General features: G+C 37.7%; 3 protein-coding genes, 1 long non-coding RNA gene and 2 other non-coding genes across 8 annotated transcripts in view; 5 read left to right on the forward strand and 1 right to left on the reverse strand.

Moving 5' to 3' along the window:
* The first annotated feature begins 5541 nt into the window (after positions 1–5541).
* Positions 5542–23213, forward strand: ACADM (acyl-CoA dehydrogenase medium chain). Of its 3 annotated transcripts, none has more exons than XM_050900580.1 (12): positions 5542–5576; positions 8930–9029; positions 9842–9939; positions 10050–10119; positions 13719–13819; positions 13906–13986; positions 14852–14982; positions 16165–16273; positions 17138–17278; positions 17356–17451; positions 18163–18411; positions 22773–23213. In XM_050900580.1, exons 1-12 carry the CDS (start codon positions 5553–5555, stop codon positions 22842–22844), a joined length of 1272 nt encoding a protein of 423 aa, XP_050756537.1. In that variant the 5' UTR covers positions 5542–5552; the 3' UTR covers positions 22845–23213. The 3 variants fall into 3 exon arrangements, with proteins under 3 accessions (XP_050756537.1, XP_050756538.1, XP_050756535.1); XM_050900578.1 differs by lacking the exon at positions 5542–5576 and adding an exon at positions 5837–6046; XM_050900581.1 differs by lacking the exons at positions 5542–5576; positions 18163–18411 and adding an exon at positions 5834–6046.
* An 836-nt stretch (positions 23214–24049) lies between these two features.
* On the reverse strand, positions 24050–25047 carry LOC127018838 (uncharacterized). Its single transcript, XR_007766844.1, has 3 exons — positions 24890–25047; positions 24691–24780; positions 24050–24431 (listed from the first exon to the last, which is right to left on the reverse strand). It is a non-coding gene; the product is annotated as an uncharacterized LOC127018838 (long non-coding RNA).
* Positions 25048–25200: 153 nt separating this feature from the next.
* RABGGTB (Rab geranylgeranyltransferase subunit beta) lies at positions 25201–40815 on the forward strand. The gene is made up of 9 exons (XM_050901086.1): positions 25201–25497; positions 25752–25916; positions 26960–27157; positions 29636–29741; positions 31210–31262; positions 31382–31492; positions 33495–33620; positions 34421–34570; positions 37402–40815. Exons 1-9 carry the CDS (start codon positions 25201–25203, stop codon positions 37540–37542), a joined length of 1347 nt encoding a protein of 448 aa, XP_050757043.1. The 3' UTR covers positions 37543–40815.
* On the forward strand, positions 26018–26100 carry LOC127019433 (small nucleolar RNA SNORD45). The gene has a single exon (XR_007766924.1). It is a non-coding gene; the product is annotated as a small nucleolar RNA SNORD45 (small nucleolar RNA).
* LOC127019434 (small nucleolar RNA SNORD45) lies at positions 28139–28226 on the forward strand. Its single transcript, XR_007766925.1, has one exon. It is a non-coding gene; the product is annotated as a small nucleolar RNA SNORD45 (small nucleolar RNA).
* Positions 40816–48058: 7243 nt separating the features above from the next.
* Positions 48059–71003, forward strand: part of MSH4 (mutS homolog 4) — a 24919-nt gene continuing 1974 nt past the window's right edge. The window contains exons 1-16 of the mRNA XM_050901350.1: positions 48059–48222; positions 50773–50883; positions 51949–52064; positions 52694–52867; positions 55304–55476; positions 56265–56332; positions 58684–58758; positions 59210–59274; positions 59822–59991; positions 62761–62897; positions 63326–63429; positions 64275–64399; positions 66191–66391; positions 67607–67725; positions 68281–68409; positions 69923–70097. Coding sequence (XP_050757307.1) covers positions 48151–48222; positions 50773–50883; positions 51949–52064; positions 52694–52867; positions 55304–55476; positions 56265–56332; positions 58684–58758; positions 59210–59274; positions 59822–59991; positions 62761–62897; positions 63326–63429; positions 64275–64399; positions 66191–66391; positions 67607–67725; positions 68281–68409; positions 69923–70097 — 2014 coding nt within the window. The 5' untranslated portion in view covers positions 48059–48150. The remainder of the gene's footprint in view (positions 48223–50772; positions 50884–51948; positions 52065–52693; positions 52868–55303; positions 55477–56264; positions 56333–58683; positions 58759–59209; positions 59275–59821; positions 59992–62760; positions 62898–63325; positions 63430–64274; positions 64400–66190; positions 66392–67606; positions 67726–68280; positions 68410–69922; positions 70098–71003) is intronic.

Genomic DNA, 71003 nt, shown 5'->3' on the forward strand with positions numbered 1-71003 from the left:
TGGCAAAATGAGTTCTAGCTATCAGTGTCACAAAGGGCCTAGTCGTTTGTCACATGAATATTAGATGAAAATCTCAACCTTCACCTTCTTGTGCCCATATTCTCAATCCCATTATTCTTCTTCCAGGATCTTCAACACAAAATTTCTCTCTTTCTTTACTTTTTCACTGCACACGCCTTAATAGGGCTATAAACTCAGCTAGTCTTTCTGAACTTTACCTTATGCAATTCAACAACAGCAACAGCTGTAATCATTATTGAATTCTGTCTTCAGTATGCGGGCACAAGTTCTGTCAGCTGTTTTGGAAATTGAACTCTTGTGATTTAAGCCAGAATTTACTTCGTGTTTTGTCATTTGCTGCACTTGCTAAAAATAATTATACGGGTTCCACTATAAAATTAATGTCTACATTGTGTCTTACATCATACCCATTTACATGGTTAAGTTCTTGTACACTATTAAATGTTAGCATTGGTACGGACTTGCATAGCCACAACTGATATGTTATAATATAAAAGTTTATTAAAATCCAGCCTAAAAAGGCCTTTCTGCAACGCCCCCTACTGTCACTGTGCCGTTAAAACTCTGCTGATGGGGAACTTCACGTTAAATGAGAGGGGTTTTGCCAGAGCCACACGCGCCGCTTTGACAAAACACTTTTCTTATGACTTTACTGTTCTGGTATCTAACCTACAAGTGCTAAATACGTTTGAGAGATGTGTTCATTGCAACTGGGCATTTATTAATGTATGATTCTACAAGGAGAAAGGTACCAAACAACATAGCTTGAAGATTTTTTTAACTGCTAAGGTGCCTGCTGCAGCATATTTCAATATGATAATTAAAATTGATTTAGTGCTAAAACATCCTAGATGCTTCCTTTACACGTAGATAGGCCTTACCTCCCTCTATTTTTTTTAATTATTAACTTGTTTATATTTCACACAAGTGAAAGCCATGGTTGTCTAAGTGCTTGTTTCTTAAAGTAGTTAGTCCCAAAAAATTCTAAACTGAATTTCATCATACTCTGAAAAAAATCAGCCTTTATTCTAAGGCATGGTTCAGAACTTCTCCTCTGAGCTTTCCACTGACTTTCTGTGTCTTCAGAAAGTCATACAGGCCAAAATTATTACAAGATGCAACTGAATGTTTTTTATTTGTTCTCAAGCTCTGTATATCTGTGCCTTCTTTTTCTTTATAGTTCATGTTAGATAGTCACATAAATGTAACTCAGTATGTTTTTATGACATTAAGGAAAAAAATATTTGATGTGTTTACATAGAGTAGGCAAATTAAAAGCCTCCAAGACTTTGAGCAGATATGGCTTTGTAATTAAAAAAGACTGAAAATTTGAAATGAAGTAATGTTTGTGATACCCAGGAATCAAACAAGCTAAAAATACACTTGAAAATATTTTAATTCAAGCATCACATTATCTTCATTTTTAGATGATTCAAAGGTTCCCATATAGGTGTTTTCCTTCCCCCCGCCCCCCCCCCCCCCCCAATAACTTTATTGCTTTAAAGACCATGGAAAAGCTGTAAAAAAAACTCCAAGACAAACTACAAAAAATACATGAGCTTGCAACAGAAGTTTAGGAAAAAAATGTTGGGTTTAAGATGTTTTAAGTTACTATTGTAGCAGGGATCAAAGAAAAACAAAAAATATTTCATCATTTTATTAAGAAGAAGTTGCCATGCTTGTTGCATTGCGTTACACAGAAAAGGATTCTACTTTGTAGATCATGATTTCAGGACCCACACACTAAATTTTACAATGTTTGTTTACTGCAGTAGCTTCAGTAACTTGCATAACATAAATCACTGCAGAAAATTCAAGTTGCTCTCCATTTCTAAAATGAAGGTTCATTAGCAAATGCTAAAATACAGTTTGTTGTTAACAATTAAAAAAATAAACTGTAAAACATTTATAACTACCACTAAAAAATAACACTTCAGCCTAGAATACAGATGCTAACTTTAAGGAATGAGCTGTATTTTGTAATGTAATATTCTATTGTGTTTACTTATACATTTCAGCAATAAGCATCATGTATTCTGGTGGTGAGTATAAAAGAAAGTAGTCTAGATTAATAATGCAACTGTGCAGTACACAATTTTTACTGTAGTAAAAGTGATCAGAGGAATAATAAGTATGAAATATGACAGACTAGTAAGGGTTTGAGAAGATAAAAAGGAAAAACAGATGCTGTATTTCTTGCTTCTGTGAGAAATGCTAAAAATGCTTGATATACCTAACAGAAACTTCTATCTATTGTCACTCCTTATGTAAGTAATTTTGAACCTCAAAGTTCAAGCGATTCAGGCTGTCACAGATAACCTTGCCATCTTTCATATCCCTCTCTTCCCAAATACTTAGTAGACCACTGGGTGGAGGTCACCTCTGCTTTGAATCTTCCCCTCCAGACTGGCTTGGTAAAAACTCTGTTGACAAGACATTGCCAAAAAATTTCTCACTCATCTACCCAAGAAAGAGACGTGAAGAGAGGTAGTGAGAAAATTATTCGAGGGAGTGGAGAAAGGTGAGCAGGGGTATAGCTTCATAACTGCACGCTGCATTAACTAGTGACCTTAATCAAGAGTTGGTTCTAGTACCTTACCCCAGTTGCTCCTGTCATTTAGCAGAAATGTCCTTGAATACCTTTGTCTTGGCTCCATGCACTCTTTCCCTCCTTTTTCTGGAACTTACCCTGTTCTTTAACCTCTACAACACTGCAGGAGATCACAGATAGTTAGCAGCTTTTTAATACAGAAGCTTGCTTCCAGAAAGTACATAGACACCTGTCTTCAGAGGCAATAGCAAATTTCACACGCAAAGATGCTTCTAGTGTAAGGCAAACCTGGAGAACAGCAAATGTTACGGTGTATTCCTGACTTAGTTTCCTCAATTGGACAGTTTCAGACAACTGCCTTCCCAGGCTGTGTCTACATGAACAGTTTAGTTCAAGTAAGGAGTGTAGTTTTGAGGTGAATCTCGCAATTGTCCCCACTTACTGTGCCTTACTTGATTCACAGAGAGATTTCAAAGCACGTGAACTGAATTTTGGATGAAACTAACTGGAAGACATGATCTAGGAGCGCACCTAATGTGGTCCAACCACTTACTGGGGGGCATTCCATCTAGTCCAAAGCAAAAACCCTCCAAAATGCTTATTAGGTCTTGAATCCAACCATTTCACTCTATAAATCCAACAGTATTGGTCCGCATTACTTCCTAATGTCAACATTGCCTCAGTGTACTGATTTATTCAGTCTCTCAGCCTTAGGGATGTCCTCAACCCCATTCCAAGCTGTCTCTTCGCCTCAGTGCAAAAAAGAGCTTATTTACTTACTGAAGGGTTATGGATCCTAATCTTGAAGGCACCTAGAAATAATGTCTCAATTCTGAGCACTGTAGTATTTAAATCCCTTCCTGCAGCTAGTAAATATGCTTAGTGTATAACATACTTACAGGTGTTCAGGCACCTGACTCAGTCACCTAGAGTTGCTTGTTACCTATGAGAGTATATATTACCTATGACAGCAGCTTTTCGTACAGATTCTGAACCCATCTACCCATCTTTAGAATTTTGTTGTGTGTGTAATCCTAGTTAGAATACGCATAGTAAAATCCATGCTGCTTATCTAAAATTAAACTGTTAAAACATTAAAATGCGATGAATATATTTCCTTATGTATCATCACAAAAAGGGCTGTTGTGATGATAAATCAACTGAGGAATACAGAGATACTATGGATACACAAACCATACAAATATAGATAATATATGAACAGAAAATGGACTGCTCAGTAATTAAACTCCCACACCATATTCAGAAACATGACCTATGGAACAGAACCCTACATAAAATGGAACACAAAATGCAGACTTGAGTGCTGATATTTAAAAGCCCTACAGCCATACAATTCAGTGGTATGGTGTACTTGAAACTAGATTTAGCACAGTAAGAACATACAAAAATTTTCATTAAATACTTAAGTAACATAAAGTTATAAATGATGCTTATGCCTTTTACTCAACTACCCTTAAAGTACAGGGAAAAAAACCACCGATACTGGAGTGAAAAATCAGTAGCCTGTGCACTAAGTCAAAGCTGCTTACATGCCTCCATTCGGTAAACACCTGGAGTCATGCCAGTATAAAGCCTATACGACATTACAATCAGCTTCTTTTTAATCAGTTTATATATATGCCAAAAAAGAACTCTTACATGGCTCGCTTCCTATTGAAGTGTTTCTTTGGTATTAAGTACAAAATCAATACTCTCAACTGTCAGAAACAAAACAAGCAATTAAGAACCAAACATACCAAGGCAATAATGGTGCTAAAAGTACTTGGGACACCTTACTTTGAAATGTTATGCAAAATAAAATGTTATCCAAAATCCAGATTCCAGAGAAGTGCTTCGTGTTTTGGTAGTTCTGTTAAAATTTCATACCAAAAAAAGTCATTCATAGATAAATCTAAGTAGCTATTTGTCTTGAAAGTTATTTAATAAAACCCTAAATAACACTGCTTTACAACACTAAAGAAATAATATTCAAGAGAGTGTATTTTATGCACTGCAGCTAATTTACAAAATCAATGCTTTTGCTTTAACACACAGCCAGAATTGAGGGCATTTATAAGCATTTTACGTAACTATCAACACAGTACACATCACTATGATATCTCAAATTAAGAATGGTATTAAAGTTTGTATTTGTATGAAAATCAAATTTTAAAAGCCTAGCTATGCCAGTAGATTGTGTTCTTTTGTAGTTATGAGTCTAGAAGTTCTTGGAAAGAGACCAAGCCCAGGCACATGCTGTGCTTCGTGCACGGAACAGAAAATTGTGACAGACAAAAGCGCACCAGAGCTGGGGTTGAGCAGAGCCCACGCGCCAGTCCCAGTCACACCGCGGCTCCTGGTACACCTCCAAAACATGAGTTTATGATTCCCTGAGGGGCAAAAATACAATAAAACAGGTCACAGGGACTTTTCTGCTAACAGGGAAAAGACGTAGGTGGTTGGAGACAGTTCAGGAGGCTTGGTATACAAAAACCAACTGGCTCAGCCTTAGGCAAACTTCCTTTTCTGCAGTGCACGGCCCGCTGCGTGGGCTGCCTTGCTGTGGAAGGGTCAAAGACCTCTGCCTGCCACGAACACGCCCGCGCCTTCCCCGGCCTTGGCGGAGCGAGCAGTAAGTGAAATAAACGCCCCTGCAGCTGGACGGAGGAGCGACAGCCGCGCCCAGACCCGGCCTGGCCCGCCCGGCCCCGCAGCGCGATGGGCCGCTCGCCGCCGCCTCACGCCCCCGCCCCAGGCCTCCGCCTGAGCCCGGACAGCCCCGGGAGCGGGCTCGCCACACAGGAGAACGGCGGCCTTGGCGGGGGGGGGGGGGGGGTGTACACCGCCCCGGACCGGGCCCGGGCCGCAGCCCGCCCTCGGCGTTCGCCTAAGCGGGCGGCCTGCGCGGCACCGCCCCCGGCTGCCCGAGGGCCCCGCCCCGCCGGGCAGGGCCGGGAGCCGCCGCAGCGCCGCCGCCGAGATGTCTGCGCTGAGGGCCGCTCGGGTGAGCGGCCGGGCTGGGCCGGGCCGGGCCGCGCGGCGGCGACGCGGCGCCAGGGCTCGGAGGACATGAGGCCCGGGGGGACGGGACGGGACGGGACGGGACGGGGCGGCGCTGGCGGGCGGCGGGCGCTCTGGTGGCGGGGAAGGGCCGCAGGCCGAGGAAGCGCTGCGGGGCGAAGGGCCGGCAGCTCCGGCGGCCTCGGGGCCGTGGAGCGCGGACGGCTGCCGCGGGGCAAGCCCGGCTGCCGCCGCCGTGACAGCTGGAAGGCCGAGGGGCTGCCCCGGAGGGCAGAGCCGTGCAGGGCTGGAATCCGCTCGCTGTTATGTTTTTACTGTCTCCGCATTATTATCCGTGACTTTATGGCCTTAATCTTCGTGGTCTGAATGGGCGTTGCCATCTGTTGTTCTTCAGTGGAGTTGTTGCACAACCTTGGGGCTCTTCATGCTGCGAAGTCTTTAGAAAAACCCTGTGTACGTCTGGCACCTCCTGCTTCCCGCTTAAACGGGAGATGGCTTCAGAACATCAGGGCTTATAGTTCAGGGTGTTGTGTACAGTGCATTTCCTTAGGCATACCTAGCTGTACTACCTATGCTAATTTTTTTAAATATGTGTGATGTAGAATAGTTGTTTTTCTAAAGTACTAACGTTCTGCTATGTTGAACCACCAATACCCTCCTAGCTTCGAACTAGAAAGTAAAAATTATTCAAAACTCAGGTAGTACCTTGTTTAGCATTTACACAGGCCTTTTTGTGGTTTTCCCATTTCCAGAGTCATTCGTGAGTCTGAATTAGTTGAAGGGCCCTTATCAGACCTTCCTGGCAGCAGTGTTATTTTACCCCAGAGTGATGCAGCTTGACCGCATGTCCAAAGTTGCTGTGACAGTGTCGGTGAGGGAAGAAGTCTCCATCAGAAGCCAGTTGGTGGTTTATAGATCAAAAGTAATGCTTTGGGCAAGGGAAGCCGACAGTTAGTTAATGCCTACCATAGGGCATTTGTATTTCAAGTTCAGCCTCCTGACATGTTACCCCAGCAACAAACTGCTCTGGACAACTCTCTTCATTTTTATCCTGAGTTATGTGAGGGAGAATCAAGATTAGTGACCTTAGCTTATTGTTGTCCTATCTTTTTCTGTGATGTGCAGCTTTTTGAACAAGTTCTGTAGTTCTTCTGGCATTAAGATTGCATCACTTCCATGTGTATCCTTGTCATACCCTTTTCCTGACAGCAGATCATTCCTGTGTTAGTCTTGCCACTTTAACGATCATATTTCTGATTGTGACAGAGCTTATGCAATAGTGCAAGGAAACGCAGTAGGGGTTGCATCTGAGCATCGCTAGCAGTAGCTTGTCACTGAACCTAACTCTTCCTCTGAGTCAAGCAATAGGAAAGTTGACAGAGGAGACCAATGGTCATCCAAATTCTTACATGTAGCAAATTGTGATCCTTTGTCACTTGATCACTCATGCAACTTCCAGGTATGAATCCCACCTGTCCAATTCATATTTGTATTTGTGGGGGGAGTGTTGAGTTTTTCCAGAGTAACCTTCAATGTTGACCTTGCATTCTGCTCTGGTACAAAAACCACAGTAGACGTAAGTTCTCTAGTATAAATTTGGCAGCTTCTTTCATATAGGGTATCACTTTTAGCATTAGTTTGAATTCAGTACTTTTTCTAGTGTAGGCAAAACTTTTTGGTGGCAAAGCTATGTGTGAGTGTATAAAGGGTTGCTCCTTAAAAAAAAGGAAAAAAAAAATTACAATCATCTGGCTTTTTTTCAACCTCGTCTTTTTCCAGATAAAATAAGGTATAAAACATTCTGAAGGATCGAGGTCTTTCTAGATGTTTGTTGGTATTGTTTGTTTGTTCTGTTTTTCTATATGAGTGGTAGCAGTAACACAAAACTTTACAAGGTACTGTTTTGCAATGTCTGTGGCTTGTGAAGACTTGAATAACATATTGCCTACTGGAAGATGCAATCCTGAACTGTTAATAAACTGACTTAACAGTTCAGTATTCAATTATGTCATAGCCTCCCCTTCTTCCATGCCTAGCAGTGGTCTTTCTGCACTTCTTCACCTTTCAACTTTATAGATGTTTTCAGTATTCTCTGGAAATACTTTTTTCACTGTGTTGATACCTATTACTGCTTGTGTTCTTCATGCTTCTTGTGGTGGGACTTTGTAACCATCTCTACATAGCATTCTTATTTTTAAGAGCACAGTTATCTACCACAACTTTATTTTGAAGCTACTTGTTGCCTCCCCAGCTATGTAATGTTCTGTAATGTCCTTGTCTTCTAGAGTTTCCAGTAACATTTCCGTGATATTTTTGCACTGTTATGATTAATTCAATTTTTTTAATGTTATGAAATAAGTGACTGATGTGATCATGCCTTTTTTTTTTCTTTCTTTCTACATTTTCACATAAGAAAATCAAGAACAAGCCTTTTCTTAATGTTTAGGCTAATTTGTTTTCGCACGGTATTGATTTGGGTCTTTCTAGAAATTTATCCAATTAAATATTTTTCACTTTTTTCCCCAACATTTCAGAGATTCATAACTATTGAAGGATGAAAGAGAGTAAAACAACCTTTTAAAATCAAATTCAGACATGTTTTTGCACAGTATTAAGGCATTCTGAAAATAGCTGTAACAATAATATTTGTGGGCACTAAACTTAAAAAAGCAAAGAAAGCACTTACAATGAAAAAGAATAAATTTGTGGTAATTATTAGGAAGAAAAATAAACTTCAGATAGTCTGCTGAGTTCTATCCTATTTGGAGTATAATAACAATAATTACTAAGTGTCCGTGGCAGCAGCTTATTAAAAGAAAGCAGACATGAGTCTGGGACATTATCAAAATATTCTGATAGATATTGGTTAATAGGTAGATTGTTTTTAAAGTCTTGCTAAATCTGCATGTAGGTAAACATTGGATAGATAGAATATTCACTAGTGGGCAAGAAAATCAGGTTTGATGAGTGTGTGTATAAATGAAAGAAATATGTATTGCTATGTCTCTGTGAACATAAATTTTAATTATGCTTAATTATTTTTAAATAATCAGTTGCACAATACTTAAAAGTGGATACGGCAGTTCACTCATGCTCAGTGCTGTTAAAGCCTGGGATTCCTGGTGGAGCTGTCCGTTCATATGAGCGCTGCTTGCCACAGGAACAAAACTTAAGGTAGCCAAGAATTCTTTTATCACTGTAGTAATTGCATTATACTTGATGTGATACTGTTTCTAAAGAGGGATTCTACAATAAAAGTTGTGCTGCGGTCAGGCTAGTAGCTTTAGGAGACTTGAGCTGTAAAGATCTTACACCTCATGTTCTTTTTCTCTTTAGCAAATGCTTCAAACCATTACAGGGCATGGGTGGAGGTCACATTCTAGTAAACCTGCTCAAAACTTACATATAGGCAAACCTGGAGCTGGCTTTAGCTTTGGTAAGTATTACAGTTTTTGAAAGAAATATAGCAATTAAGGGCAAATTGCAGAGTTAAAAAATATAAAATCCTATATTGCAGTTTAACATGAATTTAAAATGAAGGTGTTTATTCTAAATAGATTTCTATTCTTAAAAAAAAAAAAGTTTGAAAACCAAAATTACTTTCTTCCTCAGCTCAGGCAAGTCAGGTATGTGTGTAGTGTTTATAAGATTTTCTTCTTTTTTTAACTCATGTCTGTCTTAAGCTTTTTTGTTGCCAAAGTGTCTTAGCTTTGAATAATTATCTCACAGTGCTGTTTACAATGCTAAAGTAACTAAATGTAGTCATAGTTGAGCTTGGTTATAGAGAAATGTTATAAAGAAATTCATCCTCACCTTGGCATATTATATACATAAAGCAAATTTAGTGGGTCATCAGCTAGGTGTTTGAAACTGAATAGCCAGGATCTTTGGATGACATCTGCCTCCTCTTTTTCCATTTAATTAGCACAGCATTCTTCTTGTTTCTTTTGGTAATACATTTTATGTTACGCAGTCCTCTACTCCGTTTTCAATATTTTGTGGATAATTTCGTCAGAAGTAAGTGCATTGTAGGTGTTGATGAGAGAACATTGGAGGTTTTCTCCGAGGAGGACAAGCAAGTTGAACTTTTTTTCCTTCCTGGAGAGGCCCAGGAAGCAGTGGTTTGGGTTGTCCTGGAAGGACACTCTTGTTTTCTCTTTTCTCATAGTCTGACAACTGGCAAAATTAAAGGTAGTAGAGAATTTGTGACACCCCCCCCCCTTTTTTTTTTTTTTTTTTTAAAAATAGAACTTACTGATGAACAGAAAGAGTTTCAAGCTACTGCTCGTAAATTTGCTGTGGAGGAAATTATTCCTGTTGCTGCACAATATGACAAAACTGGAGAGGTAAATCTACCACAGTGTAAGGGAAAAAATAGACTTTTACCTTAACCTGCATAAAATTTAAAATGTTGATTGTGGTGAATCAGAAGGTGATTTTTCCCTGTCTATTTCAGTATCCTCTTCCACTTATAAAACGGGCTTGGGAACTTGGTCTTATGAATTCACACATACCAGAAAGCTGTGGTAAGTAAACATTCTTTTTAATCTGTAAAATGAAACAAAGAAAAGGCATTAGATGAGATTTATATGTGTAATTATGGATTCTGTATAAAATAAACAGTTGCATACTTGAATAATCTAAATTTAATCAGTAGGCAGGTTGACACATACAAATGTTACTAGGTGTGGATGTAATCAGGAGACAAATTAGACAGATTATGATTTAGTAATTTATGACCAGATTTTCCTGTGTGATTACAACTGCTTAATGTTCCCCTGGTGCAGTTGATTAGGCAGAGAAATTAGAAGGTCATATTTTGTTCTAGTCTCTGACACAGGCTGGAGCAATTTAAGAGTTTATTCCAGAAGGAGAGTTTTTCAGTTTAGATTAGGTGCAGTACAGCAGTGCTTTTGCAGTGTTTAGGTATATGAGTAACCATGGAAAAAAATGTTAAATTATTTTCTTTTTTGCACTTATATTACCTGAAAAAGAAGTTAGAGAAGTGTCCATAGCAGACCCTTTTTTTTTTTTTTTTTTTTTTTGGAAGACTAATCAGAGGATGTATCTTGTATCAAAAATTTAATAAATGAGGTTAAGGAACAAAGAGACAAAAGGAGCAATTGTGAGGACTGGATTTATTCAGCCACAAATTCTAGAGAAACTAAAGGCTGACATAGCTGGACTACTGCAGTGTATAATCACTTGATTATTAAATGAAAAATTACAAGTGGTAGATTGGACACCATTGCTTTAAAAGGTCTCCAAGGGAGAGCTGCGAAAATGCATACTAGTAAGCCTGACCATGTAAATTCAGAGCAAGTAGGATGAAGTGCAGAAATGGTGGACACAGATAAACACGATATGCTAGAGAATAGTTTTTGTGAAAGGAAGTCATGTCTCATAAAATCATTGGAGTTCTCTGAAGTAGCTCGTAAGTGTGTGAACAAGGGATGCCTGGTTGATAGACAATGCTTGAACTTCCAAAATGAGTTTTAAAAATGATCAGGTTTCATAGTAGAAAAATTAGCAGCACAGCCTTGCTCAGTCTTGTGCTATTTGGAATATCTATAAATAAACTGCAAAAGGGCGTCAATACTGAGGTGATAGAGTTTACTGATAAAACTAAGTTATTCAGTGTAGAAAAGATGAGGCTGGTGCAAAGAGCTGCAGGAGAAGGTCATTGTCGTGGTTTAACCCCAGCCGGCAGCTAAGCACCACGCAGCCGCTCGCTCACTGCCCCCCACACCCCTGGGATGGGGGAGAGAATCAGGAAAAAACCACCTCGTGAGTTGAGATAAAGACAGTTTAATAGGACAGAAAGGAATGAAAAACAATGCTAATGATAATAATAATATGACAATAGTAATACTAAAAGAATTAAACTATACAAAGCAAGCGGTGCACAATGCTATTGCTCACCACTCTGACCGATGCCCAGTTACTTCCCGAGCAGCGATCCCCCCCTCCCAGCCAGCTCCCCCGGTTTATATACTGGGCATGATGTCATATGGTATGGAATAGCTCTTTGGCCATGTCCTGGTTTCAGCTGGGACAGAGTTAATTTTCTTCTTAGTAGCTGGTACAGTGCTGTGTTTTGGATTTAGTGTGAGAATGATGTTGATAACACTCTGATGTTTTAGTTGTTGCTAAGTAGCGCTTCTCTTAAGCCAAGGACTTTTCAGTTTCCCATGCTCTGCCAGCAAGCAGGTGTGCAAGAAGCTGGGAGGGAGCATGGCCAGGACAGCTGACCCGAACTAGCCAAAGGGATATTCCATACCATGGAACATCATGCCCAGTATATAAACTGGGGGGAGTTGGCCGGGCGGCGCGGATCGTGGCTCGGGAACTAACTGGGCATCAGTCAGCGGGTGGTGAGCAGTTGCATTGTGCATCACCGGTGGGTTTTTTGTTGTTGTTGTTTGTTTGTTTGTTTTTTTCCCTTCCTCCCCCTCCTTTTTTGTTATATTCCTTTTCATTACTATTATTATTATTATATTTCATTATTACTATTGTTAGTATTATATTTTACTTTAGTTATTAAACTGTTCTTATCTCAACCCACGAGTTTTACTTTTTTTTTCCCCTCTTTCCTCCTCCTCACCCCACTGGGAGGGGGAAGGGGGAAGCGGCTGCGTGGTGCTGAGTTGCTGGCTGGGGTTAAACCACGACAGGCCAGTTTGGGTCAGCTGTCCTGGCTGTGTCCCCTCCCAGCTTCTTGTGCCCCTCCAGCCTTCTTGGTGGCTGGGCATGAGAAGCTGAAAAATCCTTGACCTAGTATAAACACTACTTAGCAACAACTAAAAACATCAGTGTGTTATCAACATTATTTTCCTACTAAATCCAAAACACAGCACTATACCAGCTACTAGGAAGAAAATTAACTCTGTCCTAGCTGAAACCAGGACAGGCATGAAAGTGAATGACTGTTAAAATGGCAAATGCAATTAAAAAAGGAAAAGTGATGCACATGTGAAGGGAAAGAAGCAATCTGAACTTCACAGAGAAATGGTATCTTCTGAACTAGTTACTGCCTCTCAAAAAAGAGATTTTTGGGTTTATAATATATAGTTCTGTGAACGTCAGCATAACGCTCAGAAGTGGTCAAACCCATAAAATTTAAGGTCAGAAGGGACCTTTAAGGGAATGAAGAAAAAAGCCGAAGGTGTAATTATGCTGCTGCCTGAACCCAAATTGCACTTGCCTCGTTAATTCATTATGTAGTCAGATCTTTCCATCTCAGGGTATTGTGGAAATGGAAAAGGTTCCTAAAACAATGACAAAGATTACAAAAGATGTATCTTCTATGCGAGGTGTAGCTTCTGTATGAGAAATGACTAAAATGTCAGTGTTGTGGAGAGTGTGAGAAGGGACTGGTAGTTCACTGTCCCTTTCAATGTAACTAGAAGGCATCAAATTAATTCAGCAGATGGCAGGTTCAAAATAAAGGGAAGGAGATGGTTCTACACGCAGTGTGTAGTTAATTTGTGAAACTCATTGCCCCTGGATGAGATTGATGCTAAAATTTTACATAGATTCAAAAAGAGACTGGGCAAATTCATGTCAGAAATACCTGTCAAGGGTTAGCATAACAAAGATACCAAAGAGAGGCATCTCTTTGGCTGAGGAAGTCACGTGAAGGCTTGGGAAAATATTTTTGAGGAAGTATAGTTGTATTGTTACTGTGTTTCTGTGTACTTCCCAAAGTGTTGGCTTCTGTCAGAAACAGATTACTGAGTTGGTTGTCTGACTATAATATGGACACTTTTTTTCTTTTTTCCCCTAAGTGCTGTGGTAGCTCACGAGCCCTTTCTCTGCTTCCTAAGAACTCTTAATTCTCAAATATAAAGTAGTCAAAAAATTGGAGTAGTACATTCTTGCCACTTTGTGCAACTTGTCCCACGTTAATCACACAATAACCCTGGAACTGTGATGTGTAATTTTCAAATCACCTGTTACTCTTCTGACAAAACTTTGTTTAAAAAGCTTGCATGAGAATGTCTAATCAAACATGGTACACAATCAAATGTATGTGGGGGAATACATTTTTGTTAATTAATTTGTGTAAATCACCAATATGTTACAATTTAAACCCATTTTAGTAAATTAAATATTTCAACTGTAGGTGGTCTTGGCCTTGGCAGTTTTGAAGCGTGCCTTATTACGGAAGAGTTAGCTTATGGATGTACAGGGGTTCAAACTGCCATTGAAGCAAATTCCCTAGGGGTAAGTTCTGTCTTTTCTTCCATCCCTTAAACTAGAATCTATGCACTTCAAAAAGATGGATTAATGGTCTAAATATTTTCTTTCAGCAAATGCCAGTAATCATTGCAGGAAATGAGCATCAGCAGAAAAAATACTTAGGAAGAATGACAGAGGAACCAATGATGTGTGTACGTATAACTGCTACACTGTACAATGTTCCTAAACCATATTAATAGTATTACTCCTTTTTTTTTAATTTCCTTTTTTTTTTCCCTTCCCCCCCTCCCCCCCAAACACTGACATGTACTCACAACTTAGCCCATTTTGGTTTGTAAATAAACAGTGGCATTTACTGAAAGTCAAGGAATAGCTAATGAGACACATTCAATAAGCAAATAGAAGATATTACTTGGAAAATTGTCCCCATCCTAAGTCACTTACCAAAAATTAATACCTTTTATTTCCTTTTCAAGAGGGGATGTAGGGGTGTAGGCATTTAAGAAAAATACGAGGTTTGTATAAGGAGAAACTCAACTTGGATGGGAATTAAACTCTTATTTGTGATCTTAAATATTATATAAGCAGTACTTGTTACATAGAAAGAAGTAAAGGTTCATGTGCAATGCATTAAAATCTGAACAACTAAGCCTCATAAAATGAAGGACACAGTAAACATAAAGTGTTACTCAGTGCTCTTATTTTCAGATTTTAAAGATCCTCAGCTTTCACATCAGAGTTTGTGAAGCCTGAGGAAGTAATGACTTAAGGGTTACAGAACGGTTCTGTTTGATTAAAAGACAATTTTATGTATTATTATGGATTTATAAAGAAAATTAACCCATATATGTTTGGATTCTTGCTCAGACAGCTGTTGTGGGTTTTTTTGGGTTGAGTTGTTTTGGTGGGGTTTTTTGATTTAATGTTTTGGGTTTTACCATGCAGTTCACTTAAACCTTTTACAGATCAGTTTGATGCACATAGTCTGCAATAATTTGTGGTTGCCTAAAAATAGAACTTTTATTCCTCAAGATTTTGCATTTTATTTTCTTTTAGGCTTACTGTGTAACAGAGCCTGGAGCAGGCTCTGATGTGGCTGGTATAAAAACAAAGGCTGAGAAGAAAGGAGATGAATATGTTATTAACGGTCAGAAGATGTGGATCACAAATGGTGGGAAGGCAAACTGGTGTGTTAACTGTTAACTCATGTTATATTTTCTGTTGGTACGTTATATAGTGGCTTCCCGCCCACCCCCCCAAAGTTAAATTATTTGAAGATCTGTTATAAATCTGAATGTTCATTGTGTTTCAACACAGTACACTTTAACCTCTGACCAGTTTATCAGGATAGGGTATAAGAATGCAGTCTCAGTGCTGTGCAAAGCCTAAAAAGGAGAATGAGCGATGACATGACAACTCCTCACTCAAGAAGGCCCCTCGAATCTTGCTGCTATCAATCAAAATTAATTCTGCTTTTTCTTCAGGGCAGGACAGCAACAGTATGATTTAACTTGCAAAGCACTCAAGGCTCATATTACTAGCTACCTTGCTTTGTAGTTGTGATTGAGATCAGTTGCTTCTGATTCTACTAGAAACACCTCTCACTTCTAGTGAAGCTAGAGACACTGTTGGATTGTGGTGTTACGTTTTCTTTTCTGAAGGGAAGACGTTTTCCAGCTGTCAAAGAATCCAGATATTGCTGTGGTGTCTATGGAGCGTGCTTTACAATATAAACCTCTTTCATCATGTCTTGCATCACACTGATTTGCAACACACAAATTCTTAACTTTATACATTTATCCAAAAGCTGAATTTTCTAGTTAGTTATTTCCTTGTTCAAGGCAGATCCATCAAAGACAATCTACCAGATATCTTTTGACGTTACTGAACACCATAAATGTGATTTACAATTGTTTAATTTCAAAGAGAAATACTTATTTACAATTTATACTTAGAAGAATAAAACTAAGATCTTTGAAATCAGGTGATAACTAATATTTTGCATGCAAGAAAGTATTTCCTAAGCATTAATTTTTATGTATGTGCTGTTAATAGGTTTCTTTTGTACTATTGGTGAAGCTGATAATACCATAAAGACTTACAATACATGGAAAAAGTGGAGAATCTTTGCATGTTGATCTGAAGTAATTTTATTAAATTTTATGAAATCTTGAATCTTTGAAACTTCCTCTCTCTCTCCCCCTCTCAGTTTATTTTTGGGAGGGGCAAGAAAAAAGGGTTGTTAACTTACAGATAGAATTTATTATATGGTAGAAATGCACATAAAAACATTTAAAATGTTAGCTAAAAAAGTATCTGGTTGTTAATTGTGAGGATAAACTGCATCCCTCTTCTTTGTTTTACACTAGGTATTTTTTGCTAGCTCGTACCAGTCCAGATCCAAAAGCTCCTGCAAGCAAAGCCTTTACTGGATTCATTGTGGAAGCAGATAGCCCTGGAATCCAAATTGGAAGAAAGGTGAAGACTGTATCTCTTATTTGACAAGCCAGGAATTATTGTTCAATTCTAAACCAATAATGCAATAAATTACCATTAAAGAAAAAAGACTGTTATGCAACTGAACATTTTCATATGCTCATGTACAATGATCTTTTCATTTTCACAACATACAGAAACTATTTGTAAGACATAATTATAATGTTATTAATTCAGATAAGGAATTACTCAGAATGGTCTAAAGTAAGATGACTTTGAACAGCTGCAAAATAATCTTTGAGAACTATTTTATTGACAAGTGCCAATAAATGAGAAGTAGTATGCCTTGAAAGGATAAGAAGCAAGTTGGACTATTGTAACCATAAATACGCACACAGCGAGCTTTAATTTTAGCTACTGCTGGTCGAGGAAGAGGCCTTGGAGACCCTGGTGCTAGTTCTCTCTTTAAAAAAAAAAAAAAAAAAAAGTACTGTTTTTAGTAGTAGGCAAAACTGGGTGTTGAACATTAGGAAAGGAATCCAAAAACTTGAAAAGCTCATTTATTTATTTACTTGTAGTACTCCTGTACTGCCTGCATATTAGATTCTTTACTTTTTCTACTCCCATCTCAAAGGATATAGTTGAACTACAGAAAGACAACAAGACTGATTACAGCTACAGAACTGATTTCATATAAGGAGAAAGTAAACTGCCCAGCTTAGACAAATTAAGGGCATGCTGGTCTCCAAGTGCAAAACTAGTATTTGTCGTGTATATGGTAATTTTTAGATGAAGTGTTTTGGGGAAAAAAGCATGCTTTATGCTTTGAGTAAACTAAAGAATGAAAATCTATTGTACCTTTGAATAATCCAATTTAGTTGCATCTCTGTAAATTTCTCGTTTCAGGAAATGAATATGGGTCAACGCTGCTCAGATACAAGAGGTATTGTCTTTGAAGATGTGAGAGTCCCAAAAGAAAATGTATTAATAGCTGAAGGAGCTGGCTTTAAAATCGCAATGGGAGCTTTTGATAAGACCAGACCACCCGTAAGTATCAGAAATACCTTATTTATAAAATATAGCAGGAATTTCTGATTTTTTTATTCTGTGCTGTGTTCAATCAGGTAGCAGCTGGTGCTGTTGGATTAGCAAAAAGAGCACTTGATGAAGCTACTAGATACGCTTTGGAGAGAAAAACCTTTGGGAAACCAATTGTTGAAGTAAGTGGGGGGGGCGGGAGAGAGAGAGAGAGAGAGAATATAAATAAAAGCTATGTTTTCACACCAGATGTACTACTACTGATTTCTCAAGGTTATTCCTTGATTTTTTTAGTTCCTTAATTTTTATATTATATCTCTGCCATTTTTGGGTTTCCAAGTATATAGGTCAGCACCATTTAAGTAAACTTAGTTATGTCGTAACTTCAGGAATTTTTCTATAATTTATCAGTGTAATAGTAAAAGCAGAAAGAAAACTCTGCCCAAAAACCTGAAAATCATGTACTATCAGGACATACTCAAGTTCTTCAGTGCTAATAAACAGGGATTTTCAGGAAAGGAAAAAAACCTCTGAGGTATGTGAAACGAGACGCACAGTATTAATACTAATAGAATACATTGCCAATCACACCGCTTACTAGTTTTAAAGAAATATGAATAAACAGCAAGGTAAATACCAATCTCATAAATAGTAAAAAAGAACTTCATAATTCAGTATTTAATCCCTATGACTAAATGGATTTGAGAATTAAAAACTTAAAAGTCTAATTCAACATACAATTATGAGAGCCTGATCCATATTCTGTAGAACTCCTCTAGTACAATTTACTGAGTTTGTTGAAGAGATCACTGTATTAAGAAGATTGTATTTTTCTTGGATGTTGTAGAATTTTGAGCGGGCAGTGTTAACCTAGTTTATTTCATCATTCATAGCACCAAGCAGTGTCTTTCTTGCTTGCTGAAATGGCAATGAAAGTGGAACTTGCTAGGCTGGCTTACCAGAGAGCTGCATGGGAAGTTGATGCTGGTCACAGGAACACCTACTATGCTTCCATTGCAAAGGCTTTTGCTGGTGACATTGCAAACCAAGTAGCTACAGATGCAGTACAGATTTTTGGAGGAAATGGATTTAATACTGAATATCCTGTAGAAAAACTAATGAGAGATGCTAAAATCTACCAGGTACGTAAAAGAGAGAATGTGATCTTTATAGTAATGCATAAATTTTATATAAAATAAACTAATGGCTGCTTATTTCAGGTCATGATGTATGCATATTAAAAAAAAGCTTTTAGACTGAAAGCAATAATCCTTCAATTTAAAGAAAGAGTCACTCAAATCAGGCAAATTGTTGCATACAAAAGTCATTGCACTGGACCAACAACTTGACCCACATAAGAGAAATAAATTATGGGTTTTTTTGTTTGGTTTTTTTCCCCAATGTGGTAACTCTTTGAAATTCTTGGACTCTTAGTTTTGAAGCTTTTGAACTCTTAGAAAAAAACACTGTAGAAAAAACTGATCAAAATACCAATGCTTGCTTTGGTATTCTATAAGTAGAGATGGTTTATGTATAATGCTGTTCTTGAAAACCTTCAGTGATGGAAATCCTCTGACCTTCCATATGTATCCTGGACTGGGGCCTGCCTATAGTTTAGCTTTCCTCAGCCTGAACACTAAAGCAGCTTCTTCACCTTTATCATCATAAGTTGTGGGTTTTTTTGTTTGGTTGGGGTTTTTGTGGGTTTTTTTCCTTTCTGTTTCCAGCCTCTTCATCATTTGTTGCTGTGCTCGAAACCTTCTGTTTGAAACTGTGGTATCATAAGCTGGGTAGAATACTTTAGTTGAGATATCACCAGTATTGAGTATCATGGAGTGATGATCTTGCATGTGTTGTATTAACAGAAGTGTGACACAACCTGGAGTGATTACCCTTTTTTTTAACAACAAAACCTGCTCGTTTTTACTCATGTTTAGCCCATAGTCACCCATAATCCTCAGGGTTTTTTCTGCAGTGTTACTGCCAAGAAATTATTCCATGTCATGTCGTAATTCTTCTATTAGCATATACTATGCTACAGTTCTTTATTCAGCAAGAATATTTTAATTGTGTTCAGCAAAACCAGTAATCTTTATTGACATTATGACGTTATATGACATTGTGACTAGATAAAACATATCAAAATAGATATCAAGAAATGCATGCGGACCATGACCTGTAATGTTAATTAGCTATAACAGCTGTCATTCTTATGATTCTAGGTAGTTGTCGTGGTTTAACCCCAGTCAGCAACTCAGCACCACGCAGCCGCTTCCCCCTCCCCCTCCCAGTGGGGTGAGGAGGAGGAAAGCAAAGGAAAAAACAGTAAAACTCGTGGGTTGAGATAAGAACAGTTTAATAACTAAAGTAAAATATAATACTAACAATAGTAATAATGAAATATAATAATAATAGTAATGAAAAGGAGTGCAACAAAAAAAAAGGGGGGGGGGGGGGGAGAAAAAAACCCAGTGATGCACAATGCAATTGCTCACTACCCGCTGACCGATGCCCAGTTAGTTCCCGAGCCGCGATCCGCGCCACCCGGACATCTCCCCCCTGTTTATGTACTGGGCATGACATTCCATGGTATGGAATACCCCTTTGGCTAGTTGGGGTCAGCTGTCCTGGCCATGCTCCCTCCCAGCTTCTTGCATACCTGCTTGCTGGCAGAGCATGGGAAACTGGAAATCCTTGGCTTAAGATAAGCGCTACTTAGCAACAACTAAAACATCAGCGTGTTATCAACAGTATTCTCACACTAAATCCAAAACACAGCACTGTACCAGCTACTAAGAAGAGAGTTAACTCTGTCCCAGCCGAAACCAGGACAGTAGTTAATATTTCTCTTACAGCTGACTTTAAAATGAAAACTATTATTCTCACTAGCCAAGAATTTATTTTTCTCTATTTAAGGAAAGACAACCACTATTTTGGAATCTAAAGGTTTTTAGAACTAATTGCACTCCTGTGAGTTAGGAAATGAATGATTAATTGAACTTTATTACAACTGGGTTTTTTTCCTGTCAGGTTGCATGCTTTTCTAGAGAAAGACAGTGTGAGGGTTAGAACTTTATTTGAAAGCTGAGATTGATTTACAGGATCTCAGTTATTTAGATTTTCCATTACAGTGATCCATCACAAATGCATGGCTAAGTAGACTTTTTTTTAATTGTTCAGATTAATCAGATTTAGTATTAATTTTTTGGTGTTTTTCTGTTCCACTTCATCCCCAAAAGAATTCAGGAAAGGCTTTTGTCTTTACAATTATTTTGTCCATGTCTTTTGATTATACCTTGCACTTCACTGTGCTTTACTGTATTGCTGCCCAATTCCAGATGGTATATGCTTTTGGCCATATGTTTCATGTACAAAAACTTTTCCAACTTTTCTTCCATATATTTGATCTTTTTCAGTATTACACAATTCTAATACTGTGTTTACTGGTAACATTTTTACATGTCCTTACTCTGCTCTAGGTTTGTCTGGCTACAAATCTAGGCTACTCTGGTAGAAACTCTAACTTAGTTTCCTTTCTCAAATTTGGAAAACCTCCCTTCAATTGTCAACAATTCTTGAAACTATTTCCATTGGCTTATAAACCAAAACCTTTCTTGTAATTACTTAAGAAGATTGTGAGTTTTGATGTCTTTACACTTGAGTTCCGTGGCTGTCTTCACCAGCAAGTAATTTAGTGCCATAGGAGCAGATGAGTAGATTGCAGGAATAGCTGCTGAGGCCCCGACAACTACACTACAAGCAGTTTGGGCAGGCTGAGTTCATAGCAAGCCTGTTTCGTCCCTTGGACTGTATGTCCCTGATACACATGTAATTGTAAGGGTCCAGCTGTAGGCTTGGACCATTATATCTTATTAGGGGTTGGTGGGTATTTGGTATATAGAGAAAGCAGAGCTTCCATTTCAGTTTGCTCCAAAAGGCACCTAGTAGTCACAAAACACAGTCTGCAATATGAACTGGATCAACATGCAGTAAGCAGCAGCAGTCAGAGAATTCACTTTGGGAATGAACAATTTCTTCTGAACCAAAAACCTAATGTGAACACAGGTTATAGCATCTTTATTTTCAAAAAGCTTTGTAAGGTTCTTGGGAAGACCATTCCCGTAAGTGAATGAGAAAGTGAAATTTGCGTGTTGTCCTGGTTTCAGCTGGGATAGAGTTAATTTTCTTCTTAGTAGCTGGTACAGTGCTGTGTTTGGATTTAGTGTGGGAATAATGTTGATAACAGACTGATGTTTTAATTGTTGCTACGTAGCACTTATCCTAAGTGAAGGATTTTCAGTTTCCCATGCTCTGCCAGCAAGCAGGTGGGCAAGGAGCTGGGAGGGAGCACGGCCAGGACAGCTGACCCGAACTAGCCAAAGGGCTATTCCATACCATGGAACGTCATGCCCAGTATATAAACAGGGGGGAGTTGGCCGGGAGGGGCGGATCGCTGCTGGGGCATCAGTCAGCAGGTGGTGAGCAATTGCATTGTGCATCACTTTTTTTTTTTTTTCCTCCCCCCCCCCTCGGTTTTTTTTTGTTATATTCCTTTTCATTATTATTATATTTCATTATTATTGTTGTTAGTATTATATTTTACTTTAGTTATTAAACCGTTCTTATCTCAACCCATGAGTTTTACCTTCTTTCCCGATTCTCCTCCCCATCCCACTGGGAGCGGGGCAGGGGGGAGGAGTGAGGGAGGGCTGTGTGGTGCTTAGCTGCTGGCTGCGGTTAAACCATGACATGTGTTTGAGCAATTTGCCAAACCAAGTTCTGACAGAACTGGGAGCTGAAACACTTAAACCGCTAAACTATGTTACCTCAGCCCTCACATTACATTGCAGTGTACCTGTGGAGCATATGGCCTCCTTCAACATTAGAGCTTCATATATGCTTTGTTGTCTATCTTTGACTTTGCTGCCAGCAAACAAATAGAACAGAGGGATGATACAGACTGTTTCTAGAAGAAAATGCAAGAATACATGATTAAACAAACAAACAAAAAACACAAACAAAACTGTATGGGAGAGAGTACTAGTTAACAAGAAGCAAGGGAAATAAATGGATCAAAAAGAATATTTTGTATGACCTTGACAGGCTAGTCAAAGAAAATACAATGCTTTCAGCACAAGTCACCTCCTCCTCTCCACCTATTGTTTTAAATCCTACTTTGGAAAACCTAAATTATGTATTTTCTTCCTCAGATAAATTTTCCTCATCCTTCTTCACTCACCATGTCTGTTTATTTTCATGAGAACCTTACTGAGTTTAGATAAGAGCACCTGAGAGAACAAGACTGTCTCTCAATATCTTGTATGTGATTTATTCCATTTAGCCCACTGTAGTTACTCTGTCACACTGGAATTTTCTGAGTTTTCTCTGTCTTTCTGCACATCCTAATCCACACTGGATTAGTGCCATGAAGGTTTAAAAGTGTACATCTGTTAAAACCTTTTAAAAAATCATCAGCTAACATTACTGCAATTCTTCTTTTCAGATTTATGAGGGAACTGCTCAGATTCAAAGGATGATCATAGCTCGTGAACATGTTGGGAAATTTAAGGCTTAAAGAAATGTATAAAGTGTGTCTGGCGCTGCTGTAGTGTTCTGTGTTCCCATGGAAGAGGATTTTAGTGCATTTCTCAATAGAATTAAAAAGGCATGGAGGAAAAAAACAACTTTTCTTCAAAATCTTTTTATTCTGTACATTATTAAGCACTACTTCTGTTCTCCCTGACCAGTCCCTCACTTCATTCCTGCCTAACAAAGCTGATATTTTCTAAACATTCTGAATTCCAAAGTGATTGGTTGTTCAAATACAAAATGGGCAAGAAATGAGAACCTCACAATGCAGTGTTTTCTCACTATAAAATTAGATGATCAGAATGTTATTTCTGACAGTCATTGCTGCATTCTAATAAAATTTTTTTTAAGAGAAGTGTGGTTGGTTTTTATTCATTTTGCTTGTCACGTCACTTAAATTGTATTTTGGGTAAGTTGTCCGGTGTCTGAAATATGTTAATAGCTGTACTTCAGTTCCTACTACGTTACTGCCCACAGCAGCTGAACAGCCTTTCCAGTTCAGCAGTGTGAAGGCCTGCATTGCTATTGTCTGCATGTGTGTCTGTTCTGAGGATTTGGATACTATCCAATAGTAACAATATCAGCTTGAGAGAAGGTGGCCTTTTGCACTGTTACGCTCACTTAAGCAAGTAAATGTTCAATTAGGATGATTCACTTCAAGTGTGTAGCTTTTCCTTAAGAATGATGGCATCATGTTTATTTCAAATCCTTTATATTTAAACCTATTATTCTTTTCCATCAGTGTGTATACTTAACTATGTTTGCAGCAAGAACAGCTGAGAAGGAATTGGTCTGAGTTTTTTTTTACTTTTTTTTTTAACCTTGGATAGACCCTTCTTGGCAGTGCTGGCAGAATGGACATTCCCTGGAGTTCCTGAACAAAGTACTTGGCACTGGTGAGGCCGTACCTGCAGTACTGCGTCCAGTTCTAGGCTCCCCAGTACAAGAAAGATACGGACTTAACTGGAGGGAGTCCAGCACAGGGCCACAAAGATGACTAAGGGACTGGAGCATCTGTCATGTGAGGAGAGGCCGAGACTCTTTAGCCTGCACAAGAGAAGGCTCAGGGGTAATCTTACGTATGTGCATAAATACCTGATGGGATTCAATGCGGTGGAGGGTGCCAGCCTCTCCTCAGTAGCGCCCACTGACAGGACAAGAGGCAATGGGCACAAATTAGAACACGTGAAATTCCACTGAAACACAAGAAAACACTTTTTTTATTGTAAGGGATGTCGTACACTGGCAGAGGTGGTGGAGTCTCCATCTGTGGCGACAATCGAAACTCAACTGGACACGGTCCTCGACAACCTGCTCTAGCTGGCCCTGCCTGGGCAGGTGGGTTGCACTTGATCTCAAGAGGTCCCTTCAAACCTCAACAATTCTGTGAATTCATTTGCAATTTCTCACCAAGATGTCCTTGCCTCACTGTGGTCTCTTTCAGCCATCATCTGATTTTAGTGCTGGATGGTACAATTACTGTCATCAGGTACCAGTTTTGCAATGCTTATTGCTCCGGTAGGCCGCTTGGGAAATAAAGTGTGTAGTCACTATAAATCACCAACTTATTTACCTGCAGGAAGACCAATAATGCAACATCCTTGATAAGTATTTGACATACGTAAAAAATAGACCTTATTTTTTACTGTTCTATGGAAGCCAGCATTATACATAATATTTCTTGTATAGAATCAAAATGGTGTTCCTGCCTGGTATGGTTCTGGGGGACATGTGCCAGCATCAGGTGTTGGTAATCAATAGCATAATCATCCTAGACGGTTTTAATTAGGAAGCAAAGGGGTTTTTTTGAACAAAAGGACAGTTACCCTTACCTGCTCTGTGACTAGATTCTTGGATTTGCTTTTCCATAGAACTGAGGTAACAGAAGGAAACGGAAGCACCTCCAAATGTTGTCCTGTTTGCTGTGATGCAAGAAAGCGCACAGTTGGAGTTGGCATACTTTAAATTTACTCCCTCACCCGTTTTAAGATAACCTTCAGTTGCGGCAAGCCCCAACGTCTTCGTACGTACTCAAGGCTCGGGAGCGGCCTCGGCAGAGGCGCAGAACGGCAGGACGCTCCCCGCCCCAGGAGGCGGCGGCTGCTGGGCGCTGCCCTGCTGCCCGCGCCGGGACCGACCCGCCGCCCTCCCGGGAGCCGACAGCGGCTGGGCCGCGCCGGCAGCTCGGGGCGGCCGAGGGGCCTCGCGCGCGGCACGGCGGGAGCCGCCGGCGGCGCCGCTGCGGGGCGGGCGGCGGGCGGGCAGCTATCGCGAGGCCCTGCCGGGCGGCACTTCTTGCTCCGCCCCGCAGCGCGACGCTCCTTCCGGTGCAGGCGGCGAAGATGGTGGGTATCGCCGGCCGCGCCGGGGAAAGGGCCCGGCCCGGCGGGCCGAGAGAGGCGCAGGGCGACGCGCAGGTTTCCGGCCGCGCGGCTCTGCCCAGCGGGCCGGGAGGCCGGCGCGGGCTGGTGGCTGTGGCGGCCCCCGCGGTGGCGCCGGTGGCACTCGCCACTCCGGGTCCGGAGGGGACGCGGGGGCGCGCCTGCCGCCGGCCGGGCCGGGCGATGGCGGGACGGCGAGCGCGCGGCGAGGTGGCGCTGGGCGGCGGCCCCGGACTGTGGGGCCTCGGGGCCTCTGCGGTGAGGGGCGCGGCGTCCTCCGCCCGCGGTGAAGGGCTCCTTCTTCCGGGTTTTCGGTTTATTTCTGGCGAATTGGGGATTTTTCTCAGCTTCATTTATTGGAAGATTTCGTTCGCAGCCTTTCCCTGGGAAGGATTTAGCCAGACAGAAAAGTGACGGTGTGAGATACGAAATCTGCCCCGTGCTCAAAACAGACAGAGAGGTGTCTGTTTCCAAACAGTCACTGCTGCTAGTATTGACTGAATTATACCTAGGTGCTAAAGCCTCCTGAACTGACGGTACAACTGACGTTTTGTTGGTGCTTTTTACAGGGGACACCGCAAAAGGATGTTATAATAAAACCCGATGCTCCAAGCACATTACTTTCGGAGAAACACGCGGACTATATAGCCTCATATGGAACAAAGAAAGATGATTATGTAGGTATCGATTTGTTTCAGTACAGCTCAGATTTAAGGGTTAGATGCACGCTCACAAGCTAATTGTTTCTTGCCCTGCAGTCCAAAGTATGAAAGAAAGATGTTTGTGATGAGTTTTGGCATGTATTATCTGAGTATGAATTTGAAGATTATCAGTTTAGCTCTAGAATTACTCTGAGACCTGAGAAATGAACTACTTGTTGTTTCTTCATCCACTAGAATGCACAAGGAGTATAGCTGCATTTGCACGTTGCTGGTTTGATGGGACAACATACTCAATCTCACCACAGCACTGTTTCGTGCTCACTAGGTTTGATGAACACTAACTGGCATCGGTTTTATAGTCATAGGTCATCAGATGTAGCCCACAACAATAGGATTCCAGTTCCCGTAGGTGAAAAATGTCAGTAACTGCTTATGTCTGAAGAAAAGTTGCCATTACCTTTACTGTCCACAAAAGAACTCTAAGCACTGTTGCTTATGATTGTTGTTTTTGTGCTTAAAAAGTGCTGCATGTAGAAAATAATGTTTATGGGTCGTGTAGGTGATGTAATCAATGTCACAGAATTCAATATGAAATTTCACTTCCTAGTACAGCTTTAAATTGTGGCGATTTTGGCAGATGAAAGTAAGTTTCATTAAATGCTAGACTTGTTATTTTTGCGACTAGTTAGGGTGGTAATTTGAGTGGTAGTTTGGATGCCAAGATAATAACTGATGATCTGAAGTGAATTGGTGCCTAACTACTTGTATGTGTTTAATTTGACATTGAGCTTGATACTTTGAACTAGAAAATAACAGGGGAGGAAGGGAATGTAGTATGCGTAGATATATACATGTGCACGTGCCTGTATGTATGCACGTGTCTATACACACATGCATGATGTACAGAATATTTGCGAGTGGCTGATACATAGTAAGTTGTTAATGGGATGGAAGATGGTTGACATACTACAAACTGTAAATGTTAACTAATGTATTTTCATTGCTCTATATTGATGATATGCTTACCTGATTAAGAACTAAAATAATGCACTATTTAGGAATACTGTATGTCGGAGTATTTGAGGATGAGTGGTGTTTACTGGGGGCTGACAGCAATGGATCTCATGGGGCAGCTGCACCGAATGAACAAAGAAGAAATTCTGGCATTCATCAGATCATGTCAACATGAATGTGGTGGAATAAGTGCCAGCGTAGGTCATGATCCTCATCTTCTGTATACCCTCAGTGCTGTCCAGGTAAATGTAACAGGGTAATTTTAGAAAAAAACATTTGTAATTAATGATTCTGATGATTGCACATTTACGAACCAGGTACTGTTGGATGCCAATGGCAAAAACTATTTCAGTACCTTATTAAAAAAAATATCTAATGGACAAAACTTTAGGATTTAGCTGTATCATTTCCCCAAAAAATTGCCAGATTTGGGAACGTTGTCCTTCTAATGATCATTTAATGGTGACTGCATTCTTGATAAATTTTTTAACAGTCTTGAAATACTTCTTAGCTACAGGTTTTACTAGAGTTTTTTGTAGATAATTTTGGATATTGTAAATTCTTCCTAGTGTACAGTGAGGTGAAAGATACATATAACCAGAATAAGAGTGAAGTTTTGGGTTTTATTTTTTAATGTGTATATTACTATATATTATGATTGCTATAGAACATATTCATAAATAATTATGTAATATTTGTATAAACTATATGTTTATGTAATAGGTATAATTATGTGTGGTGTGTTTACACTTTAGTACTGTACAAAAGAAACATTGTAGTACTCAGTTCTTGTTGTGTTCTTCAAATCTGCTTTTATTGTGTATAACTTAAAAATGATACCAGTCTGTCGAGCATTTTATTTATTTATTTGGTATGTACTCTTCACCTGAGAAAAAGTAATTCTCAATCGTATTTTTTCACTGTAACTATCTCTATTATAGATTTAATTTCTCACTATCTTTTGCGTCTTTATTTTTTTTCTTTTATTTTCTCCCCCCCCCCCGTGCAAACTGTTGTGGAAAAAAATACCAAAAGGGCTCAAATGCTTCTGAACAGTCGCTTGATTGCTTGCATAATGTATCTCTAGTCCAATCTTATGGAAGAAATATTTAAATGGTGTTACAAATAAATAAGATAGCATCCTCTTTTAGGAAGAAGGTGGGTTGGGTTTAAGGTGTTGGATTTGAAGCCCTTAGGTAGGACAGAAGAATACTGTTTTCTTGGGTCAGTGGTGAGTGTTGGCATGTATTATCTGCTCTCAAGTTGATATTTATCACCACTTTAGCTCTAGAATTACTCTGAATAGTCCGAGAACCAGGAAACTAAAGTTTCTTTAGGCTATGACATTTGAGCTTTTCCAAACTGTCCAATCAAACTCCTTTCACAAATTCTAATCCAGTATAAGGAGAAGGGTGTACAATTTGAGGTTGTTTACTTTTACAGATTAGAGATGTTAGTTCTTAAATAAATACTTGATGTTACTAGGAGATATTTTCATGTTAACTGAATGTGGCTCTAGATGTGCAAAGTTGAAAAGTGTTAGCAAGTGCTGATGTAAAATTTTTGTGGTAAACTTAACCAGCATGTCTCAATGAGCATGCATGTTCTTAGTGAGCAAACACCGTTTAGTCCTATCTACATATCCAGAATGTTTAAAGGATCATGTCACATCTTCTTTTGGTCACAATTAATAGTAATTTGTTCAGATTTGCTTTTTAAGGAGCATGCTATGATTATATATTTTCTGTTGGAGTTGTACATTCTTTTTTGCATTTCTGTAAGACTGAAATTTTATCTAACAAGTGAAAGATTCCAGCTAACTCTAGGTGTTCAAAGTCATAGTTGTTGGTATTTTTCGGATTGGCACTATGATGTTGCTTAGTTTCAACTGTTCTTTCTATTACGCTATTTATAATAAATTCTTAATTACTCTCTTTACAGATTATGCAAGTTATGAGTAAAAACACCAAGCCAGCTGGGGCTCATAGACAGTATTGTTGTTTTCACATGACATTGTGTCATATGAGTTTACTGGTTCAAATCAGCGCTAGCTCAGAAAACTTTGTATTCCCTGCTATGACCTTTATTTTTCTTCCAGAATATATTGACTGTACAGTTTGTGTCTAATCATATTGTTCATACTTTTTCTTAAGTTGCAGTTTGGTTCTACTCATGACATTTAAAAATTGAATGTAAATAAAATATATATAATTATAATTATATATATATATAATATATAATTATAATTCGAAACTAATTATTGCTGACAGGCTTTGACTGTGAGTGGTATTAGTAACTAGCTGCTTAACTTACACTTGTACGTATCCAAGTAGCAGCCGTGCACAAACTAGAAATTTGTAAGTATAGAATGTCATTATTCCGTTACAAAATTAACCATAATCAAACCTCTGTTCTACATAATGCTAATGTAAAAACAAATAAACCTGATTATGCTTTTGAACGGAGAGCTGAAAGTTGGAAAGTAACAAAGCATGAAAGAGTTCAGCTTGAATTGCCTATATTTTAATTCGAGAATTTCTTAAAGTTTTTAGACAGAGATGGATGAACTGCAGTGAATGAAATTTTATTTTAATAAACCTTACCAAATAGTATTCACAGTCAATTAAATAAAGTCTTTTATAAATCCAGGATTTTTTTTTTAAAGAAATAAATTTTTAAAATTTTGCCTCTCTGATTGTTACTGTGTCTTTTTTTTCCAGATTCTTATCTTATATGATAGTCTCCATGTTGTTGATGTAAATAAAATTGTTGAATATATACAGAACTTGCAAAAAGAAGATGGATCATTTGCTGGAGACAAATGGGGTAATTTTTAGATCTTTAAAATTTGGTGACTAGGTTGACATGTGTAACTCTGTATGGTCTTTTTGCTCATGTATTGTATGTGAACACTTTTATTTTCTGAGTTATGAAAAAGGAGGTTTTGTGAAGGACAGAGTTGGGTTTCATTTTTTTCATAAATATTCTAAACTTCAGTTCCGTTCTTGTATTAAAAATAAATTGTCGAGCTCTTAAAGAAGAAAACTTTTGGGGATTTGTAGCTTGACAGTACTTTGATATACTAGATATGCTATCCCATAAGGAATGTTTTATACTTGCTATTTAATGGCAGTCAGTTATGATCTTTATCCATGTCGGCTGTGAAAGGATCTTTCACTATATGGGAATGAGAAAAACTGGTTTTGTTCTCATGAACTTCTGTTAATACTGATGTTGTTTCTGCACATAAATTCTTTATGAACAAAGATGGTATTTCTAAGCTGTAGCATAAATATTTAGTCACTTTAAAAATACTTATTCCCATGGAACACTTAAATTTTAATAAAATCTATTGCGTATCGCTCATTGTTCTGGTAAAATTCAGCAATCACGATCATGGCAGTATATGTAAGCTACTGTAGCGGTAGCTGTTGTGCTATGTGTTAAAGTGGTTCATAGTTTGCTGTATCCTTTTTGCTAAAGTACTGAAACAAACGTACTGAATGCACAATGGATTTACGTTATTTCTGAAAGGCAGTTACAGCGCAGCTGAAGGAGTGTGATACCTGATGTAGTACAGAACAGCACGTGTTTGTTTTATATGTTTCAGCTTGTGGTTTTCTTAAGAAGAAAAGTCTTGCATCAGTTTGACCAAAAAAATGAGTGTTTGCGGCTGGGTTCAATTTTAAATTTTGACTTCAAGTATTAATTACTTGCAGTTTGTGCTAGGAGAGTTATATTGGTATGGACTTGCCGAGCAATCATTCTGCTATAGGTGTAGTGGTTTTGGTTTAGCTTCCAGGTGTAAGTATGCAAAAGAAAACTTGCAACTTTCATCAGTCTTCCTCTAAAAACAAAAATGGCTTCTACTTCTGTCTGGATTTAAGGCAGATCAAGAGTTGTGTCTGAGTGTTTTTGAGTCCACTGCTCTGCAATTACCTAGTACAGCCCTACAGATAAACTCTAAAATTACATAGTTATTTGTAAATTACCACTAGTTGAATTGATTTGGATATATATCTGAGTATACACCAGCTCAAAATGAGTTGTTCGCTTTTATGTGCAGTGAACATAGAGATCACTTGAGTTGTAATGTACACTTTCTAAATTACTGAGGAAATAATTCATGGGCTGGAAAAGGAAACAGTGCGGGGGCAGTTCTTGGCTGATTTTTGTTCAATGTAAAACCTAGTATTTTAACATTTTGTTCCATATTTTCAGTGATGATTTAAATGTATTTTTGTTCTTGTTAATAAAAATCCTCTTATTTCATTCCCTATGCCCCACATTCTAGGAGAAATAGATACAAGGTTCTCCTTCTGTGCTGCAGCAACTCTTGCACTTCTGGTAAGTCCTAAATCAGTACTTGCACAAGTACAGAATCTTCTCTTTGGTACTGCTGAAGTTTCTGTAGTTAATGAGCTTGGTAGAATATAGAGTGCATTAGTTGCTTTTCTGACTTGCAGGGAAAGCTGGACGCTATTGATGTGGGGAAAGCAGTAGAATTCGTTTTGTCATGTATGAACTTCGATGGAGGATTTGGTTGTAGACCAGGTTCCGAATCACATGCAGGACAGGTGAGTTTTTCTTTATATGGAAATGTTTTAAATTAACAAGCATCATGTACTGCCTATAAATGTTTCTTTACAACATCTATCAGTGATGTCAATTGATGTACCTTTCTTGTTTCCCAAATGCCTGATTCTAATACCTTGGTTAAAATAAATGAACAAATAGGTAGATAAATCTGAGAAGATGAGTAGAGACTCGGGGGGTTATAGTCTGGGGGCAGGGGGGAGATCATAAGGGAACAACTTTTAGGACTGTATTTCAATCTTCACATAGTGATGTTGGAATAGTTAGCATGAGGATTTTTAGAGAATTTGAAATGGGTATTAATGGAGACATTGGACAAGATCTATCACTGTGTCTGCCACAAATAATGAAACATAAAGGTCAATTGTATAATATGTTTGATATTTATCAGCTGATGAACCCAAATAAAAATGAGATGTGAACCTTCTCAAGGGGAGGCTTGCTTAATTTTTTGAGGAAAGTCAGTTTTAAGATGATGCCTAACTCAGGCGTGGGAACATTTATCATATTTTGTTGTAGGCGCTAAAGAGTGTTTTACTAGTCACAGTGAATTCTGAAGAATGCTCAGTAAAATCTAGTTGAGAAGAGAATGCAGTAGTCTAATTGGAACAAATTAAGGGATCTCTCAAGGAAGAGAATCTCAATGACTTCTTCCAGCAGAAAATTTACATAAACACTACCTTTCCTATTTTTATTTTTTTCATGGAAGGGATTATTGCACTTACCCTGAATTTATGAATAGAAATGAACTTTTAATAAAATATTTTAATGCTGTTGCAATCACCTGTTTATTTTGCATAATTATGGTGAGCAATGCCATAGCCAGGATTCACCTCAGCACATGAAAATAGTAGAGGTATTTTGTTGAGAAAAAGTGTTGGGTTTTTTCTCCCCTCCCCCCCCTCTTTTTTTAAATCAGGAAAATAAAATTTAAACCTGGTACATGTACCTTATCTTATGAGTTTTATCTACAGTAGCATTGCCCATATGGTCTAAATGGCTGGACCATGTTCTAGTGTTCAAGGAAGTCAGATTAAGTAGCTGAACGCACTCTGTTTGCAGCTGGCATTTCCTGGGAGGATTAGATCTGTTGTGCATATTCACGTACTCCTTAAAATGCTGTAAAGGGCAACTCCTTTGCCTGCACAGTAGTTCAAAAGTTTTCTGGGAGTATCACATTTATTTTACAGTATTCTTGGATAGGCACGTCCCTGTTGATGTGTGCTTTTGTTGGGTTTTTTTGTTGTCTTTTTGGAGGTGTGTTTTATTAGGAAAAGGCGATTATGAGCAGACTTCAGTTGATAGTGTGGTTTCTTGCAGTTGGTGCTTGGATGCTTTCTTAGTGACCGCATGAAATGTGACCGGAGTATGCTGTTGCACTGTAAATGTTATTGCCCAGGAAAAAATAAACAGAGATTAGTCAATGCACTTACATTACATGGCACATTGAAAGTAAGCCTGACATGACTAGATGTATGTGGGATTGCCAGGATAGTTAATGATCAGAGTTAACCTGTTTCTGCTAGAGAATTCATTTGGTCTTTAGTTTGCTCTCCACGAGCCTTAGGGTAAGAAGCAGATACAGGAACAAACCATAGGCTGGATGCAAAATTTTCATAAAGGCCTTATCCAGCCTGCAGAAATCAGTCTGAGTACTGTGGCTTTAAACTCTGTGTTTTTAAAGTAAAACTGTATGGCTCTGCCTGATCTTTTAGGATCTTTTTCCAAACCTTGCGTTAGTGTCTTGTCTTAGTAAAATCTTGCTGTTCTATAATTACATTGTGTAACTGGTACTTTTATATGAAAGCAACTGTAACAATAACATACTTTTCTAATGAAACTCTGAAACTAAAAGTTGAAATGTGTGCTTATTTTGTATTGTGTTTACATGACTGTATTCCTGCTTTGAGATCTTCCTGCATTTAGTCTGCTAAACTATACTTAGTTTTTAAATACACAAAAAATTTATGTCTGTAATTTTAGATCTATTGTTGCACAGGATTTCTGGCTATAACAGACCAGTTGCATCAAATAAATGTTGACTTGCTGGGTTGGTGGCTTTGTGAACGTCAGTTACCTTCTGGAGGTCTCAACGGACGACCAGAGAAGGTATTAAGTGGCTTCTTTTGTTCGTTCAAACCTCACTAGAGATTATTTTTTCTAAAGCTGAAGTACTTCTGGAAAATGTCATGACTTCTATGAAATATTTAGTAAACTTTTCAAAGAAGTCAGGCCTTCATTTTGATTCTTCATTTTGTCACTAACACTTGTCATGCAGTCCTTAGCTATGCTTAGTTTGAGTCCTCAGTTTAGGAAAGTACACATATTGAAGTATGTCTTGCTGACCACTTGAACTAGTATCCTGTTAAATCAGGGCTTGAATGTTTTCTGAAATTGGGAATGATCTCTTCTGTAGGATTTGTACAAAAATTACTGTTTTACTGGATGTAAATCCTGGGTGTAATAGTGATCCACATCACACTAGGAAATTGCGTAACCTAGAATAATCTCCACTGGCAAATAGATAACCAACCAATAGATTTTTTTCAGAAAAAAGAAACTAGGTGATACGAAGTTCTTTGTACTTACCCCTGAAAAAGGCGCTGTGGTTTTTTAGCCTCTCCCACAGAAGGTGAAGGCTGTTTCAAAATCACATTGTTGTGGTTTTGTTTCTTGAAGAAGGGAAGAGGTTTGAAAAAGAGACTTTCATTTCCTGAAAAAGGGAAGTAATCTGAAAAGAGACTGCATCCAGGAACTTGCTTCTGTTTACCCCAAAGAGACTGTTTAAGTGTTGTTTCTCTGCAACAGTATTATGACAACACACTTAGTAATTTGCAGAATCACCAATAAAATTTGCAACGTCATGTTTAAAACAATATCAAATAATAATCTGCTTCTCTGCTTGCCAGTTACCTGATGTATGTTATTCGTGGTGGGTGCTAGCATCCTTGAAGATGATCGGTAGGTTACATTGGATTGACAGAGAGAAACTGCGCTGCTTTATTTTGGCTTGCCAGGATGAGGAGACTGGAGGATTTGCTGACAGACCAGGAGATATGGTAAATAATCCTTCACTAAATAAAATATACTTAATTGAAAATTTCAACTGAAAAAGTAAGTTTTCTCGTTTGAGTGTCACTCAGCTTGTGATCCAGGTGTGTTTTGCAGAGCCTTCAGTTTACTTGGAAGGAAAGAGTAGGGTAGAGTTGCTTTCAAAGGCTTACTTGGGGAGCACGTATTTTATATTGCACTTGCACTGTAGTATCCCCCACTGAAGTCAGTTGCCATTCCTTACAAATTCTGGTTTGGTTCCCATAACACATACCACACAAATCGTTTCTCACAAGACGACTTGGAAGATATCTGTAAAAATACTATGTTTGGTGGTAGGTTTTTGGGGATGTGTGGGTTTTTTGGGAGTTTGTTTTGTTTTGTAAAATGATATGCAAGTTAGAGTCCAGCGCAGGTTAAGAGAATTGAAGACTACTCTGTGGTTTTGCCTGATCTAAATAAGTCGTAAGTTTTTATTAAGAATCCTTATACGCTAACTTTTGTTCTGTGCTAGCCCAGCCACTGAATAAATCCTCTCACTGGCATTTGTCTAGATGAGGGAGGAAGAAGCTTTTGTGATAACATTATGAAGAGGCTGGTGGTATGGATTTTCTGCTTGATTGAGAGAGCAGTTATGGTTTAGCTGGTCTGTTGTCTCTGGTTTCAAGCGGAAATAATTGAGATTGTCCAGGTAAAATGGCAAATAAAGTTCGTATCTTTCAAGGATGCTGGACAAATAAAATTAAAAGTATTATGAGACCTCAGTGCAATTCCTATAGAACACTTGGCTGCTTATTTGTTAACGGTCAGGGGGAAGTCTTAACTGTTTTGCAGCTGACCATGTCTTCTCCTTTTTCCACAAATGCATTAAAAACTGAAGTAGCTTTCTATTTATTTGCAAGCTGATGTATTATTCCCACTTGGGGGAGAGGGAGAAATCTCTTTCCTCTGGTCTGTCATTTGGAAAGTGTTTTGGTGTTCTTAAAATGGGAAGGTTTTTGTATTTCTAAGGAGCTCACAGAAAGACTTTTTCCCTTTTCAGAATTCTCCAAGAAAAGCCTAACACTTAAAGTCTTAATGGTTTTCTGGCTTCGAGATTAAACTTGGGCTATTGAGCTATTCTTGTCTTGCTAGAAGAGCAACTTTGCAGAGCCTTTCGTCTATATCTAATGCAGACACCTTTGAGAGAGTTTTTGCATATTATGTTAGCAGTCATTTCATATTATTTTTACCTGTCATCCGTTGTTGAAGTGGGCACTGCCATAGAAATGTTGACGCCTACAGGTTTTTGCTTTGTTCCTGCAGAAACTGATTCCTGACAGACCTTGTTGGGTTTTGGTTTTTTTGTGGGTTTTTGTGGGGTTTTTTGTTTGTTGGTTTGGGTTTGTTTGTTGGTTTGTTTTGGGAGGGGTCTTGGGGGGTTTTTTGGTTTTGGGGGGGTGTTTTTTTTTTTTTTTTTTTTTTTAAATTAGTTCTAGTCTTTTGATTTGACATTGTGATTGTATTTCAGGTTTTGAACCACTTGACAATAAGACAGCTCTGTTGTCTTTTTTTAAGTTCCAAGCAGCTACTTCTCGATAACTTAGCTTAGTGGCTGTGCTTATTAGCTCTTATTTGTAATTCAGCAGGTTTTTCCTTTTTTATTTGCTTTAAAGAAAATTGCAGAAAGGTGCATACAACATAACAGTAGGTACATCTTCTAGGAATCTGGGTTTCCCTGAACATGCATACTGCTCACCAAGAGGTTGAATCTGTAACTTCATTTGCACACTTCCCATTGGGGACCGTCTCCCCTTCTGGGCTGTCCATCTCTACAAGGGAATTCTGTCTTGCTATTCCTAAAGTGTACTGTTTATTATTGTTTTGCTCCATACTTATTTATTTTACCCCTCCTCTAAAGGCCACATACTCATTCTGGGAAGGAGCTAGTAAACATATGTCTGAGCTTTGACCACACCTGTAATGTGGTTGCCAAACCGTTGAGGAGCAAGACTTGCTATTCTAGTGGTTTGAACCTTCTAGGCTGTGATCAATGGTTGGAGATCCTGTATATGTCTGTAACATGGTAATTCAGCTTAGTTTACTGTAGTATAGAACCTTTGCAATAAGATCCAGAAGTTCCACTAATGCAAACAGGATGTACGTTGCACCAGACAGCACAGGTACTTTTGGACAGGATTTTGTAGAATGGCTAATTAACTCCACTGACAGGATGCTTATGTCATGAGACTTCATAGTCTATTGCAGTTATGTAGTGATACATGCTTTTAGGGAAGGCTCATACAGTGAGGGAATACTTGAATACCAAATAACTGCTCCTGTCTCTTCTGTTTTTTTTCTTGTATTTTTTCCTTTCTGTTTTCTAGCACAGTAGGTTGCTGCTCCCCTCTCAAGATTTTACAGCACAGCTCTGTATTCAGAGACCATTAAAAAGCGTTATAATGTTGCTGAAGAGCAAATGGGGAATTCATGGAAGTGGTACTTGTAGATGATCAAATTTACTTTTAAAATTTTTATTACCTTTGCTTCTGCTACCCTATGACATTGCATGTTAATGGAGACACGTGAGTGCTTCCTGGCAAATTCAGAGTTGAAAATCGTCTTAGCAGCAGACAATCGACAAGCATCTCTGAGTAAATCATAGTATTGTAAATGCACGCTTTGGAAATTGTCTTGCTTGTCAACACATCAGCACAAAGGAAAGTCTGCTCAGTTGCGTTGTCTTCTCCAGCCATGGAGATTTGCAGTTCTCTTGCTAGCAAACAAAAGCTTCATTCCATACAAATGAAAAGCTAGATTGACTTTTAGAAACGGACACAAACTTTCTTTCTTCTCCCAGGTGGATCCATTTCACACCTTATTTGGAATTGCTGGACTATCTTTATTAGGAGAAGAACAAATTAAGGCCGTCAATCCTGTCTTTTGTATGCCAGAAGATGTCCTTCGAAGAATAAATGTACAGCCTGAGCTTGTGAGCTAAGCCTCGTAGAGACAAAAGGTTGATATGACCAGTTGCTTTGGTTTTACTGATTTAAGTAATCTCATCTCTGAAACTGTTAGCATATTCTTCGTTGAGATGTGTTTACATTATGAAAGTAAAGCAATAGCTTTACTGTGGGCTTTGTCACTTTGTAAACTGTATCAGAACAGGCTGGCTCTAATAATCTGAGTGTAACATGTTCTTTGGTTGTATATAAGAGATGTAGAAACATTTCTAATCTGTATCTAAATATATGGGCCTTTGCATTTTTTTTTTTGAATATTCAAATCAAAGCAATAGTGTGAATGCTTAATTTTTGTATTCCTGTGATATCAACCATGCTAGCGTCTGTCTTTACACAAGCATGTTTTGATGGTGGATCACACAAAGCACTTGAATGTGAAAAAAAACCCAAACAAAACCCTGCTTAAGCCATGCACTTAATGCCACACACTTGTGTATTTAATTTTTCCTGTTCACGTTTGCCATCACTTCTATATACTGAGAAACAAGCTTTTTCTTCTGATAGTAACTGATACCAGTGAAAACAAAAATTATGGTTCCATTAAGTATATAAGTGTCTTAATTTATTGATGAGTCCCTTAGACAAAATTTCGCTGATATTTGAAAGAGAGCATACCTTGAGTATGTATAGTAAAACTTGTTAACATTAAGCATTCTAGAGAAGGTCTCTATAGGACAGTGACTTGTAACTGAATATAGAGTTGATCCTAAATTTGTTGCTGGGTTGAAATCCTGCTTTCGTAGCTTTTAAGACAATAATTGCCAACACTTGATTATGGTGTAATTGAGAATAAAACTAGCCGTGGAAGATACTTGTTCTCTGAAGGATGAAGTCCTCTTTGTCTTCACAGAAGCCCTAAAATTGCCTCTTAATTTACATTCCACACACCCTGGCTGAGACTGAATGGTATTCCAGTTGAAATATACAGTAAAAGGTAATCATGAAAGGGAAGAAGTCTTTGATAATCTCTATACTTACGCTTACGGAAAGTCTAAAGTTGTTTCAAACACAGTTTTAAAAGCCAGCTGGTTAGTTCTATCCAGCCTATTTGTGTTAGTAGGGAGTAAGCTAGAACTGGACAAAGTAACCTTTTGGTAGACCTTTACTTGTAGAGAATTTCAAAGAGAGAATGTGTATTTCAATGCTCAAGTACTTCTAATGAATTTTTTAAGCCTTTTCTACAGGCTTTTAGATACGGTAAAAACCCTGCTCTTTTTAGCTGTCCAGTTGCCTGATGAATTCTTTGGTCAAAGTGTGGCATTAATTTCTTTTTCAGGGTTTGGAAAGAAGTTACAGTAGGCTTTGTGTTGAGTGCGAGGGAATGAGAGCAGTGATCAGGTTCTATCTAACTGTCAAGTTTAACAGAAAATTCTAAAATAAATTTTTCTCATTCCAGGTTACCTTTGCAAGTGCCACTTCTTTTCATCTAAGGAAACACTGTTCAGTACATAGGAATTTGCCATTTTTTCCACGTTGTGTAGACAAAATAGAATCCGCTTCAGAATATCTAGTCTAGTATAGACTGAGACACCCTGGGAATTAATATGTGGGTGATACTGCATGACAGTGTAGAACATTTCACTGTAGGTTGAATTCCTATTAATATTATTGGAGTTTTTCTCTGAAGGAGGTCTGGTCAACTTCATTTCCCAAGTCAGCTGTGATTTGTAAAGGTCTTATAAGATTATAGGTTAAAAAAGGGGTGAGTATGTGTAGAAACTAAAAATTTCCTAAGGATATTCTTCCATTCTTTACGTCAGTTTTTTAAAATACTGTGTTCGTAGAAAGAGAGTCATCACAATTTTTCTTAGGCAAACAAAATCACATTTTCTGTTAAATGTACTGTGAAAAAAATTAGTTGCCCAGTGTGTCTGTGTTAAGACTTATGTCATTTTGGTGCAGAATACATTGTTACTGTCTACCTCTATTTTGTTAAAAGTACTGATAAGATTTTTTTTCTGAGCTTATGTAGTTAGAAACTTTGCAGTAATTAATTTACTGTTCTCAGTCTTCAGTTACAGGTCCTTTATTAAAGGCTTTCAGAAATTTGTACTTCAACTTTTTTTCCCATGGAAATCTTTTATATGGAAACATCCTGACATTATCTTAGTACTTGATCTTAAGTACTGTAGTGTAGCCAACATTCCCAGCAATAAATTTTGCAAGATGCTGTATGAGAATTTGTGAAAGAATAATGAATAATTCAGGTACATAAAATTGTGTGTCTGTAGATATGTTTATTAAAAGAAAATCTGTGTGTGCGTGTGTGTGTGCGTGTGTGTGCGAAATCAACAGCAGTTCTATTACCTCTGGACTTGACCATGTTTAGAAGGTATGGGCTTTATTCCAAACATGCTTCCTTTCCGTTTTGTTGAGACAGCGCGTTAGGCGAATTCAGCCTTTGATTTGTGACTGTAAGGAAGGACGGAAGGTGGAAGATGGATATTCCTTTTCTTTCTGCTTTTCTTGCCATACACTTGGATCTCTGTCAAAGAAGAGAAGGTCTAACACCAGCTTCAGGAGTCTGAATGCATATGGAAAGTTCAATGTAGGACTTGAAATTCAGGACAGTGGCAGTCACTGGAATCGGCACCTGCTGTCTTCCATCCTTCGCTGTGCAGTGAAACTGAAGTTTCTGATGCTCAAATTTTTAAAGGTGTCTGACTGGTGATGCTCAGTGCTGAGAGAGCACATGCCTGTTCTGAACTAGGAGGCTGGGGGCAGTTCCTTTCAGATGTCAGCTGAGGAGCTGCAACTGATAGTATTTCTGTGGTGAAGTTGAACAGCCATCGAACTACAGCTGTCCACAAAGAGTTGTAGCCTAGTAAAGGCTGGCTTCAGTTTGGAGTGTGTTTTAATGCAGACGTATTAAATTCTGGAGACAAAATGTTGTCTAGTCAAAATGTTAATTGAAACAGTTTTAGTGGTGTATATTACATGCTAATATACAAAGCAGTGTTACAGTGTTCCAAAACATGCATAGAAGGACATCTATTTAAGACAAATCTAGATGTAAACAAGCTTTATGGTTTTTATTGGGATCTTTTGCTATCTAAACTCTTGAGCAGGGGGAAAACATCTGTGAAGCTCCTGCCAGAACAGTCTCTGTTGAAGAATGAATGTGGGACAAGTTATGTTTAAGTGCTTTACTCCTGTTTTAAAGAGCATAGCAAACCATTTCTTTGCATTCCTGCGTCGCCCTCTTATTGTCTGTAATTGCGTACTTATAATGAAACTTGTTGCATGTCCGGCAGCTGTATTTACTGTTGTATGATTTATAGCTATGCTGGTACCTGCAGCTTTACAATTTTTGTTCTTTAACAGCAGAACGCTATCTCGGCACGAGGGGGGCGGCGATGCGGCCTCTGCCGCCCTCCCGGCCGCGGAGCTGGCGCCGCTCCCCCCGTCTCCTCAGGAGGCGGCAGCGCCGCGGGGATGTGGGACTGGTGCGCATGCGCGGGAGGGGAGCCGTTGCCGCCGTTGGGACAGGAGGCGGTGCTGGCGGGCTGGCCGCTGTCGTTGCGTCTCAGGCGGGGTCTGCGCTGGGCGAGGCGGCGATGTGGAGAGCAAGCAGTACGGCGGACGCGTGTAGGCGGGCGGCCGCCTCGGCCGCCTCCGAGTCCTATACGGGCCGCGGCTCTTCCACGTCGGGGTTGGGCGGGCGAGCGGAGCAGACGCCCCGCTATACCTTTGGGCTGCTGCAGACGCCGCGCAGCACGGCGGACAGCACCGGCGGCTTCTCCAGTGGCGGGGTGAGGCCGGGTAGCTCCAGCGGGGAAGGCCTCGCTCCCAGCCGGGCTGCTAGTGGTAGCAGGGTGAAGCTGCCGGTTCCCGGGAGAGGAGGTGGGCTGCGGCGTTGCCGTCTGTGTCCGGGTCTTTATCCCTTTCTTTTATCCTCCTGCCCTCTTTGCTTGGGTTGGGCTTCGAAGGAGCTGTTACAAGCGGTGCTTACACTGAGGAGGGGGCAGCAGCATCTCTTCATCTTAGCGACCTCTTTTTTTTTTTTTTTTTGTTCAGCCCGTCCGAACAACGGTAGTCGATCCTCACACTTCTTTAAATAAATCTTTATTATTTTCTTTACGTAAGCTTTTTAGGTAGCAGTATCTGAGTTCCCTGCTGGGGTCAATAAACTGGTTTGAATTGTGGAACAATTGCTTTACTAGAGACCTGAACTGCATTCAGTTGGTTATGGATTTTGGTTTTGTGTTTGGTTTTTTCGGTTGGTTGGTTAATCGGTTTTGGAAGGGTTTTTTTTGTCGGGGTTGTGGTTTTTTTTTTTTTTTTTTTTTTTTTTTGCCTGGCCTTTGAAATAGTTTTAAGTGCTGTTATCCTTGATGTGTTGCAAGAATGATGTGGTCCTACAATGCAACACTGCTGTTTGCCATCCTGTACATAAAGGTGCTGTTAACACCAGTCTCCTGGCTCCCCCCTGAGGACAAAACCCCTCAACAACTGCATACTGAACATGGGTGCATCAACCAGTTCATAAGACTTGGTCCTGCTATCAAAGTCTGTATCTTGGCAGGCAGAAAAAGATGGTTCAAATTGTATTTTTTTCAGTGGAAAAACTATAAAAAGAATTGGAAATTCTGTTAACACTTGCTGAAATGCATTCTGAAGTGCATACATCTCCATTATGCATAAATTGGGAAGAAGGTAACGTGGTTTTAGGTAAAGGACGTGATCAGACATGAATCCTAAAAAACAAGCAAACAAACAAAACTTAGAATGCTAATTTGAGTCGTGCATAACTTACTTGTTAAATGTTGGTTTTAAAAAATATCTGTAGATGGTTTGGTTCATCTGGTCTTTAAAATTATGTTTTTCCCCATGTTATGCCAGATTCAGTACATTCTAAGCTCATAGCAAAGTCTCTTCTGCCAAACTTCTGAGTGAACTTAGGCCAAAATCTAAGTGAATGCTATTTTTAAAAATCATCTATATGCATCGCAATGCTAATGTGTCCACTCTTTTTTAAAAAAAATTACAGTCTGAACTAAGAAATTTTTTTCAGCTGTCACAGTTTTGTAAGATTTAAAAAAATAAACAAACCCTCCCCCCCCCCCCAAATGCCAGTACTGTAAATATTTTTGTACCAACCATGAGAAAATGTCATGCAGTTAATGGGTCATCTGAGAACAATGCTGAAGTATTTTGTCTTGTAGATCAATTTTTAATGTAATAGAAGGAACAGAAACATTTGGGTTTGCATGTCTCTTAATACTTGGAATTTTATAAGTTTTAAGTGGAAAAACTGTTTATATTTTAATTTTTATCTTAAGAAGCAATTATCCAAGCTAGATTAATGATGTGATTTTTTTTTAGTCATCTCAAGAGAACTGAAAATAAGTAAAATACTTTAAATAATTTATTGAAACTAAAGAATGATCTGAGAAAAAGATTTTACAGGACTTAAAAATGTAGATAAATCTTAAGATACATGTGTAAAAGAAACTACAGATAACAAACACGTCCCAGATTGTTGTATGATTTCTGAGAGTTGAACCCCATAAATTCAAAGGGAGATCATCTCAAGTGGAGGAGTTTTTGAGCATGGTTCTTTGTTTTCTTTTATTGTCCTTTTTTAAAAAAGAATGCTCAGCTTTAAAAAAAAATTTTCATAAACGTGTGCAGTTTCAGATATGAATTTTAAAACTGATGGGCAAATGCGAGATAGAGCTCACTTATAGCATTTTTTAAAAAATCTAGAATTCATTAGAATATGAAATTATGCATTGTAAAGTGACTTCTGTTGTATTATTTCAGTCCAACAGTGTAAACAAAGATTTTTATTGGTGCTGTAAGTAGTGTCATTGTGGAAAATAACCATATCGGTACAAGCTTGTTTTCAAAACAGACTGATTTTTATTTCATTTTATACTTTGGAGAGCTTTTATAGAATTACATTAAAGGTTGTTGCTTGGATATCTCTATTTCTAGTAAGAAAAATGAAGTTTTCTAAGCTGTATGTTTATATATTCCTTTCTGAATAAAAACTGATTCAAATCTTTTTTTTTTTTTCAGTTAAATGATATACAATTTAATGTGTCTGTTTTCAAAAGTTAATTTTCCCCCCCCTCAGAATCATATTTTGGGGACAAAAGTTCTTGCGTAGAAAATGCTAGCACATTGAATCTCACGAGTTCTTCTGTGCGAGGCCTGAACAGCACATGTATAGGAAAAACACCCCTCTCTTCTAGTAGATCTGTTTGCAGGAGCCATACCCCTCTTCTGGGATATTCAGGTAAGCTTAACAGCTCTTAAAGGAAATAGTCCTACTTACATTTCTAATGTTATTTTATTAAACATACTTTATTTTTTAATGTGAAACAGTAAGATACTGAAATATATTCAGAACACAAAACATGATGTGTTTTGTACTACGGAGGATGCCTGCCAATGAAAGATGCATCCATAGGGGAAAATGCTACTTTAGATACTGAGTAGATGTTTTGGTATTGCAACCTCTCGTCACTTACTTTGCATTCATGTATAAATTATCAATGTAGTTAGAATTCAGACTTTTTTCAAATTGTCCAAATATGAATTATTTTTGTGGACATGTTGGTTTGTGTGGTGACTGAACTGAAGAGCCCAAATTTATGCACATTTCTAATCAGGTTTCTTTTTAGGCTTGTAATGCATTGTACACCACAAATCATGATGTCATTCTCAAGTTTCTTGATGCAAGTTTTAAGCATTTTTTGTTGGCATATTCAAAGGTGTAGAATGCTAGTTCTTCAGAAGAACAGTTGCATGGTAGCTCATTGGGTGTACATTTTGCAGTGCTTCTTATGAACAAACTTGTGTTAGAGCGTAATGATGCCTTGTGCCATGTTATGTGTATCTGTGTGCTCTGGCAGTGCAGAAGTAATGGGATTCAAAGTTAGTTCTTTCACAGTCTGACTAATCATTGTCAGTTCAGTCTTTAGTGTTCTTAAAGTTATTTAACGGTAATTCTCTGAAGCAATTAAATTATTTAAAAATTGATTTAAAAAAATTATCTATTCCTGGTAAGAATACAAATTGACTCTCCACTTGCTACTGAATTGAATTATTGTTTTGCAAAACGTAAGTAACATGAAGTTTGTAATTTCCTACAGCTGTTGTGATCCACAGTTTTCTTTGTGACTACTCCAGGAATTGGGGAATCAGAGTAACTATGATATTGAAACCCACAGAGCAGATTTCTCTAGAGTTTATGCAATTTAACAATGAAACAAACCCACATCTTCAGTTTCCTTTGATTTTGCCTGTATGTTGTTTAGCCTGGAGAAAAGGAGGCTCAGGGGAAACCTTATCGCTCTCTACAACTACCTGAAAGGAGGTTGTAGCAAGGTGGGTGTAGGTCTCTTCTCCCAAGTAACAAGCGATAGGATGAGAGGAAACGGCCTCAAGTTGTGCCAGGGGAGGTTTAAATTGGATATTAGGAAAAATTTCTTCACCGAAAGGGTTGTGAAGCATTGGAACAAGCTGCCCAGGGAAGTGGTTGAGTCACCATCCCTCCACCATCCTCACACGATGAGGTATTTAAAAGACGTGTAAATGTGGTGCTTAGGGACATGGTTTCCTGGTGGACTTGGCAGTGCTAGGTTAACAGTGGGACTCAGTGATCTTAAAGGTCTTTTCCAACCTAAACAACTCCGTGATTCTGTGATTCTACATTTGTGTGTGTGCATCTATATATTTGTTTATGCCTGCTGTATTGTATGTGACATTCCTTGATCAATCTTTCATTGATCTGGAGTGAAGACAGCGTATCCAGAATATCACATTCTGAAGAACATTGGTTGGTCACTGTATTTTTTTTTAGTGTGACAAACTGAAAAACTAACCATCTTCCAAATAAAATTTGTGTAATTACCATACCTAATCTAAAATACTGATTATTACCTTCACCTTTTAGTTGCTTTTAAAAGAAGAGTTGATATTGTGATCAGCTGCTGATGATGGGCCAGGGGTGGTTCTGAATAGAAGATTCAGAATAACAATGACATTTTTAGCAGGCCTCGGATGAAACTTTATGTGAATGCTGTTGCTGACATCTTGTGGCCTACAGAACATGGGTAGAATAAATGAAGGTTCAGACTCGGTTGTGTGCAGCATCAAAGATTTCGCTCAGGTGGTAGCCACTTGCAGTTCAAACAGCCTTTTAATCTTAAGTTCTTAGATAAACTCTGATTCTGATCTTGCCCTTCCAGATTTCTGATAGGATTAGTTTTGATTCTTGGGGTACAAATTGAGTTTACTCAGAGGAAAATGGCAGGCTTGGTGTATTATACCTTCTCAGCAGGATTGTTCTGTTTTGAGAATACTCTTATTCCATTGCTTTTTGAGAGCAAATTCTGTGAAGAACAAGGGAAGGTAATGGTGGAAAAGAATGTAAATAATCACTATGAAGGTAGAGTTTATCGGTGTTTCAGATCCATGAATATGTGTATGCTATCAAAATCCAGTACTGTTCAGATGTTTTTGAAAGTGTAAATGGGGCATGCCTTGTATATGCAAGTATTTTTCTTATTTTGAATACTTTAGACTTAATGGTTATTTAATAATGGCATCTATTCTGAACATGTAAGTGAATTCAAGAAGGATTAAGTGAAGAATCTGTTCAATTCAGCTATTGTAAGGTTTAGTTTGCCTTTCAGCTGAAAGTTAAGAAGATGGAGATCATGAAGGGTTTTTCCAGTTTGTCTGAGAAGTTATACCAAAGTGTATGTAGCAGCTGCTTTTCATAGCGTGGTAATTACTTCAGTATTGCTCAGCAAGTTACACATTTGCTCATTTGAATAGCACAGTCTCACAATCTTTGGTCACAGATTTCCAAACAAAACGTCATTAGTAGCTTCTCCAATAGAATTTGGAAGAATGTAACACCGTTTTGCAAACATGAAACAAAAATTAGCTGAGATACTAAAAGAAGCACTATATACATATTTTTAGTCTTTCATAGATTAAAAGAAGTTCAGTACACCGAATTGAAGTGGCATCACCCCATTAGTTAAATGTCATATTTAGGAAGTACTGTAACTTAGCACTTAAGAGCAATGCTTCTTAAATAGTGGAGCATAATTTGGTGTGTGGGGACTCTATTACTCTTGGTTAAGACATACAGTTGCACAGATCTGTGATGGCAGGCACCCAGAGGGAAGTTGGGGAGAAGTGGGAGGGTCAGCTCGTTTTGTCCAACTTCCTATCTCCACAATTCTGATTGCAGATGATACCTCATCTCTGGGGCTATCCTTCTTATTGGCTCACAGCTTGGGTTTTAGGCACTGAAGCAGTAGTGCTAGAAGACAGTTGCCTTTTAACTCGGTGCTACTTAAAGTTCAGTACTGAATGAAGTGGTGTGGGAGGAGTGAGGCAAAGGAATGTGTCGAAATTTGTCTCCGGTCAACTATACTGCAATAAACCATAGTTGAACACAAAACAGCCCCATTTTTTAAATTGGCTATTTGGATCTGAATGACATGAGATTGGGAATCAGAGGTCTGTAGAGTTCAGCTTAGGTATAAACATCAGGTTTATTGTAGGTCTATAGTACAATCCCAAAGTAGGTTTGCTGTGTTATGTTGGGCAAATTGCTAGAGCAGCTGGGTTGGTGGTTTTATCTACGTGGGAAAAGAGACTAGATAAGAAAAAGAGGTTTAGGGTCTTCAGAAAGGAAGACATTACGTGTCAAGGAGTTGTAATCTTCATTTTCACACTTAACCTTTGTAAGGGGTGTCTTGGAGAGATAGCTGCATATTTGAAGAAGGAGGTGAGATTAGTTGAGTTTGTGATGATATTTGGGAAAATTTAAGCCAAACCAATTTTAAAATACTAAATACGTTTTTCAAAAAAACCACCAAAATGAAAATCAAACGACTGGGTCTCAAGCGTACTGTAGAGATATATATATTTTAGAATAGTAAGTTTAGCATAAAATCAGATGAAATATATATCTATAAAAATACAGAAGACATTTGTTTCCCCTGACTTGACGAGATTTAAGCCACCTCGATCAGAGTTGTGCTTTTAGTGGAATATTCACTTACAGTATCTCTCTGCAATTAATACACCTGATTTTAACTAGCAGTAATAGCTATGCATCGTTCTGAATTTAAAATGGCAAATGTTTAATAATAGCCATGCCTTTTGGCATGTCCTAAACATCTTTTTTGTTTAGTACAGAGATAGTGACTCAGAGACTGTATTGTCACTTGCTACAGAAATGTGATTAGTTCTGACAATCTTAAATGAATGCATTCAATCGGTCTTTTAATGTGAGAGTATGATGTTCATCCTTCGGAAGGTGTGCCTTGTCTGTATGGTGTGGCAAGTAGGGAGTTCAACAACCAGGATTTTTAATTTTTAACTTAAGTTTGGTAAATTGAAAGGGCTTTCCATGGACGTGGGAATATAAACACGTATTTCACTTGGAATGTCAAAGTATGATTCTGTGAATGTAAAGTAGTGGCTCATAACTGAATATATGCAACTGTTTTACAGTTACATCCTCATCTGCAGTCTCTGCTCATACTGTTGCATCAGTTATTGTAGCTGTAGTAGAAGGAAGAGGCCTTGCCAGAGGTGAAGTAGGAATGGCCAGTATTGACTTAAAAAATCCTGAGGTGATACTATCACAATTCGCAGACAATACAACTTATGCCAAGGTATTGTTGCATACTTAATTGCTGTATCCCTTACAGGCTAATTATTGTGACTTTCTTTCTTAAAAAAGCTTATGACTAATGGGAAGTTCAATTTTTAGTTTGTAGAAGAAATTTCTCAAAAGTGAAAGTAACAAGTTCTAAAAAATGTGCAACGTTGAAAGGAGTGCTATTTTCTTTACTGTGCCTCAGATTTTAGATAAAGAGGAAAGAATGTTTTGCAAAAGAAGAATAGCCTTTCTGCAAAAAATAGTGTGTTTGAACTATGTGGGAGTGAGATGCCTTGTTTTGAAGAGCATGGGGCAGTACATGGTAGTAGAACTTGCAAATATTTTTCATCAGGCAAAACAACTCTGAAAGCAGAACTGCATAAATGGGGGGGGAGGTAGGGTAACTGTAGGGCTGGCTTTGTATGGTTGCATAAATATTCCTTCTCAGTTAGTTTGAAATGAAATTCACTCAGTTTACAGCCAAGTGTTCTGCCTACCAGCACTGTATACTCTACAGTAATTTGGAGAGTAATGTCTCTGGTTTATGCGACACCAGCATTAATAAAACATCTTATCTAATGGTTTTGTTGTAGTTACACATGCTAGAAAACAGTGTGGCTTGTAGCATCTTTACAATATTCAAAGAAATAAAAACTAAATTTAATTAGGAGAGTAAGTAGATATGACTCAAAATATAAACAGCTATCAAATCTATTTACTAAAATATATGTTCTATAATGTAATTTTTTTTTATAAAAAAACCACTTAAAGGTTTGAAAGTGAAAAATTGATTTGCTGGTACCTAGAAAAAAAGAAGTCCCATGTAATCAAAAGAAAGATAAGACTAGAATTCTGCAAGGAGACTTCAGATTATTTTTATGGAAATTGTTTACTAATTTTAATGGTTTCATAAAGATTACAGTTACTTCTAAGAGTAAAAGTCTTTCTTTTTAGCAAGCAGCAGCTGTGTTCATAGTCTAGAGTCTCCCCTGTTCTACTGTGTGAGGGTTAAGAACTGTATTATTGTCCCATGAAATTTATCTTTCTCAAACCGAGAAGTATTTTAGCTGCCCAAAGTCCTCCCCCACCCCTTTACTTTCAGTTTTGTCTTGAATTTAATGATAAAATACAATTACTTCTCTTAAGTCTTTAATACTTTGTCTTTAAATTCTGATAACATGACTTTTCTCTGTTATTCAGGCTTGTAACTTGATAAGTTTACATCTTCTATAGCTGCCTGTCAGGCCATGGCCAGACTGTTCAGTATTTTCCTCCCTTACCATTCTAAAAGATGGCATTTTTATTTGTACACATATCTTCCTAATTTTCCATTTAGATTACTGAGTTCTCCATTCTGTGGGCATACCTGATACTGTATTGACCATCCAGTCCAAAAAAAAAAAAAAAAAAAAAAAAAAAAAAAAAAAAGAGCTGCTAGTGTACAACTACTTTTTCCCAAATGCACTACATGGCGTAGTTTCTTATCTTAATCTCTAACACCTTTAACAATACTGTCTGCTGATCAGCTCTTTTCTTACAGTGTCACTATCCATGTTTTGCTAGTGATTGATATCAAGCCTACTGTATTTTCTTTCTTGTGCACCCTTTTATTTTTGAATATTCTGTAAATTAATTCAGTAAAGTTTTCTTGTATTCTTTAAGTTCCTCAAGGTTTGCTTTGGCTGTGATGCCTCTGAAAAAAAATTCCTAATGATTGTCAGATATGACGGGCAGTGACAGCTCTCCCTCCCACCCCCTAACACCCTTTGGTGATTTGTGTATTTTTTTTTTTTATGCTTGTTCACCTTTCCATTGTTATCTGTCCCTTCTTTCACATCTTAACTTCTAAGCACTTAAAATATAGTCTGGTTTTTTCGTGTTTCTCCCTTGAGAATTTGTGGGTGATGATATAAATGAACGTAAATGCATAATGATGTTTGTCCTTTCTTATACAGTAGACAATAGAAAAGTATGTACTGTACTTTAAATCCCTACAGCAGGTGTGTATAACATAAAGCAAAGCTGGTTTAAATATGCAATTTTTGAGCCATATTGAAAAAGGTAAGACTGAGATAAATGTTGTAAGAGGAGGTTAGAACAAAGTGTAAAGCAAGTTTCAATCAAAAGATTATTAATATTCAGACCTGTTGCATTTCTTCATCTTCCAGAGCGCCATTAACTTTTCAACTGCAAGCCCAGAAAGCTGCCATCTGTTGAAAATAAGTCCTTCTCCCATCATAGCCATGGAATATAGTTTTGGATACTTCTCTCTTGCTTCGATGACAAGCATGTTTCTGTGTTTAAATAACAGGGGATAGATACCTCTATTTTTTGTTTTTAATTTAGTTTCATATGCATTTATATATCTGTATCTATAGATACAGATAAATTTGACTCATTAGTGTAGAAGTTAGCAGAAAATTTGGTCTTTATTTACAAGACTGGAATTGTGCTTTTAAAATACAAGGATTCTGTAGTTCTTTATTGCTGGTTCATTTTCATGTAAAAATATTTTAGATTATATGTGGATTTTTACTGAATTATTTTGAATTTTTTTGTTCAGGTTATTACTAAACTCAAGATTTTAACACCACTAGAAATAATAATGTCAAACACTGCTTGTGATGTAGGGAACACAACAAAATTGTTCAGTCTGATAACAGAACATTTCAAGGTAAGCTCTTAAATTTCATTCCACATTTTAGAGTTCTTGTTGATCACTTTTATATGGTTGCTGATTTGAGAGTTTTCCACAACTTCTTAAATGCAGTCAGATTTTGTGTTTTCTATGATTTTTGGGCCTATTTTTGCCATGGTAAAGAATAATCTAAATGCAGCTCCAACGGTGCTAGTTCTAATCCTGACAATTGCAGAGTTAAGTATATTACTGATTAAAACTGAAAGTTTTGAATTTGTGGCATTGAAGTAATTTGAGCTATACTGAACCTAGGAAAGATTCAGAGATGAAAAATCAAGCATTTTCCTTTGCTGCTTCTTTGTTCTCTCAACCTGATAAATAGATGGGGCTAATGTATCACAGAATAGGAAAAAGAGCACTGGCAGGGAAAAAGAGGGTGAGATGAACTAGTACATGTAATTTATGAGTATTAAAGCCTGAGAACTTTTAAAAACCTGTATTAATTACTACTTGAATTGCTTCCATGTCTACACTGCTGATGGCTTCTTCATGAGTCCTCTTCTACTTCCTGACCTCTCCTCTTTTTTCTTGCGTAAATCACTCATGCATCACACAAATTCAGTTACATTGACCTGCATATCTTTATTCCCTATTTACCATTGAAGGCTTGATAATGATCCCTGGGGCTTAAACCATGGCAAGCGAAAACTACAATTTGAACGTGAGCATTGATGCTAGCATGAAAATTACTCTTCCCAAAAAGTCATTAATTTTAACCAAATCCAGGTTAAATTCAAAATTTGGAGTAGCTAGTTCTTGAGAGGAAAAGCAATATCCAGAAAAAGCCTATGTTAATTTGCTCAAAACAGTAGTATGAGCCTTTTTATATGTACTCACTACCAGAGAGGAGGAAAGATGAGTGACGATAGTGTGGCTTGCTTGTGCTAATAAGCTGGAACGAATACTTCTACAAAGACAGATTGCTCAATCAGTTGATAGACTTTCTTGGAAACACGTATCACTAGAAAAGTAGAGAAGCCTGTCTGATGAAAAATTCTCTGTAACTCTTTAAATTATTTGCTTTCCCCCCCATCTTCACAGAATGTGACTTTTACAACTGTCCAAAGAAAATACTTCAATGAAACAAAGGGTTTGGAATACATAGAACAATTGTGTGCGTCTGAATTCAGCACCATTTTCATGGAGGTTCAATCAAAGTATGTTTAAATAAGGAAAAAGCATACTATGTCCAGATTAGTTTTTAACAGCTTTTTATATACTTAGTATGCAAGTCTGTGGCTTGTTGCAAAAGTTAGAAAATTACAAGAGCTGTTCTTTTATTTTGCACTCCAGCGTTTCTGATATATCTAGAAACTTAAATAGAAAGTCTATTACAGATTTTTTTTTTTTTTAGTTTTCACAGCTTTCCACTTTCTCCTTTTCATTCTTTCCTTAAAGATACAACGTAACAGCTATGATTGCCTTTCTTTCTGGCCTCAGGAAATGTTTTCCTTGTACCAACAATTTTAAGTAGTGATACTTGGTGACCTGGGTCTTCATGTCAAGTCATGTGTAACTACTGAAATATGTATGTTCACAATACCAGCTATATAGTGTGGGGTGTCAAGTGTACAGAGACTCAAACATTGATGAATATTTGATTTACATGCATATATGTGCACTATACATGGGTTAGTGCATACTTAAAACATACTGCTTTTTCAGTGTTATCAATCCCAGTAGTTGTGAAGCAGAAGTGTGAATGTGATTTCTGTAGTACACTGCTTGGTTTTGTGGTATTTAAATGGCACTATTCAACATTCATTAAAGATTGTTTCTTTCCAAGGTATTACTGTCTTGCAGCTGCTGCAGCTTTGCTAAAATATGTTGAATTTATTCAAAATTCAGTTTATGCTCCTAAATCACTCAAGGTGCGTTTCCAGGGAAGTGAGAAAACAGCTATGATAGATTCATCATCAGCGCAAAATCTTGAACTAGTAATTAATAACAGAGATTCTCGGTAAGAATATTTAAGTTTACAAATTACACTTCTATAAAGTTGTATTTCACCAAGTTTCCTTGATGTTTGTGTCAAAGAGCTGACCATTATATTTATTTCTGTATGACAGAACTTACATACCATTCAGAGCTTTTAAAAAAAAAATATTTGGACAGAGAAATGCATTACAATTCAGCACAAAATTTCTAGCATAAGAAATCCTAGAAGTGAATTGCGGGAAGAGATGATACATAGTCATCTTTACACTGATGTTTGTATTTTATTTGCACTTATAAATGATGTTGATGCAAAATTTCACAGATTGTGAAATGAAAGAGGCAACATTTCTGCAAGAAGTTACTTATGTTGGATTAAAATGCCTACGTTTTATTCATTTTACACAAGATAAACACTCCAGGCTTGAAAGGTTGTTTTGTTTTCCTTTAGCTCTAAGGAATAGTAGCAAACAAAGTAATTTCTATAATGATGGTCACGTGCAATGTGGTACTTGATTGCATGGTAGTTCTCCACAATGAGAACAATACTTGGAGCACTTCCTTCACCAGGAGTTGCTTGCCTTCTAGGCAGAAGAAGCTGCAAGGCTTACCTTCTCAAGATTGTTATGCTTCTGGTTAGAAAGAGAAAGACTTGGAACTGGCACTTTGCTGCCTGCCAAGTTCTGAGATGCACCTCTGTTTAGAAGTCCACTCATCACCCTGATATAAAAAGGGGTCCGTGCAGATTTCTCACTCTCCAAGTATTACTCGTAAGAGCTTTCCACTTGGAGAAATGTCATAGAAGCATGGAATGGCTTGGATTGGAAGGGACCTTTAAAGGTTGTCTAGTTCCAACCTCCCTGCTGTGCGCAGGGACATCTTTGCCTAGATCAGTCGTCCTTACCCTTCTGCCACTGCTCTTTTTTTTTCCTTTTCTTTTCTCTTTTTTTTTAATTTTTGTGGGGATCACAGAGTACACAGTTAGGTCTGTTCTTCAGAAGTGAGAGGTAACTATAGTTTCTTTGTGTTCATTTGTCATGCTCTGCCCCCAGTTCCTTCTTGTTTGCTCCGTTGCTTCATATGTAACTGCAGGAGCCAGCCACTCTAAGATTGGTAACCTCAGAGCAATATTTCTCTGAGAGCTGCTCCTAATCCACAGATGGTTTTGAGAGGAAGGAGGTCACAGGAGGAACTGAGCAACAGTATACTGCTTTAAGATTCTCTTTTTTTTTTTAGCATTATTGCTGCAGAATTTTTGCTGACCCAATGGCAAGTTTGACTTGGGCCACACCCAGCTATTACCATTACGCAGATCTTAGCCCTAAAGCCCCGTTAGATATCTTTGTATCAGATATTAACAGGTAGAAGTTAATAGTACAGGCACACACCAGAAACACCTAAATGAAGTTCTTGTGCCAGTGTTAATTCTGGAGAGGCTTGTCTCTCTTCGTTTACTGTACAGGGAAATGAGCCCTCAGTTGCTTAAAGGTAGGCAGTGTGGATACTATCCCAAATGTAGAGTTCCCCTTAAGTGTTGTCATGAGTTGCATCTTATGGTAAATATGTCCTTAATAAAACTGGTTTTGAATTTCCCCCTTTTTTAATTCTCTTGACTATTGCTTTGTTCTTTTATACCATGGTATTTCAGGAGTTTCTGTACCATCTATCTTTATGCTGTCTCTTTTGTATACTTGTATCAGATTTCTTCCTATTGGAGTTCTGTTTTCAATCAATGTGTTTATATGGCCCCAGTGTTTTCACTGGCCTTCTTTCAAGCCAATAGCATTGAAGGTTTCAGGTTTCTAAAACTGTTTAGGTATGTACTAGATGTAAATATTATAGGCTGTTTATTTTAAACAGATACAATCAACCCTTAAGTGTGAGACCCTGGGATGTGTAACATGGAAAAGCCATGAACATGAAAATAATATTTATAAATCATAAGCATGCTATTTGGCTCCTGTATTGACTGAAAGTCAGTTCTTTAAAAAAATAAAATCAAAGCTTATTTCTCTCTTGGACTTCTAATTATTTTAAGTCATTTTCAGAAAGGTATTTTAATGAAAATGCTCTGATTAGTATTTGATCTCAGCTTATAATTTGTCCCCTTTTGTAGGGTTAGTTTGTTTTTAATTAATTCAATTGAGACGAAAAATGTGAACTGCACCACTGCAGTAGGATTGGAATACTACTACAAAAAATGAGGAAAATACTGAGTACAAATGTATTTCTGTACTTTAGAAAATGATATAATAAGGGCTAATATTATATTAAATTACATTGAATTACCTGACTTCTTAAACCGCTGTAGTTCATATAATATACATGGCAAATAGGGCGGTGCTAAGCATCCCAAAAGCATGCCTCAAATTTGTAGGATACTCTTACCTGAAAATGTCACTTGACATTTACCATCTTTATTTTTGTGAGTGTATTCTTCACATCTATTTTGTTTTCAAAGGAATGGTCACACGCTTTTTGGTGTCCTAAATTACACTAAAACTCCAGGTGGAAGTCGAAGACTTAGATCCAATATCCTGGAGCCACTAGTTGATGCTGAAACAATTAACACAAGACTGGACTGTGTTCAGGAATTACTCCAGGATGAGGAGCTCTTTTTTGGTCTTCAAGCAGGTAATAGTTTATTTTTTAATATATAGTATTATATTTCTTTTAAAACATTTTTTCTAATCTGTGAAAGTATGCGGTGTGACCTAATATGTTTGAAACGTATTTTTTTTATGATTTGTCAGGTGACACTTATATAGTGGACACTTAATTTTTTGAAGTAATCTTGATTATGATAGTGATATTTTTCTCAAGTGTTTTGCTACAAAAAGTGAATTTCTCTGATAAGGTGGATAGAAGTCAGTGAGCCAATAGCTTTTTCGAAGAATTTGAGTTTGTCTCTTTACCTCTATGGCTAGATATGCACTATGTTGGAAGTGTACAAGTATACATAACGTATACATTAAAAACAAATAAAGGCATTGCTGATGTAATAGTTGTTGTGTATGCATTTTTTTTTCTGTTGCTTCATAAAATGTAGTGGTCCAGACAAATGTAAAAAAAAATATAATACCAGAGGATAAGTTAGTCTACCTGAAGTTGGATCATGTAATCTTAATCTTTATCACAAGAGAAATGTGATTCAATCTAACAAAAAGAATATTGCTGGATTGATATATGTCCACCTGTACAATAGTCACTGCATGCTTAGGTATAGTAAGTATAGTTATGACAAAATAATTTAATTAGCAGCTATTTTTAACCTGGTTTTTTCCCTGGTAAATAATTTGTGAAGATAGAATGAAAGAAAAAGATTAGCATAAGTATCACTAAGTAATTGTGGGCATTTAAAAAAAAAAAAATTTTATTACAATTTCAGTTCAATTTCTGATCTGTTTACTTTTGTTTTACAGTTATCTCAAAATTCCTGGATACAGAACAACTACTTTCAGTTTTGGTACAAATTCCAAAGCAGGATACAGTATGTTTCGAAATACACTTTAGATGATCAGTTATCTGGCTACAACATGCAATATATAAATGTGATATCTATAAATATGCATGATATGATAAGAAAAAGACTGCACCTTAAGAAGACATGGAATAATGTTATCGTAGATTGAGAGTATATCTTATTTTACAGCAGTAGAAGATTCTCATAGGAGAATGTTAGAAAAATTTGCGTTTGCTTCAATATCACATTAATCTTAACTTATGCAAATTGCCTTCCAAAAATGGTTACTTTTTCATCACTCACCACCTTTATTCTTCATAAGTGTACATCCTATTCGACAGTACTAAGATGAGAGACAGGAATTTTCTTCAGCATAAAAGGAAAAAGTGTATAACAGAAATTTACTCTCTTGTTTTTGGAGGTTAATACAATTTTTGATAGCCTAAAGAAAATTAAGCATCTTCCTTACTAGAAATAAAATAATTTCTTAATTTTTCATGTAATATAATTCAATAGAAATTAGTCTTTATTGCCTGAAAAATTATTTTGAAAAAGGTTCTTAAGAAGCACTCTGACTTTGCTCAGCTGTGCTTATAATCTGTATTCAATTACTAAGTCAATCGTGTAAACGTACAAAGCCAGAAATGGGACTTACCTGTTAGTTTCCAAGACACAGACTTCGTATGAGCTAAGTGCAACTTTTTCACGCAGGAGTTAAGTGTTTCCTCTGAACAACAGCCAGCTGACAGAAAACAATGTACTCACTTGCACAGCATAAGCAGTACCAAATGAGACAGAAGTTTCCCTTACGCTGACTGTTCTCATAAGCAGAGAACCTTACATCTCAAGCACACAGAGAGAGGTATCTAGGTTATGAATGAGGACCACCTGCTCTGGATTACTTGGTCACCCATCTGAAGAACAAGTTCAATAGATTCTGTGCCTGATGAAGTTCCAGGCATGTGACAGATTGATTCCTTCTCTCACAGGGAGAAGGTACCAGTATTTTTGGTTTAAATGAATTTCCAGGAAATACAGAAGTTAAACTAGGGCTGATCCACTGACATAGCACTTAAATCGGTAGGACTTAAGGCTCTAGCACAAAACCAAAGTTAACCGCTTCTCTGAATCGTCATGTTTTACATATCAGAGTGACTGTGGACAAATTAATTTCAGATGCTGTAAAGGATAGGCTTGCATTTTAGTGATTAATGAATTATAAAGAAATAACATATAGAAGAGTTATCGACTATGGTTGTATTTATTAATTTTCTCCCTTTGACCCTAAAGTACAGCATGTACAAAGATCCACTTTTAACACCAGTTCAGTTAAAGTTCCTTTAAGAACTATTTTAGCAAAGGTACATTCCATTATGAAATATCAGCTCTTCACGTATGACCATATCTGTCCTTTTGATGTCCGATTCCATCATGGGACTTAGACCCCATATTTATTTGCAGATTATGATTCTTCCATTCATACATTTAGCATTGTTTAGTCCTATCTTTTACAGTCCTACCTTTATACAGAAGGTAAGATAAGGCAGGAGATGCCCTCTGCCACAAGAGTAAAGAGTTATTATATACGAACGAGAAGAGATTTCACACGGGGTCATACTCCTATGTTCATGTTGAAAACTGACACTAGATGTTCTTCGGAAGCAAACAATGTGCTTATCTATGTTGGTTTCTTAAAATCCTCTCACACCGTGCATATGTACTGCATATGCTATGTGGTACATGTGCTATGCCCTAATATCAGCAGCAAAATTCTTCATTATAAAGGTTAATGGGGCACAAGGTAGAATGTGTATGTGGACAAAACATTTTGAAGGGCAGTCATTATTGTAAACAAAATTTTTAAACATTTATTGGATTTTTTTTTTTTTATTACATGGGCAGATGTTTAAGGATATAAATATATTAACCAAAGATAAGTCAACCAAATTGGGTTATGTTGTGTTTAACAGCATTTATGAAAAGGGCTATGGTTCTTAATTACGATGCATAATATATTTGCTTTGAAAGAGTCTACAAGCTATGTAGAGCTTGTATAGAGCTACGTGTATGTAGAAGATTAAAAAGTTTTCACGGCTTGGGTTAGCAGAGTGTTCTCAGAGTCAATCATTATCAGTGCAGACATGAAAATATTAGCTAACGATGGGCAAACTATCACAGTAGGCCATGTAAAATTTAGGTAAACTTTTTTTTATGCAGTTACACATTGAGTTGTCAAAGTGAGCTTATAAAGTATTAGCAATTTTCATTAAAAGTATAAACCTGTTACAGTTAACAGTATGAATTTTCCTATTTCTTAAGCACTTTTTTAAACAGGCAGACATGCAAACACTTCCAATATTTGTAAAATTTTTCGACAGGTTACAAGTGCTGAATCAAAAATAACTAATTTAATCTACCTGAAGCATACTCTAGAACTGGTGGAGCCTCTAAAAGTAAGCTGTCTCTGTCTTTTTTTTTTTTTTTTTTTAATAAAGTACAGACCATTTTTTATAAAGTACAGACAGTTTTCTCCTTATTTTTATACAGTGCAGTTTGTTAAATTTCATAGAACATGGAATAGAATATCTCAGGTTGGAAGGGACCAATAAGGATCATCGAGTCCAAAAAAAAAGTTTATATCTTGCAGAATGCAATACCGCCAACATAATCTGTTAATTCTTAAGCCAATTGAAAATATGTATTTGAGTCTAATACTCTTAAGAACTGGATTCCATTACCTGAATAATTGATTTTATAACAAACGTTTAACTGAAACTCCTGCTCAGATTCAGTAAGCTGCTTATGCAACTGCTAATAAACCTCAGTGAATCTAAGAACTTTCAGTCCTTTAGAAGGGCTACAAAAAGAAGTAACTGTTCCTGTCCATATTTTAATCTTCAACAGGCTGCTTTAAGAAGCTGTAACACACCGCTGCTAAAGGCTTATTACAATTCTCTTGAAGATACAAGGTATTTATCATAATACTTTAGCTAGTGTGTTAGAAACTCTCATCTTTCTTAAGAATGTAAGATTAAAGATGTTGCATCCTTGCTTATTTGTAGTTACAAGTATAGCTCAATTGTTTTGCCTAAAAGCCAAATTTAATTGTCAAAAATTCTAATTTTCAACTAACAAACAAATACAGGGAAAAAAGCAAAACAAAGTTAGCTATGATACTGCAATTGCTGATGAACTGCACTCCATTAGAAATAATTCTGAAAAGACAGAAGTAGTGGTTTCCTAGAGTCCCCATAATAATGCAGAAATCAACTGTTGCCTGTATACTTAAGAAATAATTTATATTTCCCAAAGATTTGAATGATATCTTTGGTCAGACTTGGGTATAGTCATACTTCATTCTGAGGTGAAAACAGACGTGAAATTTAGTGTTTGGTTTTAACAGTAGATAATTTGCTTCAGTTATTTGTAATACTCTTGTTTGTAATTTTGGGACAATACTGCAAATAAAATCATAAAGTATTATGTAGCTAATTAGCAATACAACTAATATTGCAGATTTGGAATTATACTTGAAAAGATTACAACTGTAATTAATGATGATACAAGGTACACAAAAGGATGTCTGAGTATGAGGACCCAGAAATGCTATGCTGTTAAGCCTAACATCAATGAATTCCTTGACATAGCTCGTAGAACATACACAGAAATTGTTGATGACATAGCAGGTATTTCTAAACTAAGTTTTTTATTTATTTGGAGTTCAAAGTACCCGGCATATAGAAGCCATGTAATCAGATGTATTATAACCTTCTCATATGTAAAAACTATTTAGTATTATTATAAACTGATTGTCATTGATAAGTAACTGAAGTACTTTTGAGATACATATTGAGATTCTCCTTTTGTAGATAAAAACTCAGTTTTATTTTAATGAAGTTGAACAATTATATTGTGATTCCTATATTTAAAACTCTATTGCTCCTTATCCTCTAAAAGTACAAAAAATTTAAAGTAACGTAACAGAATTATTCCAACTAAAACATTCTGCATAAAACATGTAAATCTTTGTTTTAGCTTCTTGAATTAAAATATCTGAGTTCTTTGTTCTTTATATTTTAAGCCGTCTTGACCGATCTGTGGACTACTTTTTAGCCAAGCTATTAAGAGTTGGAAAATATGAACGAAAGGAATTTTAGCATAATGTCTGTTACTGTGCTTTAGTAACCTTCCTGTTCATCATTAAGTCAAAATAGAAGGAAAAAAATTATCTTCTGGAATGGATCTCCTTTTTGTAGTATAAAATGTTGATTTCTAGCTAAAGGACCATCTTCTTAGTTTACTATATAATTGGAAACTTAAAAGAGCCTCAGAAACTTCAGCAGCTGTCATATGTTGTGAGCTTCCTGTTTCCTTCTAATCTTACATTCTACATAGTACACAGTGAAAAGTACAGACACCGTTGGTTTTTATTTCCTAAACCTTCCAAAATTTTGTAGCTGCTAGCATTCCAGAATGTGTGAACAGTTGTGTTCCCCTTGCCCATTTTCACTGTAGCCCACATGCTTGCTGAAGGGATTCTTCTCTCTCTGCCTCTTTACTGGATTAAACTGTGACTCCAGGACTGAAATACCGATGTCGTCTTCCTGGACTTCTGTAAGGCCTTTGATACAGTCCTCCACAACATCCTTGTTGCTAAATTGGAGAGAGATGGGTTTGACGGATGGACTAAGGAATGAGAGATGGATATGAGATGGCTGCATGCAAAGAGCTACAGTCAATGCCTCAATGTCCAAGTGGAAACCGGTAACAACTGGTGTCCCTCAAGGGTCCGTACTAGGACCAAGAGAATTTAATATCTTAATCAATGACACAGACAGTGGGATTGAGTGCACCCTCAGCAAGTTTGCAGACAACACCAAGCTGAGTGGTGCAGTTGATTCACTAGAGGGAGGGAATACCATCCAGAGGGACCATGACAGGCTTGAGGATTGGGCCTGTGTGAACCTCTTGAAGTCCAACAAGGCCAAGTGCAAGGTTCTGCACCTAGGTCAGAGCAGTCCCCAGTATCAATACAGGCTGGAGGATGAATAGATTGCAGAGAAGGTCTGGGGGATACTGGACTTGGGGATACTGGTGGACAAAAAATTGGACATGAGCCGGCAATGTGTGCTTGCAGCCCAGAAAGCCAATCATATCCTGGCCTACATAAAAAGAAGCATGGCCAGCAGGTCAAGGGAAGTGATTCTCCCCCTCTGTTCTGCTCTGGTGAGACCCCACCTGGAGTACTGCATCCCGCTCTAGGGTCCCCAGCACAGGAAAGACATGGACCTGTTAGAGCCGGTCCAGAGGAGGGCCACAAAACTGGTCAGAGGGCTGGAACACTTCTCCTATGAAGAAAGGCTGGGAGAGTTGGGGTTGTTCAGCCTGGAGAAGAGAAGGCTCGGGGGAGCCTTTCAATGTTTAAAGGGGGCTTGTAAGAAGGAAGGAGAAAGACTTTTTTTTTACCAGGGCCTGTATTGACAGGACAAGGGGCAATGGTTTTAAACTGAAAGAGGGTAGATTTAGATTGGACGTACGGAATAGATTTTTTACGATGAGGGTGATGAGATGCTGGAACGGGTTTGCCAGAGAAGCTGTGGATGCCCCATCATTGGAAGTGTCCAAGGTCAGGCTGGATGTGGCTTAGAGCAACCTGATCTAGTGAAATATGTCCCTGCCCATGAAAGGGGAGGTTGGACTAGATGATCTTTACAGGTCCCTTCCAACCTGAACCATTCTATGATTCTATATCCGGAATGTCTTTAGTTCCTAGTCTACGTTGTGAGTGGTTGGAACATGAGAGTGGACAAGATTAGAGCAACGAGCAGCCCGGAAACACCACTAAGTAACTCCATCCTTTCTTCTCACAGGACTACCACACTATTACCCGCTTTGCAGTATTCAGAATTCCCATGATTTAACAGTACATGTTCTTCTATCATCTCACAGTTTCCCACATACAGTATCTTCTCAGCTAGGAACAAGATGGATTTAAGGGGGAGATTACAAATGTAAAGCATTACCCTCAGTCTGGGGAAAGAAGATTGCTTAGAATCATGAACTGGTTAAAAACTGAGTCTTAGTCTACAGTTCATATTCTGTCTGCTGATTAGACACTGATGCTAAGTGCTTGAGCAAACTTTCCTTTCCATAGTTAGGCCCACCTGGGAGTTGGTTAAATGCATGAACTGTCTTTAAAGAAAACATGAATTTATCTGATTCTCCACGGGAATTTTTTCCCAATAGCTTTATGCAGCCAGATTTGTTACATTGATATGTTACTTAAATAACTCCCTGGAGACCCACCTCTAAGGCCTTTTGTCTTGTTACTTACCTGACACATTCAACACCTCTAAATCACATTAACAGTATGCATCTCTGTACCCGCACAAACAGGTATGTGTGTGTATGCATATGAATGCATGTAATTTGGGTCAAATATTTGTGGTATGTAGGTATGATAGCACAACTTGCAGAAAAGTACAACCTGCCAATGAAAACAAGTTTCAGCTCTGCTCGTGGATTTTTTATCCAGATGAATGTTGATTGTTCAACATTACCCAACGGCCAACTTCCTTCAGAATTTACAAAGGTATCTGTAGTAGATATGTTTTTTCATAATATGTTTGTATGCTTGATGTATATAAAATGTATAATACATTAATAAAGTACACATTATACAGTAATTTAAGCAACAATTAAAATAATGTCAGTGAAGATATCTAGAAGTAAATGAAGGTATAATTGGTATGTTTTTACAACTGCCCTATTTCTAGTTAATATAGTCAGAAATGTGCAATTACATGCAATTATGCTATGTGTAAATATAAAGTTGTATATCTTGCTGATAACTGCATTCTCTTACATGGATTTTTCATAAAAATTTATATGGGAAAAATGAAACCAGGCATTGTTTTTTCTGCTTTCTTCCCCCCATATTGTTCCCAGTTTGCTTTTTAGAAACTATTTTTGTTTCTGATAATATGGCAAGTTCTTATTGCTGGTTTGAATTCCCTGTAGATCACGAAAATGAAAAACACATATAGCTTCACTTCAGCAGATTTAATAAAAATGAATGAAAGATGTCAGGAGTCCCTGAGAGAAATATATCACATGACCTACTTGTAAGACCATTTAAAACTATTTAATATTTGCTAACTACATTTATTGTGTCCAATTAACAGCTAATTACACGTTTTCTTAAAGCTATCTTTCTGTTAAGTTATGGCTACTTACGGAAATAATCCAAAGGGACACTGATCAAGTGTACTTGCTGAGACCAAAAAAACCCACAAACTGTGTATTGTATTAAACGTGATTACAAATATATAGGCATTTATTAATAAGGGTGGCCATCATATTTATTAAATTTTTATGGGTGAATGATCTACACAAAATGACACAATGAATGCATTACTTTTGTAATGCAGAATCATTACTTTTAGTTCCTTGCATTTACAGTAAAACTCTATTTCTGTATTTTGTCCTTGCTGCATGTCACGTTGCTCTGCTGTCTATTTCAGAAGACTTACTAAGTGTAATGTCGCATGTCAATTTTTTGGAAATTCTTTCTAGAAACCATGTGTGGTTTTTTTGTTTGTATGTTTTGTTTTTTTAACATGAAGGCCTAAGGGAGTTAGAGTTGCATTTGACATGTTAATAAAACATACTTGATTCCATAGCTATATTTTTAGTTAATTCTCTTTGTGAAGCTTTCTTATGAGCTGTTGGTATGTGAGCTATGTGTCTTGTGTCTGATAGCAGAATTTGATGTGAGATGATGGTATAAGATCTTAATTTGCTTCAAAGAAATTTATACATTTGCTTGCATCTGGCAGAGATGATTGCATTTTATGAGTAACCTATCCTAATGTATGCAGTATGAACGTTATTAACTTGCTTTATTTCTGTAAGTTGTATAAAGTGGCAGTATGTACTGTGCAACAGCTAAATCAGTGTCTTATTTCAGAATAGTGTGTAAACTACTGAACGAGATCTACGAACACATTCATTGCCTATACAAGCTGTCTGACATTGTGTCAATGCTGGATATGCTGCTTTCATTTGCCCATGCCTGCACTCTTTCTGATTATGGTAAGTTTCTTCTTTGATTCCGTCATGGGCCAGATAAAGACCCTCCTGTTGGAGAATATCCAGGCTGTTTTGTCTGGTTCTCCAATTGCTAAGCCCACGTCATTTGTTTTTCTGGGTCTCAGTAGGCTTTAGGTGAGTGTCTCTGGTCTACCCTTGCCAGTTTTGTGCTGATTTTCTTTCTGTTTCCATTCCATTCATTGAAATTACATTCTGCCATTTAGCTGCTGTAGGCCTTCACAATCAGTGATTTCAAGATAGCCAGTTTAAGCATATTCTATTCAAAAGCATGAAGTCTGTGAACATTCTGAGTTTACACTTCTATTCTGAAAGGGCGCAAGATAATACAAGCAGATCAACATTAAGTATATACTGTAAAACAAAATACGTGGCTACCTTTGTTTATCTGCTTCAATTTCTGTAGCACTTTTAGACGTTTTTGGAGGTAGAGTCTTCTGAGGAGTCCAGGATCATGCGCTTACCTGCATATTGTTCATCCTGCTTCCCTAGCGCAGTTCTGCAATGTACAAATGAGCACATTGTCTTCAATTAATGATGACCTGAGATACGTACAGTACAATACAGTGTAGATACTAGATCAGGTCTGGAAGCCATCTCAGGAGATGTATTAGCTCATCGTTACTAATGCTGCTATGTAATTTCCAGTTCATGAGCAGGATCAGTTTAATTTGCAGTATGGAGTGTGAATCTTCATGTGCTAATGATTCGAGTCGTAGCACATGAATTGATACATAACTGAACAGTAACTGATATACTTGAGGCATCACAACCTTTTCCCGCCAAATGAATCGGAGCACAAGTTTTCTTCAGCAGTAATAATAAGACAAAAGCCACTTAGCTTCTCCACACCTGCAGTTTGCACAGCCAGGCATGAATGTGTATCCACCAAAAGAAATGGACTGTCATTTGTAGCTTTCAGTCCCCTTTGCCACTTGATTCTCTCATCTGAATCATTAAATGTCTAAAACCTACACCAGATAATTAGCGTTCCCCAGTGTTTAAACCTGAAAAACCGTTTTGGCACTTTCTTGAAGGCTGCTCCATTTAAACAGACCACCAAATTTAACAACATTTCTTTGTTAGCCTGGGGTACTGCCATTGAGGTAGACAAAGAGGAGGCATACGGAATAGCTTCAGAAAAGAACTGTATTCTGACAGAAATACGTACAGATAGTCCCAGTATCAAATGGATCTATGTAGGCATAGTATATACCCAAATAATCAATATGATAAAATATAACAAAAATAGAAGGAATGCTACTTCCTTGTTTCCCGTGCTTATATAATAAGGTACATACGTAGTAGTAACAGAGTTCATGACCACTGTACTTTATATGCTCATAACAGTATAAAAATAAATTATTAAAAATATATTAGCTATGAAACTGGCTTTCAGGTTTTCTGTTTTAATTACTTTTCAAGTTTTGCTCTTTGTATTTTTCTTTATTACTGGAGTCCAACCCTACTTACTACAGAACACAAACACAGAATGTTAATTTAGAAATGAAGTGTTAGTTATGGGATTCTTTTTGTAGTAATAAATCACGAAGACTTGCATGACAATCAGAGTCTATACCTGAAAGTGGCTGGTAATTCTTCCCACGTGCTGCATGTTAGTCTTGCTCACTACGGGAAAGTAAAAATCGGGGAGTCGGAACCACAAAGGTTGACTTCTGCTCTGCAAGAATTACTTTATTTCAAAACGCACTAGTTTAATAACGTAAAGGCTTCCATACTAACTCTGCAATGTTTTATATCCTTTTTCTCATTTAGTTCGTCCAGAATTTACGGATACTTTAGCAATCAAGCAGGGATGGCATCCCATTCTTGAAAAGATAGCTATGGAAAAACCTGTGTCTAACAACACATATCTGACAGAGGGTAACAATTTTGTCATTATTACAGGACCAAATATGAGTGGAAAATCAACATACCTAAAACAGATTGCTCTCTGTCAAATTATGGCACAGATTGGTGAGTAAGAGTGTACCATATTAGTAATCTTCTGCAGCACATTTATTGTTTTCTAGTTAAGAATATTTATGAAGTTGAATGATTTGGCTTCTAGAATAAGATTCTGTCTAAATAGTAACAGGTAATTTTTAGTCCGTTTGCTCCTACCAGCTCTTGTGTTGCTGAGAGAGGCCACTGCAAGGTTTTGGGTCTGCCATTGGAAACTTATGGGGCCCCGTCTGTATATCTGGAAGCCTCCCCAGTCTGTCTTTAAGAGGAGCACAGTTGTATGCTTTAATTCTTTGGAGCACCTTAACCCAATCGTAGCACCTTAGGCTAGACTGATAGCGAGTGTCCTTGAAGTGTGCCCATCGGGCTACATATGTGTTAGTCACCCAAAAGGAACAGATGAACTTGAACGTACATCAGTTATTTAGAGAAACACGCTTGCAGCCAAGTAGAATTAATAGATAAATAATCAACTACTTCAAATAAAAGTAGTAATAAAACCCGCAAGGTTCTATCACTAAAATTATAAAAGTAAAACAAATATTTGTAAAGTCTGAGACTTATCCCTGTATGCAGGAATTCCTCATGATTTTTACCTTAAAGGTAAGGCTGGTAGCACAGGAGAAAGACCTTAATAGGCTGACACTAACTCTACTAGAATGAAACTGCTTCACAGTGGGGAATAAAATTTGTCCACCATGTGTTTGTGGGTCCAGTCCGCAACAACTGCAAGTTCTTCAGGAATTGCTCTCAAAAACATGAGTTTAATACGAATAAAGGAGACTGTAAGGTCTTTTGGCAGGTTTCCTGTTCTTTTCTATTCAATAAAACTAATAAGTCTCTAAGTCTGATAAAGGCAATATAATCTTGTTTTTGGGAAGCTAAGATTCCTTGGGATTAGTAACTCAGTGGCTACAGAAATGTAAATTAATCCTAGTGTTTATTCTCACTTTTGCATCCCTTTAGACTGACACACAGCTTCAGGCATGTGATTTCTTAAGGTTTTACTGATAAGCATCTTTAATTATGGTACCTATATAATAATTTTTTCTTATAAAGTAATGGTAGAACATAATCTTATGAAACTTTCTAGAATAAAATGCATTCTCTACAGTGCATAAAGACCAAGTGTAAAACTGACATATTTTTTTTCCCCACTGACATATTCAGGCAAATTGACATTTGTCACAGTGATATGAGAAAACTTGTATTTTACTTGTTTTGTAGGCTCTTACGTCCCAGCAGAGTATTGTTCTTTTCGAATCTCAGAGCAAATTTTTACCAGAATAGGTATGGATGATGATATAGAAACAAATGCGTCAACATTCATGAAGGAAATGAAAGAGGTATTAAACATAGCTAATCCAGGGTCCAAGGCCCATTTTTACTGTTAAGCCCATAGAAATTGTACTAGTATATTTCCACTGAAAGAGTGTACTTTGAAAAGTAGTCAAAAATTCAACTTTCATCTGTTACCTTGATGATAAACCACAGAAAACCAGGCATATCTTAAATAAAAAGATATCCCAATACGAGTAAAAATCAGTGCTCTGTTGGACAGTAGTTTCACCGTTTTGTTATTTCTTATGACCTTAAATGAATATTTGTAGGAGCCTAAGCCCGCTCTATTCCCTCTGCCAGACTGATACAATTTTGAGGGAAAGTGATGTTCAATGGAAAAGAGAAAGAGTGCTCTAGTATGAGTCTTTGCTTGATTAGAATTGACAGCTATTTGAAAGCTGTGAAAAGGTAAAATTTGGGGATCTGACAAGATTTTTTTTTAAATTTCTGCATTAAGTTTCATCTGAATAACACAAAGTATTCCTATTAGCAGCAGTATTCCCATTAGGGTTTTTAAAAATGCATTTATAGGAATGATAACACATTAAATATTTTCCTAGATAACATACATCATACAAAATGCTAATGACAAATCACTCATCATAATTGATGAACTTGGCAGAGGTACCAGTGCTGAAGAAGGTATTGGCATTTGTTATGCTGCCTGTGAATATCTGTTGAATTTAAAGGTAATTCTGTTTTGAAAAAAAATTTAAACCTTGTAATTATTTTGTCATGCTGAAAATAAATATAGTATTTTCTCATAATTTAACTTCAGTTTTGTAGAGATTTCTTGCCTAAGTATGATATTTTTCATAACTGGTGAATAGTAAGAATTACGGTGATAGAGAAAAAATGCTGACATAAACTGTGCTTCTGTTCACTGGTGGTTGTGATTTAACCCCAGTAGGCAGCTAAACACCACGCAGCCGCTCGCTCACTCCCGCACAGTGAGATGGGGGAGAGAATCAGAAGGGTAAAAGTGCAAAAACTTGTGGGCTGAGATAAAGACAGTTTAATAGGTAAATCAAAGCTGCGCATGCAAGCAAAGCAAAATAAGGAATTCATTCACTACTTCCCATCGGCAGGCAGGTGTTCAGCCATTTCCAGGAAAGCAGGGCTTCATCACACGTGACGGTTGGGACTTGGGAAGACAAACACCATAACTCTGAACATCCCTCCTTTCTCCTTCTCCGCAGCTTTTATTGCTGCGTCATATGGTGTGGAATATCCCTTTGGTCAGTTGGGGTCAGCTGTCCCGGCTGTGTCCCCTCCCAGCTCCTTGTGCACCCCCAGCCTGCTCGCTGGTGGGGTGGGGTGAGGAGCAGAAAAGGCCTTGACGCTGTGCAAGCACTGCTCAGCAATAGCTAAAACATGGGTGTGTTACCAATGCTGTTTTGGCCGCAAATCCAAAACATAGCACCATACAAGCCACTATGAAGAAAATTAACTCTATCCCAGCCAAAACCGGTACACTGGTCATCATCTCTTTCCAGCTTGCGAGCAAGCTTGCATTCTGTCTAGAAAGAGAATAACCCAGTCTCTTTAGTTTTGCTTAGTACAGCTTTGTATGCTTGAATGTTAAAGGTGAACCTCTTTACCTGGCTGTTATCTTTGCAAAGTACAGTGGCAGTTCCACATAACTTACGAATCAGTCACAGAGGTCAGAGGCTTGTTTAGAAAAGTGGAAGATGGTTTTAGCTGGGTTGGAAGGTTCACCTCTATTACTAGTTACGTGATCAACCTCAGGTTGTTGTCAGCTTTTTGAAATAAGTATGTAGGTGTTCAGTTTCTCATCAGAGTTTATTCAGAGTAGTTTTGTTGTTTGGTTTCAAAAGCTCAGATATTTTCTGTAGCTTGTACCTTTGGCAAAACATTCCTTGAGAGTATTAAGGCAACCATTTGACAATCATTCAAATTAACCTTGGTCAATTTTTGCAAGCATCATGGATTTCCTCTTCTGATATTCTTTTCCTTCTATTGAGAAAGGAGTGGGAGAATCCCCAGTTGGAAGAGATATCCTTGCCAATGGTAGAACTCATCGCTTAAAGATTTTAATTTGCTTTAATAATTTAAAGACAGCTTTTCAATGTTTTGGAGGAAAACCTGGACATCTGTGACATCATTTAATTTTTCTTATGTATTGTAAGTTATTCCAGGATAATTTCCAAAATAAATTTTCTTTCTTATTTCCTTGTTTAGGCATTTACATTGTTTGCTACACATTTCCTGGAACTGTGTCATATAGATGCTTTATACCCCAATGTGGAAAATTACCATTTTGAAGTGCAGCATGTGAGAAGCAGTGCTGGAAATAAGGAGAAAATTGCTTACACTTACGCACTCTCTAAAGGATATACAGAGGAAAAGAACTACGGTAATGGATTTCACTATGACTAACTTAGTGAAGATTATATAAGATACTATTTCAGTTATTAGGCATCTAACAGTATTTTTCTGCTGACAGATTTCTGCTGAGTTTGTATCTCTCATAGCATAACAACTGCAGATCTGTAATATGTTCCGAATACTTGTTTGTTTTAAGTAACCATGTAGTGAGATAGTTTGAGGTAGTACGGAGAACTTACATGAAATTTCATAGTGAAAAAAAACATTTTAGTAATGTCAGTAGCTATTTGATTCACCTCTGTTTGAATGAGATGAGCCATTCTGAGCACACAGTACTTGATTTAATCTCTGCTTATGGAAGCAAGTGAAAGTTCTGGAGAGACTTAAAGCTGTGAATGCTGAGGTTTGTGTTATGTAAAACACTCTTATATGTCTGCCATAAGTAATGCTATGTCAGTTAAATAGCAGCTTGGCCCTTTTTGATCAGCAAAAAGGAATCAAGTTTCTTTAAAAAAGGACAGGAATTTTACTGTATCTCAGCCTAAGGCTATTTTGAGAGGTTCCACTAAAGCATGTGTTCTCAGGAAAGTGGGTTTACTTCTCTTTTAACTGTAGAATAAATCATACTGAAGACTGTACAGATTGACGGATTATGGGTCAATAAAGAAATGAGTGAGTGACAATAAGGCATAGCTACATGTTTTAAAGAGTTACAGAAATCCGTATGTTTCTGAAATTGGATCCTTGATTTAGGTGACATTTAATCAATAGGAAATTATCTACATATGACTTTTGCAAGCTAGTGGTAACTGAAGACTACAAATTATTCCAGTCAAGCTTCAATTAACTGGACTTAAAACGTTTATCAGAATTTCAGAGTAAGTTTCTTTACCTTTGGCAACATGAGCTTAATGTCAGATGCTACAACAGCACT

The sequence above is a fragment of the Gymnogyps californianus genome, chromosome 8 (genome assembly GCF_018139145.2).
Source record: "Gymnogyps californianus isolate 813 chromosome 8, ASM1813914v2, whole genome shotgun sequence".
Classification (NCBI taxonomy): Eukaryota; Metazoa; Chordata; class Aves; order Accipitriformes; family Cathartidae; genus Gymnogyps; species Gymnogyps californianus.

Bases quoted from the DNA above. Each gene is read 5' to 3' on its own strand.
- ACADM (XM_050900578.1), top strand. From the start codon at position 5,960: ATGGGCGTTGCCATCTGTTGTTCTTCAGTGGAGTTGTTGCACAACCTT. The intron at 9,030-9,841 runs GTAAGTATTACA...TTTTAAAAATAG, and splicing joins TGGAGCTGGCTTTAGCTTTG to AACTTACTGATGAACAGAAA. The intron at 17,452-18,162 runs GTAAGTGGGGGG...CATCATTCATAG, and splicing joins TTGGGAAACCAATTGTTGAA to CACCAAGCAGTGTCTTTCTT.
- RABGGTB (XM_050901086.1), top strand. From the start codon at position 25,201: ATGGTGGGTATCGCCGGCCGCGCCGGGGAAAGGGCCCGGCCCGGCGGG. The intron at 29,742-31,209 runs GTAATTTTTAGA...CCCACATTCTAG, and splicing joins ATTTGCTGGAGACAAATGGG to GAGAAATAGATACAAGGTTC. The intron at 33,621-34,420 runs GTATTAAGTGGC...TCTGCTTGCCAG, and splicing joins TCAACGGACGACCAGAGAAG to TTACCTGATGTATGTTATTC.